This window comes from Nesoenas mayeri, assembly GCF_963082525.1.
Source record: "Nesoenas mayeri genome assembly, chromosome: 3".
Taxonomy (NCBI): domain Eukaryota; kingdom Metazoa; phylum Chordata; class Aves; order Columbiformes; family Columbidae; genus Nesoenas; species Nesoenas mayeri.
Window position 1 is genome coordinate 16,301,050 of NC_137544.1, and position 60,948 is coordinate 16,361,997.

Consider the following 60,948-nt stretch of genomic DNA (forward strand, 5'->3'; position numbering starts at 1 on the left):
TTTCTTGTGATGGGAGGTTTAGCTGTAGGTCATACACGTCATACCTGTTTTTAAATATCAGGGATGCAGTGGCAAAGTAGAAAACTTCTTTCCAGATATGGGAATGACCCTAATTCAGGTTTAAGGTAGAGATCTGGAAATGCCATGTAGCCACCATCCCTGTCTCGCTCTCCCCGTCTCTTCTGGTCCCCCCTACCCACTGACTCATTTTCACTTTCAGCACTGATTCCTGCATTTGGAGAGAGATTTCACTTTCCTGCATTTGGAGACAGGAATTGGCTTCCTGGTGAAACTGACTCTGCATGCTACCTAGTTCCACATTTTAAATAAACAGCACAAGAAAGGGAGAACACAGGTATGAAGAGGATGAGGTGAATATCCATTTTCTTTAAAAAGTCAACATTTATTTTATATTAATTAACTTGCCTTTCTTTGAACAACATCATTCCCCTTACCCAGCTCTGCAAAGGATCTGCTCCTGCCAACTAAAAGTTTTCCCTGAAGCAGTTTTAATGAAACCAGGAGCTTAATAAGATTTGGAGGCTATTCTGCCATGTGGGATGCACGATGCCCTTGAATGACAGTAAGTGGTCACTGTCATCGGAGCACATGCTCCCAGGAACCAGGATGATGAGTTTCAGGTCCTGGCACTGTCCTGCGCTTGGCTGGAAGAGAAGCAGGTAGGGCAGGAGGGCAGCAGAAGACTGACCCCTCAGGGGAGTCAGTATGGTCCTTTCAAGTGTATAATGATACTGTGTTAAGTTTACAGCTGTAATGAGTGGATTTGGAAGAAAAACAATAGTACTTTCCTCTGGCATCACCATTGACACTGTGTATTCAAGTTGATTATTCATTTCTGCAGGTCTGTGTCAAGGCCACAAATTTGGGTCTGAGCGCTCCTCAGCTGGGACATATCAGAAATGGCCAGCACAGAAATTAGGCTTGTGGTATTTATTTGCCTTGTTTAGGACATCGGACTGATGCAGGCACTCACCCAGCAGATGTACTGTGAGACCTTCTGCACTAAATAAGCATCTCAATACACAAATCTAAATATACATCTCCATCCCAGTGAGCACCATAAAACCCCATCCTGGTAGGCAGCCTGCACAGGTATGGACATGTTCCTGCTCTGTCCCGGGAAAGGAGGTCCCCAGGTCAGGAGTGCCAGGCGGCTCCCAAAAGGCTCACCAGCACTCACTTAGCATCCTACTATCTCCTGCCACCACTACAGCTGCGGGGGTGGGGGTGAGGGGGTTGGCAGAGGGTGACAGCAGCAGCCTCCCCACCCCAGACAAACTCATTTACCCTCCCAACAAAAGACCCCAAAGCCACCAGCCCACAAGGCCCGGGCTGCTGCCAAGGGCTGTCACAGTGCAACAGCCCTGTTATCACTGCAGCTCAGCCACTCTTCTCAGAACCATGTCTGGGGATCTAAGCCCTCCCTGCCCCAGGGACAATGGCTCTGTAGGGAGAGAAAATGTCAGGGAAAGCTCAGAGAGGGCCTGCAAGGAAGCACATTGTACCTCTGTGCTGCTGTAGCTGCAGCAAAATGGTATTTGGGAATGAGCATCCACATTAAATTTCCTATTACAGTGGTTTAACCCACTACATTTGTTCCTCTAGCCACATCTCGAGGTTTACACGCTGTGCACAGTACCTACTAGTGGTGTCAGGGAGAAAAGCAAGCTTGAGGAGCCCTCTCTCCTTCGCAGACATCCTCCTCCATGATGCAACCGCATTTTGGGACCAGCATTTCCAATCCAGCTCCGTTGCCAGAGCTGGGGCCAAGACAGGAGGCTGCTGCTCTGCTGTGAGGGGCCAGCACTCTGCAGCACAGTGGGGGTGTCAGCTGGCTCCTGCCCTCTCCTTGTGTGTCTGAAAGGATGCTCTGCTCCTCTGACTTCTGCCATGAACTGGAGTGACATGTGTTTAAAAAAAAAATAAATCAAAAAATCAAAACTAATTACTTTAACACCTGCTTTGTTCACAGGAATTTAGACACTCAGAAAGGTGAAAGTAAGAGCAGCCCCGGGCATCTGGGCGAGGCGGGTGTGGGGTGTTGTGTAACCACGCTGTTAGCACAGGTCCCCCTCCAGACTGCCCACCCTGAGGTCCCAGCCAGAGGAATGACCCCAGCACCCACCTCCACCCATCCCCTGGCAGGTCTCAGCAGCAGCAGGCGGAGCTCAGCACCAGCCTCTGCCACAGCCGCTGCTGTTGTGGGCCCCTCAGTGCTGGCGCAGCAAAACCCCTTCCTACTAGGCACAGCTTACAGCCCCCAAACCTCGCGTCCCCCTCACACATCTGCTCCATCATCATGGGCGCTGCCTTGGGTCACAGCTGACCTACCTGGTGGCACTGGGTGAGGCTCAGAGCAGGGCCTTCCTTGCTCAGAGGTTTGGTTCTCTTCCATTTTAATGCAGATTGCTTACAGGACAGAGAGTGATTCCAGGTCGCTGACAGCCTCCTGTGGGAAAGCAAGATGTGCAGTTCCAGCCACCTGGATGATAAAGGAAGATCAATACTAACATGACCATCTGGACGGTCAAAGAAATAATACTAACATAATTAGATAATAGCAAAATGATCTAATTTTCTAATTTGGCCTTGGACAGATTATACAGAAGTATGGTTTTTATGAGTGTAAGAAGTGATAGCTCAGACCAGTGAGAATGATATCTCGGGTCAGAAAACTGCCCCCATATGTATGATGTGTGAATGTCCTTGGGCCTGGTCTGTGAATGAGTGGGAATGTCACTGAAACAAAGATAACATCAGTGTGGTGTGTTTTTAATAACAATTATCAGAAAAACATCTTATGTAACATCTTAGTCCAGGCCCGTACCTGTAAATCCTATAAATTGTCACCGACTAATAGAGAAGGCCTCAGCCTGGCTCAGCTCTCTGCTCTGCCCGGCTCTGCACTCCTTCCTGAACAAGATCTCTGTCTGTGCGGGAATCTTTGTCCGCATCCCGGTGTGCGTCGTTTCTAATCGCCGCAGCCTCCCACCACCGCGGTAACGGTCCAGCTGATGAAAGCTGGTGAGGACAACTCCATGGGGGACCTGAGGTGTCTCATCACTATCTGAAGGCACAGCATTTGCTACCAGTTTTCCCCGGATTTGACGAAGGTGATTTGTTTGCTTAGTCTCATCCCGACACATTCATCTGTCAAATCCCCACCCATTGCTCAGTCTGACAGGGTTGATATTTGCCTAAAGCATCGTGCTGGAGGGTCCCTGCTTACGCCTGTGAATCCTGAAGCCTGAATTCCACACACAGCAAAAACATCTAAATACTCTAAACATTAGCTGAGCCAAGGTAGGTTAACAGGAGGAGGCCATCAGCCAAAACTGCCAAGGTGACAAGCGAGGTCTCAATAGCCACTGCTCACCAGCAGGTTTGGAGATAGCCTTCAATATTTCTCCACACACTCATTTAGCTGTGCTGAGGAAAAGGATGCTCTACATCTCCCCAGAATCAATCTAACCCATAAAGAATTAGACCAAACTTTTAACAACCTTTGAAAAACCTTTGACCAAACCTTTAGACCAAACTGATTAGACCAAACCTTTAAAACTTTTGAACAAAAAATTTGCCCAAATAGTTTGCCTCCCTGTTTAGAGGTGGTTGCCCTCACTTGCTGCAGGCTTGATAACTCCAGGAAGGACTCTGTGAAAACTGAGCTGCAAGGCTCAGCCTGTTGAGCCAAAGCGCTTTGACAGACTGTCTCCCTGAGAAATCTAGAGCACAACAACACAAAAATCTTTACTATCTTGATTCGAGCTGGATATTACATTTGCTGATGCAGCCCATTGATTTGTGGGGCTGAGAACACTGTCCTTAGCAGCCTGCTTGCCTGGTGACCAGCTTCTTTGTAGGTAATGAGCCTGTTGAAAAGGAAAGGCCTTGCATGCATAACATTCCCTCTGTCTCTAAGTTTTTTAAAACCATCTTTCTCATCTATTCAAGCTCTTGACGCACCATTTACAACTCTCAAGACAAAACCTGCAGCTAATACATCACCATGTACAGGATTATAATGGTGTAACTGGATGTGATGTTTTCTTGCTGTTCATGAAGTTGGGCACAGTGCTCTACACATAGTCTCACACTGTAGAAATCAGCATCAAGAGACTTCCAAGAGCTGGAAAAATCAAGCTTCCCAACCAGCTCCACTTGCTGGTCATCAGCAGTCAGTGACATGCAAGAGCAGAGCTGATTTTGGTGCTTTTCTTGGGTTCTATGAGCACATCGTGGGGCTGGACCATATTCATATGTGTGCTCAAGTAGGTCATCACTCTTTCTTGCTGGTAGCACCACCTTCTGGTCTCCTGCAGCTCATTAAGCAGAAGGCAATGGCACCAGCAGAAGACTTTCGGCCTATGGTTGGTTGGCCTCAAGCAGGTTTTGATCTTGGCTCCTGTGCTCTGATCACAGAGAATGTGGCTGATCTCTTGCCACACATGGAAAATTACAGGTCATTCCTGCTCTAGCAGCCTGTCAGTCACCGTGGATGGATAATTCAGTGAACTTTCCTCGGGGTTACATTCCTCAGCACTTACTCATCCGAAACTTAGCATGGGAGGAAGGCAGCCCCAGGTCCCTGGTTTCTGGGCAGGCTTGTGGTGTTTATGTCGAGCAGGGCTCCTGCATCGCAGCGTTTCTGATACGTATCACACATTGCTACCATGCACACCAAGCTGTCTGAGCTACCCTTTCCCTCTTGCTCCAGAAAACAAGCTTGACAACTTAGCAAAGCAGCCAGGAACCCCCTTGTATTTCTGGATGGTTTCAAAGAAAACCAGCCTGAAAACACGAGGTCAATAACTGAGGAGACAAAGCCAGGATGGCGAATCATTGTTATAAACCATCTTAGTGGCAGGTAGATTGGTCATCACCCAAACCTCAGTCATTTGCAGGGAAATCCTGGGTCCTCAGTACCCTCCACCCCTGCTCTGTCTGCTCCAAGTGATCTTTCCTCCCCGGGTAGGTACATTTTTCCCTGGAAGATGCAGATTTTCTTCAACAAAGTGGACACCTCCTACCACCAGACTTTCTGATGTGTGCTGGCATCCACACCCCAAGAAATCACCTGGTCAAAAGTGGCCTGAAAGGATCCTGCCTCTTGTCTTTGGGATAGCACGAAATTTTGGCCCTGTTCTGCTCCAGCTGACCAGGACACCTGCACTCTTCCAGCAGGGCAGAGAAAACAGGGAGACTTACCACTGCACATTTTCCTAGGGTCATTTGCCAGACGCTTCCTGCAGAGCCTGAGAAGGCTCAGTATTTGTCAGAGTTCAATGGCAATTGTGCCAAAAAAGGGACTGGGGAAAGCGAGCTCCCTTCCATACTGTGTCCTGTTAACTCTGACAGGGCAAATTTCATTGTGGGGTCCAGCAGTGACCCCCTGGTGACAGGACAAGGTGCAAGGGACTGTTAACTCGTCAGTTCCTGTGCACAGACAGGCAGCAGTAGGAAAGATCCCCAATACATTCAGTTAAGTGAAAGATGAGATGATAGGCATATGCCTGCATATGAAGGCAGTAATTGACCTCCGAAATTGTAACCAGGAAAAAAAAGAAACCAGAAAGATAGCGGCTCAGGGGACCATGAAAACAGAGAAAAGTGATTTTATATTTCACTTGCATTCAAAGGGATAACCACAGGTGGATAAATTGATGCAGGTCTGATACTAAATGACATAGAGGCCTGTACAGGAATATAAGAGACAAAAAAAGATTGGCATCCATTATCCTTTTGGCAGTATCGTCACACTGATCAAATAAAATCCCCTGCTTTATAAGGGTGCACTTGATTTATTACTTTGTGACACTGAGAGGATTAAAACTGGTTAACTGATAGACTGTAGAAAGTCATTGTAAGGACATATCATTACCAACTCAGTGCCTTGAGATTGTCTGCAAAGTTTTCCCATGGTAGATGTGGTGTGTCGTGAATAATGAATGTAAAAGCAGCCTGTGTTACTGTGTCCTTAGTGTTAATGAGCCTAAATGCAAGCTCAAGCTCTAGGGAAGAAAACTGAAGAACAGGCCTATGAAATGCTGGACTGTCCCTGCAGAGAGAGGCTCCTGGGTGATGACGCATAGCAGTTCCATCAGCAGCCTCCCAGGCTAACCCAGGTCAGGGGGCAAACCAGGTCCTCCACTGCAGAGGGATCACAGCTGCAGATGGCAGGGCCCCCCTTCTCCATCACATGGGGAAGCATCCATGGCGCAGCCCTGGGGGGGCTCAGTTCACGATTCAGCAGGCCAAAGGTGCCTAGTATGGGTGAAGTGTGTGGGCACTGAGGGTACTTGAGGTGTCCCAAAGCATCCTGCCTGCACTCACTGATCTCTAAAGGTCTTTTGTAACTCCCATGTCACCCCTGACAGCCACACAGCTCAGCCCCCCTGGAGCCTCTCAAACAGCACCAATGTCCGCATTTAGGTGTCTGAGTCAAATGCATTATCTAAAACTGAACCCACTCACTGTGCCCAGTCCCAGCAGCAAAGGGATGGAAGGGTGTTGACAGCATGGGAGCACTTCAGAAGACAGGCCTGGGGCAGACTGGAGGCTTCAAAAGCCTGCCCTGGAGCAAGGTGCTGGAGAAAGCTGTCCTCATCAGGGAAAAAAGGCACAAGATCGTATGGCATGGAGCAGTAACCAGAAGGTGGGTGTTAGAAAGGTGGCAGTTATGCATTCCTGGGGACATGGCGGATTCCTCAATTCCCAGTCATGATTTCAAGACTTCACATGACAGTTTTATTCAATCACATTACGATTTGCTCAGCAGTTACTAGCAAGTTTCGCTGAGAGTAAAAGGATTAGGATAGATTATTTGATTAGTCCTTTTGTCTGGCATCCATCAATGCTCTTTCATTGCATAGCTCAAGGGCACATCAGGAGCTGAGCTCCCCCAGCTATGCCAACACACCCAGCTGAAGAAAGGGGGAAAAAAACTCTTCAAAATAAAGTTTTAACATTGAAAACATCCATAAATCACTCACTGACATTTTGTTTCAGCAGAACAAGCTGGTCTCACGTAATCTCAGCACAAAGAAATATAAAACAGGAGGCAGCTCTTAGTCAAAGAGACCCACTGTACCTGCTCCACCACATATTGCCACATCTCACATTTGGGGATTCAGTGATCTCTAGCATTTTCAGTGAAGCTAAGACAGAAATAATTTATTTAAAGGGTATGGCATTTCCCACCACGCATTCCTTCTAAAACCCTTAAACTGATCCACTCTCTCTTCCTTTCCCACACCAGTCCCTGGGGAGCAAGAGGGATTATTTGGGTTTTTTAACAGATAAGTTCCTGCAACTGAATTACTCCTGGCGTTTCCTCCCTAGCAGGAGTTGGGAAAGCATCTGCTATGTAAGCAGCCTAGATCAATCACACATGGATACGGCAAGGCGTTATTTGACCATTTACAGTTTTCCATAGTAGTTGCCTTCCCTGTGGCTGTCCCCATCTATTCTCTATTTTTTTTTCTAGTATTTTTCAGTATTAGTTTTAAGTTCCCATCTATTCTTTTTTTTCTCCAGTGCTGTCACACGAATTTCTCAAGACAAGGCAATTTGCAGCTTCTTTCCCCCAGGATCCTGTCCCCCCGACCTTGGGCCTGGGGCTCACAGCTGAGCTGGTCCTGCTGAGCACCAGTTTCCCTCAGACACTTCCAGCCTTGTTTTCCACAAGTTGCCCCAAATCTGGAACCTGATGCCTCAGGTGTCACCCTCACACAGACCCCAGCTCAAAAGCAGCTTTGAAAAGCAGCACATACCCCATTTCTGACACCATCCCTTCCCTGGAAATAGTCCTGACATCCCATGTATACACCCCTTACTGTAAGACCTGATGTCTCCAGCTCCATGCAGTGAGAACACAGGCACAGGACAGCCTGGGCTTGAAGTGGTTTCCTAAGGTCACAGTCAAAAAATGGGATGAGATTGCTCCACAACTGCTAGGCTGTCCGTCATTTTCCTGCAGAGCTCAGAGATGTTTGGCTGCAAAGCTAATGAGCACAGACACAGACTTCAGAGCAGCAAAGCTGCACCAGGGAGAGGAGAGAGGATGAAGAGGATCTGCGCTGTTTGGACTTTGTAATCCAGTCCAATAAAACCATAATACTTCTTGGCAATGTCTGGGAACTGCCACTGTTGGTGGCTTTGCAGGCTGCTTGCAGCTGCCTTGGACCACCGCTGGTGGATAAACACGTGTGTGCACACACGCAGACAGCTCCAGTGAAGATTTACATAGCCTGTGGCGGGGTTTTGTAAGGGCTATGTCCAGTTACATAGCACAGATAGCAAGGGAAAACAAATAATTAAAAATCCTTCATCCTCTAGAGAGAAAAAACAAGGTGGGGAGGGTATGCATTTTGCCCAGAGTTATAAAAGCTCCTCTCCTTCTTTCTTCTGGTCTCCCTGAAATTCATGCACCCTGGCACCTTCTTTAATAAATAATGTTAAACTGGCCCAAGCTCCTGCCAGAAACTGCCTGGCCATGAGCAGAACACACTCTCCCCATCTCATGCTGACCATTATCAAAATACTTTGCAAGGGAAATACCTGATATGGTATCGAGGGTTGAGATTGCGGGGTGACAATAAAACCCTGGCAGATGTATTGTTAACCCCCTCTTCCCCCCCTACTTCCCCCTTTTTGCCCCTCCCTCTCCCCCCTTTCCACTCAGGAGAGGCGATTGGGAGAGAAAGAAGGACAGAGAGAAGAGAGTTGGAAAAAATTAAAGATGTTTTACTAATGCTACTAATAAGAATAGAGAAAATAATACAAAATATACAAAACCAATCTTGAAAGTCTCAGCAACTGCAGAGCCAGCACCTGAAGTCCTGGATTAGACTCTGCAGCCAAATTGGAGCTAGATTCAGTCTCTCACTAGGCCTCAGTTCGCAGGGACGACTAGCAAGTCCCTCTCCTAATGTCGGCCATAGGGAAAAGGGAAAAAAGAGACGAGATCCTCGTGATCTCCCATTTTATATGAAGTATTCACGTGAATGGAATGTTATACACAGTTGGTCAGTTTCTTGGTCACTTGTTTCTCGTCGCCCCTCTCGCGAGATGTCCATCCATGCTTATCAATAAGTTTGCATTCCATTGCTATGTTTACCAAAACATGTGTCTGGTTCTCCAGGAAAATGCAGTTAATATGAAGGCTTTAGCTGACAGGCAAATTCACTAAAAGAGAAACTTGTTTTTAGCAAAACCAGGACATATGGATATAAGCACTGGGTTAAATTTACACATCCCTACACTCAGGTTTCCATTCTCCACATCACCACCCCAGCTGATGGACCAAAGAGGTACAAGCTGCAGCCTCTTTAGCTGAGTTGGGGCGACTTCAGCCCCACCAGCTGTGAACAGGCACTACACAGCTGCTCCTGTTGCAGCCCTTCCCTCCCTTCTGGAACATCAGGATACTAGTATTTATCAAAACACGGTGGTTTGGAGTTTCTCAGTTGGTTCCTTCACAGGTCACATCATCTGCAGCTACTGGGGGAGAAGGAAATATTTCAGATCACAATAAGACACCCAACAGAATTTTCTGCTGACAACTCTGCCTTTTCCACCTCATGCAAGACCAGCCTGTCTCCCGTGTCTTCACAGAGGACCGCTGCTAGGTTTTTGCTCTTCTGACCATGTTTTGAGTCCTTTCCTGCAGTCTTAACTCTTATTTTCCTCAACCAAATCATGGCCTGTAATACTGCAGATGGGTGCTTGCCAGTGCACCCAGGAGAGCATCTGCTAGCAGTTTCTGGGAAAGGCTATGGGACAGCATGACATGTGGGAGCAGGGCTGGGGATCGGCAGTTTAATTCCCAAGCAATTCCTTGTTATCACACTTATTGCTGTGTGAGAGATAAGAAGACTGTGAAGGAAAGCAAGAAACTGGTAATAGAGCTAAAATATCCCAGGAGAGAGAGATCAGCCAGTTCCGTGTGGGGTTGAACCACCAGGGAGCAGGGTCCTGAATCAGCGAGGCTGGAGCAAGCATGGGGACACACTCTGCACAGCTCCTGGAGGTGGGATACAGGCATGGGATAGCTGAGGGTGAGGGTCCCTCCACCCCCCCGGCCCTAGGCCTGCCATGGTGCTGTACCTCAGCACAAGCACTCGCCACCTACCCCAAGCCTGTTATATCTTGTGTATTCAAAGCCATTCGCTTGGCGCATGCAGAGAACACGGCACTGGTTGTGCCCCATGTGTCGCATCACACTGCTTCTCCAAAACACCTCTTGATACCCCATGAATAATCTATAGCAATGATCCCAAAGTCCAGAGAAAGACGTGCCATGGGAAGAAGGCAGAGGAATTAAGGCCACAACCACTTTCCCGTGTCCCTGCCATCACAAGGAATTGGTTGGCAATAAAGCAGATGTGCATTCACACACACACAGGTCTAAATGCAGAGAGGAATGGTCCTCGCCAGATGAGAATGAGGAGCAGGCCCTTGCTGTCTCCAACAGTAGTGCTAGCGATTAGGGAAAATATACATTAACTTCTGGCTGAATATTTCCTGCTCCCACTGCCAGGAGGAAAATATGCCTTTTCCTAATATGCTCCTGCTGCTTTCATATGGAAGCACTAATAAAAACACAATATCAGTCCAGTGTGTCCTTTCTTGCAACGCTAGAGGGGAATCAGCTTTTCTTGTCCAAGTATTTGGCTACCCAGACGTCTGCGTGCTGCTCCTGGAAGCGGAGCTTGGGGCTGTGCCAGCAGCAGCATCTCTCTGATAATACACATCTGTATCACAGCGTGTAGCAGTGGGCTTTGGGAGGTGGCTCACATTGGCTGGCAGGAATCTGCTACCAAGTCTCTTCTCAGCCTCCATTTGTCAATTGGCTCAACATTAAAAAAGACATATTCAATTTGCATCACCCCAAATACCTCCAGGGGAAGTCAGGGATTGTGAGGAACATGGTCCGTAACTTTGCAGGGCCTACAACTGCTTCATTGTTCAACTCAGTCTGACTGACTGCAGCCACGAATCATGCACAGTTTCATTAAATCAGGAAGAAAGCAGTATTGAGGTTGTCTTGCAAGCACAGGAGGAGCAATCATGGCTCAGAAGTTTATTACCCCTCTCAATGGTGCTAAGCTGGCCCTGCTCCCATTCACCCCAGAGAGAGGTGAACAGCTATCATCTGCTCTGATGAGGTAGAACAGAAATATAGCAAACCCACACATATTTAGCATCTGGGCACTTACACAACACCTGACGATGTAAAGAGTAAGCACCATTCTGCTGTTACACCAAAAAAAAAGCATCTGGCTGCCTGCCTTGACCGTGGTCCAAGCCTTGAGGAGCACAGCCATCAACTCCTCCCTCCACCAAGTCTTAATCAGCCTCCAGACTCATCTGGGGCTTTTAATCCTAATTTCACAGGGTGAGCCCAGATTTCAGTGGGCAACTTGCAGTCCCCCTGCAAGCTACAGCTTGACCAGTCAAGGTGAGAGCTGGGAACAAAGCATGGCTGACTTCCAGAGGCAATGATGTGAATGTGGTTGTCTCTAGAAAATGCTGCAGAGCATTCTCAGGGCTCTTTGAAAAGCCTCCCACAACAGCAGAACCTCAAACCAACAGGGAAAAAAAAATCCCACCTTGGTACAGAATAGCATCCAAGGGCAGGAGAGCAAAGAAACCTCCCTGACCAGGTATTCCTGAGGTAGTTTTTAGTCTCTGTCCCTTTTTCCCTCTGTGAAGTGACAGGACTGCCGTAAACCCACAAGGACTGAGCTACCACCATCACTGCTGTGTGGGGATGTTTTAATATAATCATTATAATCATAGAATAGTTTGTATTGGAAGGAAACTTTGAGGGTCATCTAGTCTAGTCCAGCGGGAGTCTGGAGAAACATCATCTCCTAGCAGGTACCTCAGTCCCTTATTCCTCATTAGACCTCCTGCAGATTCACCTGTGTGCTTGCAGAGATGTGAGGAACACCTGCAAAAGCCAAGCAGCGCTGGTGCAAGCACTCGGCCAAACACTGGCCTCTCTCCTTTGGTCTCATGGACACGGCTTTGTTTGAACAAGGACCACAGGACTCAGCCAGAGCCTGCTCACAACCCCTGGAAAGCCTTTCACAGCCATTGTGAGATGTGGGCACATCACCCTCCCTGGCTATTAATTACACTAAACCAGCGAAATTTAGGGCAGGGCCTAAAACCAGCCCTGGCTGGTGCTGCTGAGGCAGGAGGAGGCACATCCCCACTGCATCCCATGTACGGTGACGCTCTGCTGGCAAACAGCATGTGTGTGCACAGCAAAACCCACCCTGGGAGCTGCTGGCAGGCTGCAAACCTGAGATACTTCTCAAATCTCAGGCAACGGCATGTCCCACGAGCAGGGGATTTTGTACCCAGCACTGAGGTGGTGGCTGTACCCCCTGGGGCTCTGGCACAGCCCTCCAGATGGCAGGGCTGGCAAGGGACATGCAAGCTGACAGCCTGGTCCTCCATCTCCTCCTGCTTCCCAGGCAGCAGCCGCAGTGCCCTTGAGGGGTTACAAGAAGCAGAAGGGGACACAAACTTTATTTCATGGCCACAGACTTCAAATCTCATAGCCAGAGCCAAACGACTCAATAAAAGTAGTCACTGGTGGTGTTAACTCCAGAGGACCAGGACCTGGCGGGAGGGCAGGGCCATGCAAAAGGAGATGTCTTTGGGCTGGCTAGCCCTCTCCATCACTTCTTTGGAGCTCCTGGGTCTGAACTAGGCTCCATGTCAGCAGCTATCCTGGGTACCCCAGAGCATCAGGGACACATCCTGCTTGTAAATACAGGTTTTCACAGACACACACCACTGTCAGGTTTTCACCCTCCCTTGGTGCCAGACATTATCTGAAGCAGCAGCAAATTTCCACGGACATCTGTTTATCGAACTGTGTAGTGTCAGAGATGAAAGCACTGAGAGATGCACCCCTGAGGTCTGCTCCTGATTCCAAAACGTAACACTTTATTCACTGTTTGAGACGTGCTCATGAAAAAATCATCTTATACTGAGGTGACAGAAAATGGTGACTTCTGTCTCCAAACTGGACAAACAGTTCCCTGTTTGTTGTTATCTCCTTTTCACAGGCTTCCACCAGTGACATTTTATGGCCACATTTTTAGACAGCTTCTTCTCACTCTTTGTTCAGGACGGTGCAATCTGTTGCAATATTGTACAACCAGTTGTGGTTGATTTACATTTAACATTGTAAATGAATAGATAAATAAATAGACTCCTGACAGTTTGGGTTTATATAGAAAAAAAACATGTTGAAGTTGGGGGGATTTTGCTGGGATTTTTGGATTTAAAGACAAATTAGGCGCTAGGCAGTGAGCTGGAAAAAATAAGTTTCTAATCCAGAAAAGCTCACTGTTGCCTATTAAGCATTAAATGGCTGTGTTTCATTCACCAGAGGGAGGGTGGAGGGTCTTCCACTCACAATCCTTTCAATATTATTATTATTCTACTAAAATGCCTTTGAAAGTCTACTTTTGAGTCTAATGCATATTAAACAAGAGCTGGGGAAAGCTTAGTCTGGTGAGCTAACAGAAGTCTCATTTCAAACGTAAATAACTTCTTTATGGGACCTTCCGGAAGCAGTGTAAAAAGAAACCCTAGAAAAACATACCAAATGAAACCAAACCAAACCAAAACCAAAAAAAAACCAACAAACAAACAAAAAGAGAGACCAAGAAATCATATCCTCCTTGTTCCCAAAGCAGACCTCTTCTGCTACAGTTACCCTCCATGTTGTCAAGAGTCCTTTGTAATCCCCTTGCTCGGAGCCTGTGTAAATCTCAAGCCTACATGCATTTATTAGCAGACTCAGGTCTGTAAGCATTAAAAGGCTCATTTATGATAACATGAAAATTAAGTACATTTGGACTCAAAGAGAGCAAGAACTTTCTTACAGGTGCCCGTACCCAATATTCAAAACTAAAAGGAATAAACCGTCGTATAACCTTTTAAAAGACCAGACTTTCATTTTCCTGTTTTATTAAATAAAGCTAGATGAAAAGCAATAGAAATCTTCAGTAAGATCACAGAATCACAGAATGGTTTGGGCTGGAACGGACCTCTGGAGATCATCTAGTCCAACTCATCCGCTAAACCAGGTAAGATGCCTGTCAATACCAGCCTGTGTTTGTAGCACAACTTAGATTCCTATCATGTTTCAGTATGATTAAAAATCTTTAAAATTACTATTTAGCAGTAATAGTCATGTCTGAGATTCATACAGAAATCTGAATACTACAAAGAAGCTAAAGAAAGCAATGTTATTAAGTAACAAAACTAAGTACTGAGAAGTTCTCATGTCCCTCCAGATTATATAGATTTACCTCTTCTTTATAAAATGGTACTGAACCCAACTTAAAAGTGGGCTTTGTTCCCCTGATGCCTGAAAATGACAATTTAAGGATACACTTGTAACAGCAGCACACTCTAAAAGTCATTGCACCATTCTTAAAGCTAAAAAAATCAAGGTAACTTGAGTACAATATTAAAGCAGCTGGCGTTAATGGATTACAGGATTTGTACGCAATCCTGCTTCAGAGGCATCCAAAGCACTGCAGGAATGCAGTGGTGTTCCCTGGCAGGGACCTACCGTCTCGGTCTAGGACTTCTCCATCTCAGGAGGTGGTAGATCACTCAGATTATGGCCTCATCTGCTTTGCTCTTGCACTGGAGAGCTAGAAACACTGCAAAAAGCAGGCAGAGACAGTGGCTGAGGCTATAAGAATATCTCTTAGCCTAAACGTCCAGCTGCCGTGCTGGGACAGGACTCTCCACGCCAGTCACAGCACATAGTAACTCAGGGATGAGAAAGTTACTCTCAGATGGATGGAGGAGGTATCACCACCAAGAGACGTAGGGATGGACACAAGCACACATTGGGGTCCAGTGCTCAGCATAGTCTGTCTGTACTTTGAGCAGTGTGGTCCAGCACATGCATATGCCCAAGGGACCAACATCAAAGTGTGGATGCTTCTCAGATCACAGCATGACCAAGAGCTACATCACTCAAGGCACATCTTCAGTGGGCACAGCAGGACGCACTCTGCTGGTTGCTGTTCACAGAGCACATACCAGAAGGAAAGATAAATTTGGTCACAGGGCAGCTTAACAGTATAATGAAGAATAAAATCTGATCTTCTTACCCTAGTGGTGGAGACCCACCACCACTGGTTTTCACGGCATGATTTCTGTAGACCTCAAGAGTCTTCATCCTATTTCAATAGGTCTTCAGAAGTCAACTAAGCCCGCTGCTACAACAGGCTGAGGCTCACACCTCTAAGATAAACATCCTTTGGGGTCCCCTCAGACCAAAAGGGAGCATGAAGTTGCACTATGTTCCACCAAACAGCTTCTGAAATGCTGCCAACTGTTGAGCAAAGGCTTTTACCGGCGCCATGGACTGACTCAGCTAAAAGCAGCATGGCATTAGACTGCCTCATAGGAAATGCACCTTCATCAGCACAAAGTGAGTCCACGCACCAGATTTTATAGCACACAATTTATAATTTCCATCCTTATTACACCAAGGTGTCAAAAGAGATCCTGAAGATGAAACAGCAACAGTTAGTATGCTAATAGACATACTCATTTTCAGCTCCGCACCCTACTCCACAGCATACAAACCACCCAGACTTGGAAAAAAATTGCAGCCTGCCTCGCTATTAGCACTCTGCAATTAAATCCTCACCTTTCCATCTCTTGCTCGGAGCACTGTTGCTAGAAATAGTGCATCCCTGCCCTTACTGCCCACTTTTCTCACATTTTCACTCTTCCAGCAGACTGAGACCACTTGGTTTGTGAGGGCCAGCAGTTAATTAATCCTTGCTTTACTCTATGGGATGCCATATCATGATAGCACAAAAAACACATTGGCACTGCTCTGTTATACGCAGGTTTTGAAATCTTCACAATTAAATCCATTAGCCATGTGCATTTAGAGGAGACACAATTACTTTAACTACACCTGAGCGAGAGATCCTGCAGAAACACTGTGGACATTTGCTAACAACTTTTGCTAAACACTCTAGATCTCCGTAAAGTGAGAACTTGCTATCTGGTGATTAAGTTGTGCAGCACATTGCCAGCTAAGGGAAGTGTAGGCAGTCTCTTCTATGGCCTTTGTAACTGAGGTTTTAAAGAAAAGATAAAAAAAAAAAAAGCTTTTAATTAAATAAGACAATGCTTACTTCAAAAACCAAACCTACCCACATTGTTGGGACATTTAGCATTAAGTTCTTCTGAGGATGTGGGAAGCATTTGCAGCAGCCAAGGAACCATCTCTGTGCTGTTTTGCCCTTTGCAGAGTGGAGGTGACCACATCCACCCCAACAGAGGCAGGGAAGCTTAATTAACTCACAGTTACACAATGCCTTCGCAGGGAAACCATGTGTTTACAGTTTCATTTTGTAATAATTACTGTCACACACTACAGCAATGTCTCCAGGACTTTAATACTCAATCTATGTAAGGGGCATTTCACATAACTCAGCAAAAAAATCCTTGTTATTAAGCAACCTATTATTCCCACGTAAGTATGCTCTGTTCTTAAAGATGCCCTGACATGTCTCAGAAGAAACAGGTAGGCAAAGGTTTGACTTGTTCATGACTCAGTGATATTAAATCAACTTGCTTTAACTAACTGTCTACGATGCAGTGAGCTCTATTTACTCCACTATTAAAAGAACAAAATAAATAAATAAATAAATAAATAAATAAATAAATAAATAAATAAATATGTTCTACTTTGGTTGCAAACAGGCCTGGCTCAGATGGCTACCTGAACACAGGAGTGGAGGAAGACAAATCATTTGGTGCCTTCGAGGCTCCAACAAATATATTTTTCAGGACTGGTCAACAGATGTCCAAAGCTCTTTCATCACAATACTTCACTGACCCAGGTCTAGCCATTTGTCTCTCTTGGGGTCAAGGCAACTGGTCAAAAGAGCAGATGTAACAGCATGCTTCCATATGGTCTGCTAATCAAGATCACCAAAGGCCTTCAGCAGACACATATTTTGATATCTCCTGGGCAAAACCATGCTTCCTTTTGATCACTGTTAGGTGTTATATGAGCACTAATCCCTAGAAATACATGAGGCACTTGACCTCCTTCTGGCAATCTCTCTCTGCAGTTTGGAAACACAGACTTGTCTGCAAGCACTACTGAATGGTTGCTGAAAACTGATTAAGACAATTCAAGCCATCCTGGAAGTGGCTGAACAGGGACAAAAGACCTAGAGGAAGAAAAGGAAGGAAGGACTTTTGCAGAGATGACATCCAGGTGGTGTTGTACATAGATCTTTTAAATCAAGGGCATAGAGGGTCATTTAAAGCAATGCCTGGCATTATGGTAATAAACTGTTCAGGTCTATAGACAAGCAGAGTAGCAGTAGAATAAAATTGCATATAAGATTAAAGGAAATGAGTAAATAATGTTACAGATCCCGTAGTTTTGTTTGAAATTACTTTTCTGTGCAGAGCACATCTGCTCCCACGAGCTACCCCATCTCCCTGATTCTTCTGCTCAGGGTTTCAATCTTCAGCAACACATAGGAGCAAGAACATCATTTAGACACATCCATATCTACATCCAGCTTTCCATCAGCTCCAGAGTAGACTTTTCCCTCCAGTGGACCAGCTCACTGATGCTTAAAACTTCATTCAAACATGGGCATTGAAGTCAAGTCCACCATGTTCTGCACGCCAGCCCTTGCTTGACCAGCCAAGCCCAGATCTCCTGTCCAGGGTCAGCCACTTGAGTAGCAGTTTGTCCTGCCAAGCTCTCTTGTTCCCACCCCAGTTAATGCATGCCAGCATGGGCAGAGAGGGAACATTTCCAGCTCATGCTCCCACTGGAGCCAATGTGATGCTGGCCACCTATTTGGGACCCAGGCAGCAGTGCCTCCTGGAAAACTGGACTGATAGCCTTCCTTGCAAATCAACACAGCAGCAGATGTGCTGGAGGATCTTCTCCACACTTCTCTTACCATTACTGCACTCACCAACCAGTTCAGAGCTCAGGATTTGCCATGTTTTAGAGATGAACCTGCCCCTCAGCATACCATTCAGCACCTCTGAACCAAGAGCTGAGGTTCAGGACACAGTCCTGTCCCAGCCCTTTGGCTGGGTTGATGGATCTGCACAGGGCTGGTCCAGGCCACAGATGGGCACCACAAGGGCCGGGATTGCACAGCAGTTGCCTCCTCTTCCCAGCAGGAAGGTCTTTGCCGCCAGGACCCAGCAGCTTTGTGTCCTACAAGTGATGTAACACCATGGCAAGGTACTGGAAAGTTCTCTCAGAGAAGATGCAGCCATCGGGGTGACAAGAGCCAAAGTCTTGGACCTGTGCCTCATATTTTTGGGGAGAACAAGGGAGCGATCCTGGCTTTACTCCTTTTCTTTTGTAACTTCCCAGTAGCACAGAGCTGAATGGAATACCAATCCCCGTGCTCTCAACCCTCAGGCCTGCCTTCTGGAATAGCACAGTTTAACATCATTGACTGCACGCTGAAATGTACATTGTACATTAGCTACATGCTGTATAGGTTGACTTTTTTATAAAGGAAATGCTTTTAAATCTTCCCTGCCATTAGTCTCTTCAAATGTGAAATACCATTCTTTCAACTAGAAGAATCCAAAGGCTTCCCCTTGAGATAAAAGCACATGATTTTGCACTTTAAAGCCAGGGCCGATGAAAGGAACATCTCTTCACAACTGTTAATGCCAGCACAAGGATCCCATCCTGTTCACACCGCCCTTTTCAGATAAAGCCCTGGGAAGTCCTGCCCTGCCTCTCCCTGGGGGTGGTGTCCCCTCCATCCCTCCTCCACACCCTCCAGAGCTGGATATGCTTGATCACGGACCAGCTTTTAGAGATCTTTGTCACAAACCTGCCTCATCTCTGGGGTTCATTAGGAGTCTGAAAGCAACAGGAGAAGGTGGTGCACACTGTGAAGGGACCAGGCAGGATCCTATTACAGCCCCTCAGCAAGTTATTCCATGACCTGAGCCCTAAAACCTGACTTTACCCAAGTGTATGCTTTTAACCCCACTCATCTGTGAGACACAGGCTTGGCTCAAGCCTGAACTGTGCTAAGGGCACAGAGGGACAGTGAGTGTGGCCCTGCTGCCAGGGGATAACTCTGTCAGCTCCCATTGCTCAGATACGTGGCTGAATACCAGATCAGTTTTATTGCTTGCTGCCAAGACATTAACCTCAGCTATTTTTCCCCCCTGTGCAAGTTAAACCAGTTCAATTGCATCTATATTTGGTGGTCTCCCCCTGTCAGGCTTTCTTGCCCAAACAGGGCTTGACCCTGGCTCCGTAGACATGAATAGCAGAATATTTATTTAATAGGAGGAATCCCAGTTTGGTGGTGATAAAGGGTTCAGTGCTGGAGGCAAATGAACCTAACCCTGTCAAGTCAGAGTAGTTTAGGTTTGCCCTTGATCCCCCATCACCTCATTTGCAGGGCCCCAGGCTGTCAGGCTAGAACAGAACACAGAGATGGGGGTGTAAGAGGAGGAACGTGCCTGGTCAGAGCATTTAGGTAGCTCAGCTTGGTGATGGGGACCTGCGGCAATCCCTGATGTGCTGCTGCCTTTTGCTCTCTGAACAAACATCACCAGGCTGTGGAGGTCTGTGCTGGGCAGGCAGCTGGGGATCACTCCTGCAGCCAGGTGCCTTCTCCCACACTGGGACTGGGCAGAAACTGTTGGAGGATCAGATGCTACCCAGGCAGCAAAGCAGCTTCTGCCATCAGAAGCCAGGCCTGGTGTCACCTGCACCCTGCCTTTTGTCACCTGCACACTCACCTACACCCTGCCTGGTGTCAGCCCAGGCTTGTGCAAGGCTGCTGAGGTCCAAGCCCAGCAACCCTCTGGTACATTTGACTCTGTTTAAGTCTGGAACATAGTGCCTTGCTTAGCTGAAATCCTGTAACTTGCCAGACACCAGGGATGTCAGGCTCTCTGAGGCCAGCCAGTCTTCATATATTTCAACCTTGTCCACACTGACGATGAGAAACAATCCCACAAAACTGGAACAAGAACAAAGTTTCTGCTGGGAAGGTGCAGTTCACTTCTTGCTGATTAACTTCATACACCCACAAGATCTCTGCAAAGCTCTTTTGCTTCCCTACATCCTTGTGTTTACTCAACAGAGCTGGAAGCAGCCATCTCAAAAGAGAGGAGAAAGACACAGCTGGGGAGCCACAGCAGGAAGCCCATCAGGGCTCTGCAGAAGGGCAGCCCACCCGGGATGGGGTAGGGGCATGAGTTCCACAGGGCATCCCCTGTTTGGAGAGACAACAGGGTTGGGAGTCATGGTGGAAGGGCCAGGGAAAGCCAGGCCTGAAATGAGGGAGCCGTGCCAAACTCCAAGGAACCAAGTAGGACCATGGGGGTGTTTATGCTGCTGATGAGGCTGGACACCACACAGACAGCATGAATCATCCCCCCACCTCGGTAACTACATCCATACTGTTGTCACTGACTCACAGTTATAGCTTGAGTTGTAAGTCGCTGCTGGAAACACAGGACTACCAGGTGGACACCAACTCATCGACTTGGTGCTGTGCCTCACTGGCAGGATGCTCAAGAGCTTCCCTCCTCTGCCACAGGTGACAGGGGGATTTTGGTCTTTTTTCCTCATCTGGCTGTAAGCTGAGCCTTGCAGAGGGACTCAACAGAAAGGGTTTGTCTTGTCAGCACACAAGCTGCTTTTATGGGAGATACCATCATACTCCAGCTGTGTCACAGCTGCCTCCCCGACGTGCAGAGATGTTCGGGCAGGAGCCAGCTGCAGCTGCTGCTGGAGGAAGCACTCCCATGGTGTGAGCCCTCCGCTCTCCCAAAGGAAAGACTGCCGAAAAACAGAGTGGTGACACACACAAAATCTAAGTCTTCGCTGGGCTAGGTCTTTGTTCTTGTGTTTTTGAGCAAAGCAGGGCCCTTCCCTTAAAATGTGGGAAGCAGGGAGGAAAAAAAGTGTTTATGACAATTGTTAAGAGTGCAGTAAAATCCTAGATGTGTTGAAGGGACGCTCCTAAAAAAAAGGTGCTTTTAAATTTAAACATCTGTTCTCAGCAGTTTTTTTTGCAAATTAGATGAGTCAAACTCCAGCCCTGGGCCAAAGCCCAGCTCCACTAATTACACAGGGGCAACCTCCACCCCTCCTCTAGTTGTGGTTTCGCTGCTGTGTCTTGCTGTAGGATGGTTCTTCAGACAGGGAACTGGCCTTCCTCACTGCAAAGCACCCACCTTTCTAGCTCATCTTATGTGGGGAAAGGGACACTCAGCACATGGCAGCACCTTGAGCAGCAACAGCGATAGACCAGGCTTAAGAACATCAACTCCTAACCACCACCTTCTGCCTCAGTTTCTTGGACATTTCCTCTCCGTGTCTCACTGGCCTCTCTCTTGCAGTTATTTTTCTTAGGACAGCTTGTGGCAGCAAAGCAAATTCCCTCCTCCCGTTTCTGCTTTGGGTCCCTGAGCAGACAACACTGGCTCTGAGCTCTGTTTGCAGTCCCAACCTTTTCCTGGACACTGTACTTCACAGCACATCAGGTCAGAATGAGGCTTAGAATCACAGGATGTGATTTCTCTCTGCCAAAGCAGAGGCCCAAAAAACCATCAAAATTAGAAATAAACTTTGCAGGATTTTTGTGCCAGAACTATAGAAAACTCAAGTGAAGACAACATCTGGGAAAAGGTTTGGAAAGCCAGGTGAGACAGGCTGGCTCTGATCTGAGCAATGTACACATTGCCTTTGCTACACACAAGTTAATGCTGGAAAGGTATAAACCTGTTCACTGAAGTGTAACAGTAGTCCGGCAATTTGCAGTGGGAGAGATTAAGGTTTGCCCACTTGCTCCACGGATACCAAATCTTATTATTTTCTTCTTAAGCATGGCAAAAGCCACATAAGCTGTTCTGAAATCTTAACAAACTTCTAATTGACGTTTACTGAGCTGCCTCAAACAAATCTACAGTAAAAAACTGTTCAAAAATCTCCAGGCTCACTTCAAACTTGCCAGCATGCCATCATGATGCAAGGCAGGAGTGTCCAGGTCCCAGCAGTGGTGGGACAATGTCTGTGCTGTGGTAGGACAGCAAGGAAGATGCTGCATCTCTCCTTGTCACACCTCAGGGAAGCAGAAACCCCATGGGGAGACCTTGGGATGCCAGGACAGCACAGGAGACACCACCCTTTTAGTCACCGAGCAAGAAGGAGAGATTCATTCTGACGTGATGTATTTTAACTTTGGATTTTAATCCTTTTTGTTGGTGATATAGATGTCCACCAAAAAAACCCCTGTAGCTTTCCAGAGCTCTTATGCCAAGGGACCATATCTATCTCTATTGAAGACTTGCTGAAAATAGAGCAAGTATCAGGAGAGAAAACAGAACCTAACCACATGTGGTGTGATATTTATTGTTACAAGATCAGCTTCTTCAATGAACTAATTGCAAATAGCCTGGAAAAAAATCTGGTGGGAACAAAAGCCTGAAAAAACAGAGCTCCCCAGGTTCTGTTTTGGTTGTTATATCAGAGGGAGCCTGTTATTTTACCCAGCAAGCAAATCACTCGTATATTTGCTCTCTGGTGCTCTCATAATAACTACTGGTAGTGCTGCAGCTGCCCATCATGCCTCACCAGGGTGGATAGGAATACAGCCTGGCCACAACGCCCCCTTCCAAATGACGGTGCTGGGACCCTCTTGGCATGCTGGGACCCTCTTGGTGTGTTGCTCCTGCCAGAGGAACCTTGTCTGCAGGGCAGAGGGTGTGTTGGTACCTGTTCTCCATCCTCCCTGCCCTCTCCTCGTGCTAAATCTGCGGAGTGAGATGGATGTGCCATGCTGGTCCTTGCACTGGCTAAAGCCGTGAAGATCTGTCCTGTGGCCAGGGGGTTGCTTCAGAATTGAAAGCCAGAGCACAAAGATTCCAGTAGGCAAAAAACTCAAGCTCTGGATCACAGGGAAGCAACAAGCCGCTGGCTTCAGTAGAGAGAAAGTCTGAAACTCCAGGGTCTCAATTTGAGTCTGAAATGAGGCGTGCTATAAGGTTTGTTAGACCATCTCACAGTCACCAGAGGCTGAGGACAAGACAGGAGACAAGACAGGGGACAAGGAACTGGGCTGGAGCTGGCTGTGATTTTTCATGTGCCCTGTCCCTTCAGAGATGAAAGACTATCAGGAGAGAGGAGAGTGACAGTCCTACCTGTAGTCTGAGGATAGAATGAGACATGGGATGAGACAGAGTTGGTCTGGTTTATTCTCAAACTTGGGAAAGGGGCACTCTGAAAATAAGATCTGAAAGTCACATTTTGTCCAGGCAATTGCATGTGTCAACTCCGCTTAGGTCTCTGCTCTTGGAAGTCCAGTCAAATACCACAGCAAGAGAAATCGGTGCTACTAGGTTCAATGGATAACAGCAAATTTTAAATAATCCCATGTTCCTCAAATAAACATGATGGTTTGGGGAAGACTTGGGTATTAATATGTGTAAGTATAGATATACGTGTATGCATGCATATATATCTCTCCATAATTAATTATGAGAAGAAATTATTGCTAGGTTTGAAGAGTGCTGTCTGACAGAGTAGATAACCTTTCACATATAATGTAAATCCTTTTCTTTCCCAGAGCAGAGGCTGAAGGTGCTAGCATGGCGGGAGTTAGGGAGTAGGGAGCCACCTACCATTAACTCCAGCATCACCTTCCAGAAGAGCTCCTGGCCTCCCACAGGACCTAGAAGAAGCAGGGAGCTGGCACCATGGGCTCTCTCAATGCTGTGCTTTGGATGCGAAGGCTCCTGGCTCCTTGCTGGCCTGGCTAGGTGCTACCCAAAATTGATCCACGTGCCATATTTGGCACTTGCACTGCACACTTCCAACTTTACTCTTGAAGATCAGCCAAGATATTATCCACTGGCCCTTCTGGGAAATGGTGTTCAAAGCCATCATAAAGTCCACCATAAAGAGAAATTTGATAGCTGATTTTCATTGATTTTCCTGACAAGAAATGCTTACTGGGTCTTCAGCTTTTGGGAAATCTTTTATTTAATTCTCAGCAGTCCTAAAATCTTTGCACCAGAGAAAAATCTCTAAACAGCCTGAGAGTCCTTCAGTGTCACTGCTAAGCCACAGCAGCATTTGGGGTCATGGCTGCTCAAACATTTTCCTAGCTCCAGCGGTGAACTGCTTCAAAACACACAGTGTTCGGCTCGTTTTGGCAGCTGGTTTATGGAGCTGGCGTCGCTTCCAAGTTGAGTCTGAGGGACTGCCCTAGAATGAACTGTTTCCATGGGGGCAGCCAGGAAACTTTCCAGGAGACTCCAGTCCTTCAGAGACAGTCTGCAGGGATGGAGGAGGAGGAATTTGCTCACTTCTTTTGGGGAACTCTCTTGTCCCTGACGCCTGCAGAGCCTTCTCCCTTGGGGAGGGACGTGCCACACGTGATGAACCTGCAGCCCCCCAAGAGCCCAAGTACCACTCAGACTGGGGGGAGCTCAGAAATGTTGCCTCCTACAGATTGAGAAAACAGTCCAGGAGAAGGCAGCAAAGCCCAGTGTCCCAGCAAGCCCCAAGGAACAGCTCTGCTGAAGCCCACAGGAGCCAATAAAAACCTCTGCTCCCACCCAGCCCGAAGCCCCAGCTGCCTCCTCTGCTTTCAGAGATGCTCACATCTTATCCAAAAAATAATAAGACTACAGGAATGTCCTTTCCTAGGATGAAATTATGTCAGTTGGGTTATTTCAAGGAAGCAGCTTGAGTTGAAGCTTGGGACTGAGCTCCCTCCATGTGGTTAGTAGGGCTAAGTTCAAAACTCCCTCACTTCTACTCCAGCTGGAACAGCCGATCACACTAATGCACGAGATGTGCCGGTGCCTGGAGCCACACAGTACATGGAGAGAGACAGGGCTGCCTTTAACCACTCAGTAAATATAACCACATGGTCACTGAGAGTGTCTTGGTCCTGCCAAGAGAAAGTTCTTCTTAAAGCATGTGCTACCAGGTCAGAGTAGAATGATGGTAGATCCTCACCTTGCATCCTTCAGCCATTTCATATGCTGTGCATTTTGTTTGGGGCTATTTAATTCCTTGTTCAACTCGCCCATGTCCTCCACATCACTTCTTTCTCTAAGACCTGCCTCAGGTTCAGAGCATCTTCTCTGTCATCTCCCCTTCCCTGTAGCCAGGCCCTGCATATGTCACTATACCCCCAGACTTCCAGCTGATCTCTTTGTGCAGAAAATGCATCTGGCAGTGGTCTGACCACCCATTGCCTTCCCTCCTCTAGCCCCTCAGTTGCAAAGTCCTGGGCTTTAGCTTGGTGGTGTAGGAAGAAACAGCAGAATGAATGACTGGTAGATGCAATCATTGCAATCATTGCAATCAGTGATGAGGAGCAGTGAGAAGAGTCACACCTTTGGCCCTCTTGCTTTTATCTAGTTTGGAAGGACGGGAGCAGCAGCCCTGCGGGACCTGCTCTCCTTCCCATGCACCTCAAAAGATCATCTAGTCCAATTCCCCTGCCAGAGCAGGAACACCTAGATGAGGTTACATAGGAATGTGTCCAGGTGGGGTTTGAATGTCTCCAGAGAAGGAGACTCCACAACTCCCCTGGGCAGCCTGTTCCAGTGCTCTGGCACCTTCAATGAGAAGAAGTTTCTTCTCAAATTTAAGTGGAATCTCTTGTGTTCCAGTTTGTACTCATTGCCCATCATCCTATAATTGGTTGTCACCAAGAAGCATTCTTGGAAGCAAAGACAGAAAGGACCTGCTGAGGATTGTTAGGAGATCTGCTCCATGGGCTCAGCAGGCTGCTCAGGAGAGAGTGACTTCGGCCATGCAGATGGGTTGCAGAGGTGCCCAGATGTCCCCTCCTTTACACGGGGGCTGTCCCAAAACTCCACTCCTTTCACCAGTTAGTCCAAAGGCAGAAAATCTCCCTAGCCCAGGAACACTGCCAGATCTGTCACTCAATGCCCAAAACCTGCCCTAGATGACATCCTCCAAGCTGCATTTTTTTCCAAAGGTCTGCAAGACTCGTCTGCGTGAAGTGTGCTCGAACTTAGCCCAGGATTGCTGTTCCTGCTGCACGGTCCCTGAAGAAGACAGCTCCCCCCACCACCACCTTCCCCAGCTCCGGGAGACGGGAGGCTCGGGAGGCCTGAGATAACAGGCTGTTTTTGAAAGTGTTTGAGATAACGGGCTGGTTTTGAAGGTTTTAGAAGGATAAGCAGGGTGAAGCAGCCTGTCTGCGCTCTGGGCTCCAAAAAATGTGGTTAGAAACGTCCGTGCATCCCTCCCCCGCACCGCTACTTCCTCCCCTTGGCCTTTGGGGCGCTGCTGGGTGGGATTCTGCGCTCCCCCCCCCGAAAAAATAAAAAGGTTTTGTGAGACCCGGGCTCCGAGGAGCGGCCAAGAGCCGCGCCCGCCCCGGCCGGGAGCGGCGGCGGGGCCTGGGAGCGCGTCCCGCCGCGCCCCCCCGGCACAGCCCCTTGGCGCCGGGAGCGGCGGCCATGGGCAGCGGCAGCAGCCGGCGGCGGGGCGCGGCGGCGCGGGCGGCCGGGGGCCAAGCGGTGCCCGCGGGCGGAGCGGCGGCGGAGAACCGAGAGCTGCTGGAGAAGGTGCTGGCCGAGTGCGAGGAGGCGGCGGCGCTGCCCGCCCCCGCCCGCCGAGCCCCCGCCGGCAGCGGAGTCTCCCCGCCCCGGGACGCCGGGAGCTGCGGGAACGCGGCGGCGGGAGGCGGCGGTGGGTCCCCCCCCGAGCAGGCGGTAAGTGCCCGGGACCCCGCGACCGGGCGGACGCTCCTGGAGGCGCCTCCGGGACCCCCCTTCCCTGGGGGTCCCCGCTGAAGCGGGCAGTCCTGGCATAGCCGGGGCGAACTGCTGCAGCCGTGGCTTCCTCACACTGTAAATGGCATTAAATTCTTCTCTTTGCTGGCAAACCAGGCTCGGTCCCATTTGCTGCTGCTTTTTGAGTTTCTCTCTAGTGCAAGGGAAATACCGTCCGGAAAAGGTCCATCCCCTTCTCCACTTTCCCTGTGCTACTGAAAGTTTCTTTTCCTGTCTTGTGGAAATAGCTCAACTGTATAAAGTACGGCTCAGGCTTTTCCCTTGGTCAGGCTTGGAAACAGAGGTTTAAAAATGTGAACATAAAGCTGCTGTTTAATGTCTGCCAATTCACTGCAATTGCAGTCTGTCTCTTCCTGAAGAAGCATTTCAGTCTCTTTCTGTTTAACAAATAGTGGGTTTGCCTCTGAGGGAGCAGAGATTTATCTTTCGTTTTTGCTCTCCGAAAATAACAGTAGCACCTATATCATCTGGCAATAAGGCAAAAAATCACTGGATTCTTTCATCTTAGCTTGGCTTTGGAGGTTGTGTGCTGTTTGTTAGATAAACACTGCTCCATACAGATGCACAAAAGTCATCAGACTATTGAATTGAAAAATAGAAATCCATATTTAGGGCCCAGGACTCTGCCTTGCATGCCTCAGTTTTGCTCTTTCAGAAGTGTATTGTTTCCATTGCCAGGCTGCATGTCCATGGGGTAAGGATGACTTTAATATAAAATAATTTTGCCATTAGGAAACATGTCAGGGTTCAATATGAGAAACCCTTTTTTAGACAAGTTTTAAAGAAAAGCACCAAAGAAAATAAGATTTGGAAATGAGAAAAAAATAAAGATCTTATCATATTTTTAATCTGCCCTTTCAGTTCCAAACCCTCCTGTGGTGTGAATGGAAGTTCAGTTCAGCACCGCGTTCTCCTCTGAGGGACTCCCATTTATGAGCAGTCCTGGCTTCCTCCATCTACCTTTTCTTATTGGAATAGAGGTTGCTGGTGTCCATGTTTCCTCTGTCTCCCCGTGTGAATATCATGACTGTATCTTTAAAAATAATCATTATATCATTGTGAGTTTTCATGTGCATAAAGTGGTATTTTAGCTCTGTTCTGAAGTGATGTATATTCTGGTTAATTACATATCAGCCCCGCAACAGAGCTGCCCCATCTACAAAAATCAGTAGAGAGACAGTATGCCGTGGCAGTAGGTACTGGTGAAATAATTACAGAGGGCAAATCAGAAAGGATGAAGATGTGGCCCCTGAGGTGGCATGGGGGGGGGTTACCATGCCCAGCTTCCTGCTACAAACCTCCTCCTCTGGCAGAAATGATGATGAGGAACCTATAGCATCTCCTCAGCCACCCCAGCTTGTGTTCACGCATGGGGCAAACCCAGGGCGAGGACACCATCAGGCCTTGCAGTACAGAGGCATCTGTGAGGGCCCTCAGAATTCACCCTGAAGTGAAATGAATGCTTTGAATGAATGAAGTGAATGAAAGCTTTGGTCACCCAGTGTGGCCAAGTGAGTGCAGCATGTAGCTGTGCCACCCGTGAGGTGACGGCAATGCCGAGCATCTTATTTGCCTCCTCATCATGACAGTTCACATCTCTGGTTGAACCCCAACAGGTTGTTTGAAAGACAGCAAAGAATTACTAGTGTGTTTCAAAGATATAAAAGACATACAAGAGAAGTCTTAGGTATTTTCAGGACAAGCCTGAAGCTCTTCTTGGTAGCACTTCCTTTACCTGAACCTGAGGTGGTCATGGTCCTGTTGAGACAGCAGTGATGGCCTTACATTTCTGACTCCTTGAGACCTAAAAAGTCACTAGCCTGAGAGAAGGAGGGAGGAAACTGTTTGCAGCACCAAGTTTTGCTTGTTTACTGGATGCAATTTAGTCTTTTAGGTTGTTGTGCAAACTGCAGTCCCACCCTTCCCATGAGGCCAGTGGAGGAGGTTTCTGGAAAGGGATACCAGCTTCCTTGCGTCACTAGTTCTTTGCTAGGAATTTTGAGGACAATTTTTCTCAGTCTTGCCAGCTTCTCAGCCAGGCTTTGTAGTTTCTGTCTTGTGGAGGGAAATTCCTTGCTCTGCCTTGTTCGGCTGTGCAATCTGGGGGACAGGCAAAGACATTTCAGAGAAGAACGGAGGGGTTGATTGAGCAGGGCTAATGGGGAAAAGATGAGGGAGGAGGAGGAAAGGCAACAAGGGGACATTACAATAAAAAAGTGTGATGAGAAACAGCCTGTGGAGGAGCAGATTCTGGCTGGTGGGAGTTTTGCTGCTGGCCAGAAGAGAGACATTGCCTGCAGGAGATCTCTGCTGTCACAGTTGGGTTTCTCTTGGCCATGATGTGCATCAGCGTTGGGCTTTCCTACCTGAACTCCCATGCACTTTGTCACCCAGCAGCAAGCTGGCAGTGCCGATGGGTGGTCAGGCCAGGTGGCAAGGGTTAATGGAGAGGGACATGGCTGCATTTAAAGGCTTGATCCACCTCTGTTGCATTCAAATAGTGCTTGGGAGTGAGAAGGCTGAAAGCACAGCAGAACAGGCTGGGAACCAAATCCTGATGAGGAACCCAATCCCAGCTTGAAGCAGACCCCAGTACCTCCTTATCATCATCAAACATCCATTTTCAGGTTTTGCCCCGATTCCAGATGGTTGTACATGCTTTTTCCTTACTTCTTTGCTAAGCACAGAAAAAGTTTTAGTTGTTTTGAATGTGCTGCCAGAGCACAGAGCAGAGTGGCAGGTCTGTGGAAGCCAGGGGAGAGGTCGCAGCCGCAGATATTTCCCCATTGACTTCTTGAAATGGAAAAATCAAGCAGATATGTTAGGGTCTTGCTTTTAACAGCTTTTTCCATGGCACCATCCGTCCTTCTGACTGGAGACGGGATGCGATTACAGTAAGCCGACCTCCCCAGCCACAGTGCAGCAACAAAATGGGTAGAGGGTGTACTAACCGTCTGCCAGGCACAGTCGTGTACTTTCAAAATATACAGGTCTTCAAAGCTCTGCCTGTTTGGGTTTTTTTTTCAGCCAGATGAATGTTGTTTCTGCAGGTTGGTGTGGCGCAGCACCGTCTCATGGCTGGCTGGTCACAGCTGCAGACATGTAGGGGTCCTGTGGGGACATTTAATGTGACACCCCATTAGTTTCTTCTAGGAACTCAGGTTTATTTTTCTACTCTTGTTAAAATATGCTTCTCCCAACAGCAATTTAATCTTTATAATTCAATGCTGTTTGCAATTTATTTTAGCATTTTCTTCCCGTTCACCTTAATGGTCAAAAATGCCCTGGAGTCAAGACGTTTTCCTATAGTCATGCAGGGAGCCGTCCTCCATGGGCCAGGAGCTTCAGAAAAGGTCTTTTTTCCAGCTGAACAATTGGCACTCCTTGAACTTGAAGCAGCTAAGGGAAAACTCCAAAGTCAGATTATTTCAGATCCTACAGTTAATGTGCAGGTGTGGCTTTAGCAGTTGAGGAGCAAAAGGTCTTCCTCTCTTTCACTTTATCTTCCATGTCTTTTTTAAAGCACCTAAAATTTCACCAGAACCCAGCAAGCAGTGACTGTGCTGTCCTCTCGGCCACTATAACTCTCCCAGCACAGCTGTATTGCAGCTGGACTCAGAAAACTGCAGACTAGTTGGTTTTTTCCCTAACATCACTCAGCAGAGCACAGGTCGCTTTTGCCCTGAAACCATTCCTGATCTATTATAAAAACCAAGCACAGGGCATGCGCGGAGCAGCTGGCAGCTGGTGTTTGAGTTGGCAGGAGAGGAGAAGCGTGGGAACTCCCTGCATCCCTGCCCATTTCCCATCCACTGCCTGTTCCTCATTCCTTGGCTGGCCAGAGGATGTTGCTGCAGACCGGAGCAAGGCTGCGAGTGCTTTGCCTAGGATGCAGCTGGGGCTACATGTCCCGCTTGGTACCTTCTGGCACATTAGGTAAAATAGGGCTTTTTGGTTTGGTGTTTTTTGTTTGTTTGGTTTGGTTTGGGGGTTGTTCGGTTGTTTTTTTTTCCCAGCGATAACTCCAGCTGCATGTTCATGAGAGGCTGTTCTCAGCAGTGATGTCTGGCTTAGCCACCCGCATCGTTCGCTGGCGTCGCTGGAGGGTGCTGCCCTGCTGCTGTACCAGCTCAGCCATCTGCAGCTCTGCTGCAAACTGCATCTGCGATGCACTCCGGCTGACATCACCTGACACCCTCCAGGGGAGGGGATTTTCATTTCAGCTCAGACAGGCCCCCTGGTGCAGTTTGCAAGGTGTTTGTGAAGAGGCATTTGGGAGGAGCAGAGGCAGGGAAGGGGGCACTAGCTTACATCCTGCAGAAAAGCCACTCTGCAAAACCACAACCCAGCACTGGCAGGGGACAACACTGTTCCCGTGTAGATGTTTTAGGTGGCTCAGCCACTGTCCAGCTCTCCTGTATGATGGGACCACTCAGGGTCTATATCTCTACTCCATCTCAGGGCTATGTCTCCACAGGTACACCATACCATAGCAGCTGCCTGACATCAGACCGTGATGGTCTTCCCCACTGAGGTGCTAGGATGGTCCCTGGTATCATTTTGGCCAGGGTGAACTTGCAGTCTCCCAAATAACACTTGGGCATAGCTCAGGGGCCAACAGAGGGACCATCCTCAAGAGGCAGCTTGAATTTGGTCACCTAGTTTTAGAAATGATGTGACTTTAACAGTTGAGACCGTAGTTGAGCAATTTCAACACAGCTCAGAAACAGCAAAGGTGCACGGGCCCCATATTGCCCTGTGGGTCCCAGGAGACAGTGTTCTCACCCAGTTCACCCACAGCTGACAGAGCTGACAGAAGGAGACAGACAGGGGGTGAGGGCTGACAGGACCCGTGAGGAATGCCATCCACAGCTCCCACCAGGTTTAGGGAGTATGAAGCTGCACCCTGGGAATGCTGGTTCATGCGTGAAGTAGAGAGAAATAATTCCTTCCTCCAGCTTTCCGCTCCACCTTGCTCCCAGGAGCCGCTGCCCCAATGTAAAGGACGGCTGAACTGTGTGTGTGACGGCTGTCAAATCACTCCACCTCACATCTCATTAGGTTAAATTAATGCCAAGTACATGCTGGGTGAATTTAATATCCAAGCCTTTAAACCTGGAGGCAGTGGCAGTGTGGGGCTTTATAGCACAATAGACCCCAGCACAATAAGCCCACTCTAGGAACAGGGTGGAAAACAAGGAGACACACTGCAGTCTGGATGGGTAATAAAAAGATGACTGCAAGCTGCAGAAAGGAGCAGCTGACTTCATTTATCTCTTAACAGGGCTTGGGCCAATCAGGCCAGAAACTACCCATTTAGCTGCAGGATAGGAACCCATAATATTAAAGTATCATGATGTGCACATCATCTTAACCCACATAAAGGGCTCATACTAATTATCTGCTGAATTTGCAACATACACATTACAGCAATCCTGCGTGAGCTGGGTGGGTCAGTTTTATGATGTCTCACTGCTTGGGACAGCCCCTACCCTGTGTCCTGCCAGTGCACAGTGTCACTCGGGCATTGCAGAGCCATACACCCTTCGCCCTTCATTAATTGGGAGCAGCTCCCAGAGAATGGAGGCTCTGATGGTGGTGGAAAGGCAGATGCTGGAGGTGCCCTTTGTTTTTACTCGCCACCATTTTTTCCTCATGCACCAGATTAAATGTCGGTAGAGATCTACCTACACCAATGCTGAACCCTCTTGGGAAATAAGCGTTGTTGCTGACAGAACTCTCGGAGAAGGTGGGAGCTGATTTTGCAGAGAGAGCAGATTTTGCTAACCAGAGCTGCTCTGTCCTGATGACTAATTAATTCTGTCTTCCACCCACACAACACGTATGGCTCGTAGTGTGGAGGAGTCAGCCACAAGGGAAGAAAAAAAGACAACCTACTGTACAATTGAAACCCCTCCCTGAAATGATCCAAACCCATTCTTTGCCCAGAAGTCCTGGAGGCTGGGTTCTCGCTGTGGGAAGAGCAGCATCAAAGCACTCCTGAAGAACTGTATTCCCCTTGGTGCTGAGGATGAATGATGTTCTTCACCCGGTGAAAGAAAACCAGGGCCCAGCGGGTGGTGGCGATGACAAGGACGAGGGGCTGTGTTGTGGGGTGCATTCCCAGGACAAGTTAGCCCTCAGAGCTCAGCACTGCAGCTTGCTCTTGTTACTTGTGGGAGATTGCCAAGAAATGTTGCTAAATAACCAGGTGGGAGCTCTCTTCCCTCACCGTCAGCTTTCTCACAGCCTCATGTGGTGGGCTGACCCCAGCTGGATGGCAGGTGCCCACCAAAGCTGCTCTTTCACCTGGCTCCTCAGCTGGAGAGGGGCGAGAAAACATAATGAAAGGCTTGTGGGTCGAGATAAGAACAGAGAGATCACTCACCAATTACCATCATGAGCAAAAAAGGCTCAACTTGGGGAAATCAGTTTAATTTATTACCAATCAAATCAGAGTAGAATAATGAGAAATAAAAACTGAATCTTAAAATGCCTTCCCCCCACCCCTCCCTTCTTCCTGGGGTCCAACGTCACTCCTGAATTCTCTGTCTGCTCCCCACAACAGTACAGGGGGATGGGGAGTGGGGGTTGTGGTCGGTTCATCGCACGTTGTCTTTGCTGCTCCTTCCTCCTCAGGGGAGGACTACTCACACTCTTCCCCTGCTTCAGTGTGGGGTCCCTCCCATGGGAGACAGTATTCCATGAACTTCTCTAACATGAGTCCTTCCCATGGGCTGCAGTTCTTCACAAAATGCTTCTGTGTGGGTCCCTCCCATGGGGTGCAGTCCTTCAGGAAAAGACTGCTGCAGCGTGGGTCCCACACACAGTTACAACCCCTGCCAGCAAACCTGCTCCAGCCTGGGCTTCCCTCTCCATGGGGCCACAGGTCTGCAAAGAGCCTGCTCCAGTGTAGGCTTCCCATGAGGTCACAGCCTCCTTCAGGCATCCACCTGCTTTGGTGTGGAGTCCTCACTGGGCAGCAGGTGGATCTCTGCTCCACTCTGGGCCTCCATGGCTGCAGGGGGACAGCTGACCTCACCAGGGTCTGCACCACGGGCTGCAGGGGAATCTCCGGTGCCTGAAGCACAGCCTGCCCTCCTTCTGCACTGACCTGGGTGTCTGCAGAGTTTCGTCTCTCACATATCCTCACTCCTCTCTCCAGATGCAGTTTCATGGGGTTTTTTTTCCCTTCTCACCTATGTTATCCCAGAGGTGCTACCACCATTGCTGATGGGCTCGGCCTTGGCCAGTGGCAGGTCCGTACTGGAGCCAGGTGGCATTGGCTCTGTCAGACATGGGGGAAGCTTCTGTCAGCTTCTCGCAGAAGCCACCCCTGTACATCCCCTGCTGCCAAAACTTTGTCATGCAAATCCAATACACCTTGTCTCCACTTGGACTCAGGAGCTGTTTCCAAAAGCAGTTCAGGCTCTTCCAGAGATAATAAAGTGTTACCAAAGAGCAGGGGCTCTTCTGAAAAGGAGTACTTTCTGATGGGTATCAAAAGATGTTACAAGTCTTTAATAGAGATTTAGTTGGTAATTTTAAGCAAACATCTAGGACATGAAAGACCATGGATAGCAGACACCTTTCCCAGCTCCAGAACTGGAAGCCACTTAGGGCTCGCCTGGAGGAGGTGTCGACCCACTGCCATGAGAGAGGTGTCTTTGCTGCTGCCCCCTCACCTGCTCAAGCGTGGGAGCCAAAGGTGACCAAGGCAGCACAAAGCCCACCCAAGAAGCAGGGAGGAGCTGAACAGTTTGCTGACAAGCAGCTATCTGCCAAGCAGTGTCTGAGACCTCTGTGTTTAAACCTCAGTTCCTGTCCATTGACATGAGAAGCAGCTAAGGAAGGAGTGTAGTGAAAACATCTCCTCTAGGATAAAAACTGGGTGCCATGCAATCATGACAGACACACAGGCGGACATTTCCAGCCAGCAGACAACATATACAAGCCTGACCAATATCAACTGATTTAAATCAGAGCAAAACTGTGCCTAAAGCCATCTTTGCTGTACTGGCACTGCTTATAGGATGTTATCTTCCCTCCATAGATCCCATGCTTACCTGCACCAGTCCTGTGCACTGCTGGACCTTGAGGCAGCACAGGTTTGAGCTATTTCAAGAGCAGATACATGATCTTACTGAGGAATCAATTGCTTGATCCCATCCAGCACTGCAGAAATACTGCACAGCAGATATACAGGCGATGGCTCTGAACTGCAAGCTCTTCCACACCACTCCCTGGTTCCTTTGCTTCTCTTTCATCTTGTACAGAAAAACCTTTTCCTCTTTTCCACATTGATGGAACAGCTTTTCATTTCTGTTTTCTGGAAGCTAAGTTCTTACTTTGGTTCTGTGTGCTACCTGTTTAACATGTTAGTGTCATCATGAGATTCAGGCTTACTTGTATGAAGGAGGCCCACCAGCTTTAGGATGCAGCTCAGAAAAAACAATGGCAAGCCAAAATGGCTCTAGGTTTGTGCAAAGCTGCAGCCCTTGTCCCTGTCCCCTTTCCTTTCCCTGTGACAATACAGTGAAGAAGTAGAAAAAGATTGAAGTTATATTCTTTTCAGTAGCATCTGCCTGAAGGGGGGTAATTTTATTATTGGTCCAGCTGGAGGCTCAGACAGACACAAGGTCCCATCATCTTCCCATTTTAAATGCCATTAGGTTTGGATTTGCTTGCCCCCCTGGTGCCCCATTGGAAACCTATGGGCTGCCAGCAAGGGAAGGTGGGTGCTTCACTCCAGATGGATCATTTCAGGAAAAAGGCTTTGTGAAAAGAATTTGGTCCATGTTGCCATAACTTCCTTCCTTAGTGGGTATTTTCGTACCACTACTTGTCAGCATGTGGAGCAGTGTGTATTCATGGGAAATCTGGGAGGTTTAATCAATTAACATTCAGCGATTTTGATTCTGTAGCCTGCAACCGCCCAGCTGCCCTGAATGTTGAAACAGAGCTAGCAGAATGGTGGTTTGTAACGGGGACTCCCTTGTACCCATATTGTCTCCACGGAGGTTGTTTGGGGGTTTAAACCAGAGCAGGCATAACCCAACATAGACAGAGATGGGTTTCACAGAAATAAATAGTGGTTTGGGTTGGCAGGGACCTTTGAAGTTCATCCAGTCCAACCTCCCAGCCATGGGCAGGGACACCTTCCACTAGACCAGGTTGCTCAAAGCCCCGTCCAACCTGGCCTTGAACACTTCCAGGGATGGGGCATCCACAGCTTCTCTGGGCAGCCTGTGCCAGTGCCTCACCACCCTCATAGTAAAGAAATTCTTCCTTTTGCCCAATCTAAACCTACTCTATTTCACTCAAAAACCATTGCCCCTTGTCCTGTCACTACAGGCCCTGATAAAAAGTCTGTCCCCAGCTTTCTTATAGGGCCCTTTCAAGTACTGAAAGGCTGCAATAAGGTCTCCCCAGAGTCTTGTCTTCTCCAGGCTGAACAACCCCAGCTGTCTCAGCCTGTCCTCATAGCAGAGCTGCTCCAGCCCTCTCATCATCTTCATGTCTCTCTTCCGGCCCCTCTCCAACAGGTCCATGTCTTTTCTGTACTCAGGGCTCCGGAGCTGGATGCAGCACTCCAGGCGGTGTCTCACCAGAGCAGAGTAGAGGGCAGAATCACCTCCCTCAACTTTAAAGTGTTGTAACTGAAATATATCGCTTTTCTTTTTATTCCCAGGCTTTGTTAACCAGAAGCTCACAAGGCCCAGAGGCCACCAACAACCATCAGTGAGTACTCCCTGCTTTTGTTATATCTTCAGGGGGAGAAGGCAGCTGGAAAGAAGGGACCATAAAGAGAAAGCTATTCCTGCATGCCTCCCAGTGTTCAAGAAACAGGTGGGAATGATGTCAAATGGTTTATAGCCCTAAATAGTCTATCCTCTACCTATTTGCCAACTTAAAAAAATCTAGGGGCTGTGCTGCCTGAGAAGATCCAGCTCAAGTACAGTATAGAGATTTGTTCCTGATCATGAGCAATGCAGAATTCATGATGTCTACATGTCAGAGAAGCACCTTGAAGGAGCTTGTAAAAAGCTGGTGAGGATTACTCCAATGAGTTGCTCAGACAGTGGTTCACCCACTGGTCATCTGTGGGCTCTGCACCATGTAGAGAAGGAGAATAACATCTCTCTGCACTGCAGGAATCATAAGAGAAAACCCATGAGACACTCCAGTGATAGAGACACGAGTGTCCTTCAGGGACAGGGGAATTTTTGGGACCTACTGCACTGGGTACCAAGCAAAAGAAATTTGAAATCTTTCACAAGCAAAATCTACCGAGCAGACTGTGCTTCCAAGTCTGCCTGCAGCAAGAGCACAGAATCACAAAATGGTTGGGGTTGGAAGGGACCTCTGGAGATCATCTAGTCCAACCCACCTGCTAAAGCATCTTCACCCAGAGAAAATTGCACGGGAACACATCCAGGCGGGTTTTGAATATCTCCATAGAAGGAGACTCCACAACGTCTCTGGGCAGCCTGTTCCAGGGCTCTGGCACCTCAAAGAAGTTTCTCCTCATGTTCAGATGGAATCTCCTGTGCTTCAGTCTGTGCCCATTGCCCCTCATCCTATTGTTGGGCACCACTAAAAAATGTCTGGTCCATTCTCTTGACACCCATCCCTGAGATATTTATAAACACTAATAAGATCCTCTCTCAGCCTTCTCCAGGCTGAAAACAGACCCGGCTCTCTCAGTCGTTCCTCATAAGAAAAATGCTCCAGACCCCTAATCATCTTTGTAGTCCTCTGCTGGACTCCCTTCAGTAATTCCTTGTCCTTCTTAAACTGGGGAGCCCAGAAAAATGGGAACCATTTGACACACGTGTTAAAGAAACCCACATGAAACAAGGTTTGAAAAAACAATTTATACCATCATTTCCTTATGCTAAAGAGCAACTCTCTTCAATGCTAGGCTCTGACTGTCATCCAGTTCCTCTGCTCCTGCAGCACTTGAGAGCAGACTGATCTGGAGGTCCTAACCATTGTGTGACCTGCTCACACTGCGCTGCGCTGGGGGATGTGACAGGAGAGCCCAAGCACCAGCCACCGTCCTCCCTTCCCTCCCAGCTGGCAGGGAGCTCTCCTGGAGAGGCTGCTGGTTTGGGAGCACTCAGAAAACACGTCTGTCCCTGGCCCTCCCAACAGCAAGGCTCGTAGGAGCACTCTCACAGGGACTGTGGGTTCTCCTGGGCTCTCCAGCCTCCTCACTGGGCTTTGGGCTGGGGTGGCCACTGAGCAGCTCCTCTAAGGGTGCACAGACACCCCCACTGAGCTCCCCAGCCCCTCACCCCCTGCCAGGGCTTTCCTTCTCCCTCCATCTTTGACAGGCAAAGCAGAGACCTGAGATGGCAGAAGCTGGTTCCTGACCTGGGATGATGGATCAGGAATTTATTTTCATTTAGGTATTAGTTACTCTATACCCACTGCAGAGCCCCATAGAGCAGTTCCCGTGTGAAGTGCCTGTAGAGCCCATGATAAGCAGGGCTGCAATTTCTGTTGGCAAGAACTGCATGCAAACAGTTTTTTGGAAATGGTCCAGCACTGCATGCAAACAGTTTTTTGGAAATGGTCCAGCACCCAGCGAAACTGCAGTTTGAAGAAATCACATCAAATCAAACCCCAGAAACAATGTTTAATATGCATAGGTATCTCATCGTTTATGTTTCTGTGGCTAGAATTATTCTAAATAAGCACTCACGTTACAAGCAGCAAAAATTAGCCTTGTCTTGACAGATTTGCTGACTGAAGAAATTCCCATAAAGCAAATTAAAGAAGAAATAAGTGTCAAGCAGGGAAAACAAAACAAAACAAAACAAAACCTAGACATGGAGATATAATGCTATCTACCAAGAGAGCAGTCACGCAAGATAGATGCTGTAGGTGAGCACCTCCTGTTCTACAGATATTCTTGTGTGACACCATGTAAGCATCTAAACCAGGCCCTAGTAAACACCTTCCATGTGCACGGGAACACATCTGGATGTGTTCCTGATTGTGCTGTGTTGCCTCTAATTCCCCTGCAATTCTTTTGTGAACCACTCTCTAGCATCTGGCAGTGCACGGACAGTGCAATGGACACAGCCCAGGAGCGCTGTAATGATCTTATAATTGCTGCCAAGGCTCACGTCCCTGGCAGAGTTACCGGCGTGTTGTTTTGACCCATCTTTCAGCTGCAAGGTCTTGCAGAAGGCATTTTAATGATTAACCATGAACTTTCCCATTCTCAGCAAAACAATAACAAACCATGGCCTAGATTTACCCCAACCAAATTTTCAGCCACTTAACTCAGGTTTCTACCTAGGAGGTTATCACCCTGGCCACCCATCAGGGCTATTGTCACCAGAGCCTGCAGGCAGGTCTCTCCCACTCCAGACAGCTGCTTGACATCAGGTTCACGGCACTGCCAGCCATCCCCACCACTGAGGAGGTTGGCACGCCATGCCCAACATCTTGCTCAAGGTGCTTTTGCTCACTTTTGGACTATTAGGCCCTTTGCATATCCTTCTCATTGTATAGTTCATTTTCTCTCTATTAGAAAAAATAAATTCCTCATTCCCTTAATAATCTTTAAACACAGAGAGGCTTTTAGCTGAAATCGAGCACATTTCTTGCTTTCCCCTTTCCTAAAGTTACTGAAGCCTCTTAAGTCACTTTTGTTGCTGCTTTCTAAACTTCTTCCGAGTTGCTAATAACTTTAGTAATGAGATACCCAGAAGTCTGCACAGTAATCTTGATGGAGTTGCATTGGCTTATTTTCTTTGCTGTCCTACCACGCTGCAAATTCTCCTCTGGAATGCTTTTCAGCGAGCTCTTTCTCTCTCACCATTGCTCCTTTCCAGGTTTCTCTCTTCCTGCAGAACAGCTGGAGTTTGAAAAAGTTTCCCTTCAATGTACTAACCTGTTATTTTCTGAATCGGAAAATCTAACAGCCCTCAGCTGGATTTAACGTGATTGCAAGCTCTGTTCTGCAGCGTGTCTAGAAGAGCAGCAGCAAGGGGCCTCCTCTCCTGCTGGAGGAGCACAGGAGCAGGCTTGTGGTGCACCAGCTCCTGTCCTGCCCACATCCTGCACTCAGGGTTTCACGTAATTCCAGGATCAGCAGAAATGGCTGGCAATAGAGCTGTCCCTCTGAGATCAAGGTTCAGGTTGGGAGAACCTCAGGAGACCTCTAGTCCCATTCCCTGCTCCAAGATGGATCAGGCCAGACTTCTCAAGGCTTTGTCCCATCAGGTCTTGGAAAACTCCTAGGATGAAGCCTGCACAACAACAGGCTGTTCCTCTGCTTGCTGTCCTCAGAGTGGAGAAGTTTCTAATTTTATCCAGATGGAACCTCTCATTTTTTAATTTATTTTTGGTTTTCCATATTAAATGGTATAGAACTGCGCCACAACAATAGAGAGAGAACATGAGTAGCAAGTCTATTTTCTTTTGCTCATGGAATGAAAACAGCCTTGTCTGTTCCTGTTAACTCTAGAATGTGCATGGTAAATGGGTTTTTTGTCTTTTTAAAAGCACATCTATGTTTCAATAAGTTCAAATTTTACCTGTCAGTTTTCTCCCATGCTTGGAGGTCACCATGCAAGCCAAAGCATCAAGAATAATTAACAGTGGGAAATTATGTAACTGCTAAGAGAAACAATGACTCTTCTGTGGGCTTCCAAGCAAGCTGCCAAGAGCTCTGACTCTAATTCATCACGTATTTTAAAATTAGTTTAAGGATCGTCACAGTACAGAGTTTAAATAAGTAAGTTGTGTGTTTAAGTCAGATTTCTACATGCCCTTTTCCTGATTCTTACAAGGAATTTGCTCTGTGGCTGCTGGTGTATGGTTTGAGCCCTTGGACTTTTAGCTTTCTTCCCAGCTCTCATTTACCATGGTGGAAACTGGGTTGCTCACATCTCATCAGAGGGAGGAAAGTGAATAAAAGGAATAAACAGAAGAGTCTTGCTAAACCCTACTTGCTGCCAGTAGAAATGGCCATCAAGGGCATGGTGCAGTGTAAATAAGTGTAGGACACCCACACGACCCAGCTGCCACTCCAGCGGGTCATCAGGTGGCTCCAGGAAAAACACCAAACTATTTGTGACCCACAGGGGCCACAGCGCTAACACAGCCAGGTCAGGACAGCTGAATGGGCAGGAGCCTCTCTGACCTGGGCAGATACCAGCAGAGGTGCAGCTGCTTTGATGCTGTTTGCTTCGCAGTGGCCACAGTAGGACACTGACTGGCTGATGCCTGTTTGAGGAACACGGTGAATGCTCCCTCATCCAAGGAGAGCAGTTCCTAGCTGTCAAAGACAGCTGAGGGTTTATGAAACCACCTCTTCTGTATGAAAAAGTTTCCCTAGACAGGCTCTTCTCTTCAATTCTGATTCTACATTTGCTTACCTGCATTGGGGCAGCTCGTGTGATTTCATCTAATAAACAGATCCTCCGCTTTTTCACTGTAGGGTGCTAATGACCAAATTCATCTGAGCTGCAGGAGCAAGGATGAGAGAGATCTCATCCTTAGGGAAATGGCTACCTAATGAGTCAGAGTCAGAGCCATGCTACTGGGTATTAAATTCTCTCTTATTCAGCAGACAGCTAACTGCCATACAAAACCATTGCTTTATTGCTTATTTGTTCTTTACCAGTGGATGATCGCAAAGGAAGACCACCAGTCTCAGGTGACAGGGCATGGCAGAGCACTTTACAGTTTGGATTTACCAGCTCAAGTCTCCCCTTAGCTCTGCACCTCACTATTGCCACATTTCATGGAGCCACGTGCTCCAGCTTCCAGAGATGACAAGCCTGATGCCCAGGTTCCTTACTTCCCTGTTCTCTACAAGGTCAAGGGGGAGCACTCACTTGTCAGTTGCTGTGTCCTCTTTTGAGTCCTCAAGGGCAAGATCAAGTAGACCTGTTTGGTACCACAAGACACACGGTCAAAACTTGTGGAAGACTTTTCACTGTTCTCCATCATGTAGGCAGATTTCCATTGTACCTAAAATATACCACATCTGACAATACCAATAAAACCCACATCAGTCCACTTTGAATTGTACATGAATTCTCACTTTTACGAGAGTTGTGCTGATGTAAAACTAAATAAAAGACATAAGAGCAGTTTGAGGGAGCAGAGTTCATGTTTTGGTTGAAAAGCACTTTACTTACACGTACGAACGAAAAATCTCTTTCTGCATAAAACCTTAAAACTAGTAACTAGCGTAAAGGTTATGCAGTGCTTTAGCTGGGCCTTAAACCTAACTCACCAAAAGATTCTGGGAATTTGATCTGGAGCGTTGTAAAGACTGTACTGCAATGAACTCACAGACTAAAATAGACGCCAAGTGATAGCAAATGTCAGCAAGAGATGTGCATGTGGGGTATGGGAACTAGACGTGACAGAGTATCTGTGTCTCAGCAAGCCACATGCAGCTCGATCTTTCCATTCACAAAAAAATGGAGTAAGGGTCATCTTGTGCCTTCGGAGCTTGTTTCTCTCTCATGACACCAATAACCTGTTCCCTTTCCCGGCAGGTGTCCACAAAGAGAAAGCAAGAAGCCAGTGGGGCAGTCCACAATCTCATACGATTACTCGGAGGAGGAGCTCATGGCAAGCATTGAGCGGGAGTATGGCCGCTGAACCCAGCCCCACACCACAAAACTTCAAACACGTTCCTGGAAGCCCAGCTGGAGCAAAACTGCTGCTGACAAAGTAACCCTTTGCACAGTGAGACGGGATGGGAGAGGTGGGTGGTGAAGCGAGGTGAAGCGTGATAAGCAGTGGGGGTGTTTGTGCAGCACGGGGCAGAAAGCCCTCCTGGCCAGCTCTGAGTGGCAGCACGAAGATCCTCACCAACTGCTGACTTCTGATCTGTGCCGCTGGAAGAGGGACCAATTCGTCTTGCAAATCAGTATTTAAAAGCTCATTTTTAAATTGAATTTAAAATGGAATTTTAAATGGAATTTAAAAATGAAGATGTGCTAGAATTGAAGTGTCATACTTGAAGAGTTCAGACATGGTGCTTTGAAGGAGGATCTTGGTTTTTTCTTAGCAGAGAAAAAAAATAGAGTAAAATAATTTGATTCAGATCTCACTTAAAGGGGTGTTACATGAAATTCGTTTTCCTGACACTTAGAACAGGCCAAATTCACTCCTCGTGCTGTGCAAGCCTCTGATCCAGGTCTGAGTTTTGTCACTGTCTCTTCAAACATGGTCCTCTCCCCCATGGGATGTAAGATGAAAAGAGAAATGAGCCCACCATCCAGTACACAAGCAGCATCACTCCAGAGTTGAACTCCCACCATTTAAGCAAACAAGGCTCCTGGGAGCCATCAGGGAGCACAGGATTTGCACAATCCCTTCCGGGTAGGATCCCAGCACTATTGTGGTACCTGGGGCTCCTTGGCGTGGATCCTCCGGTGAAAGCAGGAGGCACGTCCCCAGTGCTGCGGCCAGCGGTCATGCGTCTTGAGAGGGACTTGGACACTACTGCAGAGCAGCTCTTTGCGATCAGCTTTCCGAATTGTCAGTCCTGGCCTTCTCGTTTATTTCTTGTAGGTAACCCAGAAGAAAAATCACTACATTACTATTAGCAGACTGCAAAGTAAAATAGAAAGTTGAGTCTCCAAAGAAAACCCTATATTTTCAGTGCTCCCTGGCAGGGAAGCCTGGTATTTTAGTGTTTCTGTCTTTACCTGCATCTTAATGTATTATGAGTAGCTGCTTATTATCAGAAGTAGAAAAATACCTTACTTCTGTCTTCAGCTGAAGCATAAAAGACATCAGATGAAATCTTCACATAGGCTGTGTAAATGCAAGAGGAAACAGCAGGACATATTTTTAAGATGATGTATTTTAACTTTGTAATTCGTGGTATCTGTGAAACAGAAATAAATGCATCTGTACTCTATGTAGCCCTCAGTAAAGGCATCAAACATTGTTTTGGAAAAGGCTCTCTGGCTTACATGGTGAATTGTCTTACGGTACCTGCCAAGACTAAGCAAAATACATCCTTGGAGGATGGCGAGAGGGATGCCATGAGGCAGACGTTAGGTTACACCCTAGCAAACGTGCTCATGCTCCCGCTGTCTTCCCAGCAGCAGACCCAGTGAGGCCACTGCCCGAGGGCTCAGGAGCCGCCGGCAGCCACAGCGTCGGGCAGCAGGAAGGGAGCTGACCTCCGGCAAAGCTACGTGAGCTTGGAGGCAAGAGCTCCCAGCACACCGGCTGGGGTACTTGGATACCTCAGTGGCCCAGAAGTAGCTGGAGCAGAGAGCAGAAGTCCCTGCATAGCCTGGGGAAATCGGGTGGGCCCTCTGGAGCAAGGGCTCTTCAACCCATCTGAAAAAAATCCGATTTTGAACAACAGCACTTTATTTTTTGGCAGGAACAGTCGTTTCTAGACCTACTAATGCTGCTGAGCTGTGTCAGGAGTACAGTTTCTCTGCAGCATGTCAAGTGTCAGTGGACAGAGCTCGTGGAGGTTGTATTAGTTTTCAACAGCTTTCAAAAACTTCCTGGGGTGAGCAGAATGTGCCTGTGGAGAGCAAGATAAACACAGGAGACCTGCTGACACCAGCACCATAGGTGACCGTGGCACTCCATACATTTTCTTGCTTTAATCACTGTTTTAGGTCTCCCTCTAATTTGGATTTTGTTCTATTTGCCAGGACCTGGCTTGTGCCAAGGCCCCCAGAGTGTTTGGCACGTGTGGGGAGATGCTTCCAGGAGCTTGGTTGCCCTTGGTGGCCTCCAGTGACACAGTAAACCAGAAGGACAGCCACAGTGCTGTCAGACCATAGTGTGACATCCGCAGGTAGGACATAGCAGCAGCTGCCCCTGCACCAGACAGAGCGGGCAGCGCAGGCTGGGAGCAGGCAGTGCAGGCAGAGAGGGGGCAGCACAGGCTGGGAGCAGGCAGCGGGCAGCACGGGCAGGGAGCGGGCAGCGCAGGCAGGGAGTGGGCAGTGCAGGCAGAGAGCGGGCAGCGCAGGCAGGGAGCGGGCAGTGCAGGCAGAGAGCGGGCAGCGCAGGCTGGGAGCGGGCAGCAGAGGCAGGGAGCGGGCAGCACAGGCAGGGAGCAGGCAGCGCAGGCTGGGAGCGGGTAGCACGGGCAGGGAGCGGGCAACACGGACAGGGAGCGGGCAGCACAGGCAGGGAGCAGGCAGCGCAGGCTGGGAGCGGGCAGCGCAGGCAGGGAGCGGGCAGTGCAGGCTGGGAGTGGGCAGTGCCGGCTGGGAGCGGGCAGCGCAGGCTGGGAGCAGGCAGCACGGGCAGGGAGCGGGCAGCACGGGCAGGGAGCGGGCAGCGCAGGCAGGGAGCGGGCAGCGCAGGCAGAGAGCGGGCAGCGCAGGCTGGGAGCGGGCAGCACGGGCAGGGAGCGGGCAACACGGACAGGGAACGGGCAGCACAGGCAGGGAGCGGGCAGCGCAGGCAGGGAGCAGGCAGCGCAGGCTGGGAGCGGGTAGCACGGGCAGGGAGCAGGCAGCACAGGCAGGGAGCGGGCAGTGCAGGCAGGGAGCGGGCAGCACAGGCAGGGAGCGGGCAGTGCAGGCAGGGAGCGGGCAGTGCCGGCTGGGAGCGGGCAGCGCAGGCTGGGAGCAGGCAGCGCAGGCTGGGAGCAGGCAGCACGGGCAGGGAGCGGGCAGCGCAGGCTGGGAGCAGGCAGCACGGGCAGGGAGCAGGCAGCACGGGCAGGGAGCGGGCAGCGTGGGCAGGGAGCAGGCAGTGCCGGCAGGGACATGGCTCTCCTTCTCCCCAGCTCCCTCTGCCCCTGCCCTGCCTTCCTTCCTAGAGTTTCTCCCTCTGAGGCTGCATTTGGTGACTGGCACAGGCAACAGCTCTACAATTGCAAGTTCTCTGAAAGGAAAGCCTAAGTTTTAAAAATTTGGCAGAAAGTTACTATTAGAAAACAAAAAATATCCAAAATGAACATATTTTTGTTAGGTTGCAACAAATCTCTCTTGACCTAGCACAGCCAACCACTAAGCTTCTTCACAAAAACAGCTCATCAGGTAGCCAAGGGAGGACATCTCTATACCCAGAATTAAGGTGCATTGGTTTCACTGGTAAGCTTTTCAGTATCACTGAGAGAAAAGGAGGAGCTGCAGGAGCACAGGCAAGTCCAGAAGGGTCTGATGCAGCTGGAACAGTTGCTGCATCATGGAAAAGGTGAGAAAAAGAAGTTTTGGGATGCAATGAGGGGCCCTCGAACTGTGCCGTGGTCTCACAGGCTTTCCTTGTGCTGTAAGATGGTGCGCATTCTGACCGTAGCCACCACAGAATCACTCACAACCATCTGTCTTATTACTATTTTTTTTTCAAGTCAAGCAAAACCACAGTTTCTGAGAGGATTGAAGGGGCTCATTTTTTCAGCCAATCATGAAAAATTGCTCTTGAGTGTATGAAGAGATATCACAACTTCTGATCTTAGTGACTTCCACGAGTTGAGGAGGTTTCTTACCTGGCCATACAACAAGACACCAGCTGAGACATTCTGGTGATGAAAGCATTAAACCCGTATTTTTTAAACTACTCAACCCAAGATCTTGAAAAACAAAACAAATGAACTTGGAACTACAGAAACAGTTTGCACACTTATGGAGACTCTCAATTTCACTCAAATCTGAGTTTTTCCATCTGCAAACAAATGCTTTGAATCCTTTTTGTTCTCCTTTCTTTGCGGATGCTTTTCTTTCTGACAGCACTGCAATGGATGCTTCTTTTTGCAGAGCTCTGCCTTCTCAGTAGCCCAGAAAATGGGCAGAACACTTTCCCAAAGAGCAACTAAAAAACAGACGAGCAGCAGAGCAGTTTTAGGAAGCGAGTTGTTTTTTACCTGGCGTGTAGCCATCCAGTGAGATCTACAAGCTTCAAGAAGTCAGTCAGGAGCTGTAAGTAGACTTGAGTGGGGACAACAAAGCTGTGACTTGATTCGTGCTTGGGTGAGACAGCTGGAAATAATGATGAAGAGCAGCCAGTCACCATAAGCATTGCTCCTCAGGACAGGAGGTCTTCATAGTCCACTTCCACCTCTGGGACCCTGAATGCTGGTCATTTTACTCAGCGTACGTGGGGTTGGCCCCTGTACGTTTGTATCTGCCAGCATCCTGTTGCCAAGACCTCTGGGAGTAAGGCAACAAACAGTCCCTGTTGCATCATGTCCACTGCCCTGCTGTCATCTATTCACCTTCACAATATTAGATGAGAAGGGAGGGTGGCACCTTCATCACTCCAGTAATGTTTTTCTCCATCCTCCTTCCTCTGAGGATCAAACCCCACTAAGCCTTCAGCCAAACTATTCACACGTGCACACTCCAGGAGCTGAAACAGAGCCACTGCCCTGGATGAGGAACAGCCCTGGAGTCGCACCACACGAGCGTGGTGGAGCTCCCCACCACAGCACACAGAGGAGCTGGAGCACCAGCTGCCTGCCATGGACTTCATACACAAGGTGGGTTTTTTCCCCCTGCTCTGGACACAAGACATGGCAATTATTTGCACAGGGTGAAGTGGGCTTATCTGGACAATGATAACCAAGAGAAGAGAAATCGCTCTGAACTTGAGGGATACTACAATGGACAAAGTTAAACCTACAGTATTCATCCCATCTAGGAAAAACTCTCCCAGGAAAGGGCGTGCTCCAGCTTCCTCAAGTTTTCTGTATGCATAAGATGTGCCCATGGCCTTCTGCACTCATCAGGATGTAAATGTCACCTGATGTGACAAATGTCAAAAAGTCCCTCCTCCTACACTCAAGGACTAAAGCAGAAAATGAGGAAGGCTGCATTAGACAGCGGATAGAAAATGCCTCAGTGCTAACACACTTGCCGCAGGGAAGGCAATCCCATGGACTGCCAGCAAACATGGCTGAGGCTCTGCAGCTCCCTCCAGAACAGTCTCACCATTTCCCTAGCCTGTAGGTTGCTGGGGTTTGAGTCATTATTTACTTTCTGCACACATGGAAGTTTGCCTTTCCGTGGCCATAGCCTACCTGCCTCAAGCTGCCTTGCCAGACGCAAATGCAAGGTAAACAGGCAGATGAGCTCACAGATTATACTTCAAACTAGTTAGAAGATTTATCCCAGAGGATAAACTCAAGCCAGATGCAACCCAGAGACAAGAGCTGGCTCACAAGAGACAGCAGATGACGTGCCACCTTCATCCTTCACAGGATGCTGAGCACAGCTGGAATTTGAGTTAGCCAGAGCCGTAGCCTAAGCCAGAGGAGCACATCGAGCATACAGCCTCCTGGCAACACGGGCCACCTCTGCCCACCCAGCACTGCAGCTTCAGAACGGATTCACATCTCGGTATCCTCACCACAAGCAGATTGGTGCCGAGCAGTTTGTGAGCCAGACAAGGCTGGAGCTGGAGGTTTGGTCATATAAGCACAGACAGGGAAGCAATGCTGGTCTAACTGCAAAATGTAGCATTAAACCCATGGGCACATTTGAGTGCGCATGCATTTTTCTTTAGAAAATTATTTGTTTTCATGGATTTAGAATGGCTACAAGATAGACAGACTCTTGCCTGCACAATGCCTGTGTTAGCTGGGAAAGCTTCCTCTCACATGTGAGCTGTTTTCTCTCACAAGATGAAGCCGTTCCAGACTCTGGCCCCATGAGGACATGCACCAACTGCACCTCCTGGCTCCACGTAACAGCTCAGACCACAGCTTAGTTCTACAAAAAAGCAGAAAGATGAGCACAGAGCTCCGAAATCCATTGTTGTGTTTCACGTAAGCAAAGTGAGGGAGACAAGCTAAAAATCAGCAAAAAAAAATTGCAGGTATTGTTTAGGGTATGACGTGATGCTCATAAAAATCTTCCCTGAAAAACAGTAGTAGGGACAGGTAGGACGTCTTCCCCTGGGAGACAGAGGCGTTATGGAGCACTGCAGAGCCCAGGGCTGAGAGCTGAACGGTTTGTGCTACTCCGCCAGAACACATCCTGCAGCAAAGCCTTCCCCTCCAGCTGTTCTCCCAAGGGGGAAGCAGGACCATCCACAGGATCTTCTCTTTTCATCTGTGGAAGAACCATGTGCTCTTCCACAGACAAAGCCTTGAGTCACTGCTCCCAGTTTGCTCTCCAAGGGCTCTGACTGCAGAGACTGAGTCACCCTGCAGTGAATGGCCAGGACAGAAAGCTGCTGTCATTACACCCTCTCCTCCGCTTCTCTTCCATTAAAATGTCACCCTGCTAGAAATAAACATTGCTGCAAGTTGGGATCCGATCAGAGGGAAAGAAACACCAGAGATGCTTTAAAATTCAAAGTAGTTGCTACTGTTGTTGCTGTGGCTGGTCACCTCTTTCTCAGCTGAGACCTGGAGGTGACAACCAGCCTGCCAGGGCCAGTTGCCCAGCAGAGTGCAGGTGTGCGGGGACGGGACAAACCAGGGCTAATGCAGCCAACTTTTGAGTCAATTGATAATTTCTTCTTTATTTCCAGCATTTGCGCCATGCACAGCTTGCAGCACTGACAGAGTAGCACTCAGGCCATCAGCTTTTGTGACAGCTCCTGGAGGCCATGCTTAGAATAGTTAGGAATCCCGAGACTCTTGCTTTCAGACAGCATGCAAAAACCCCAGTCCCTGGCAGTGGTGTATGCGTTCCAGCAAATGCACAAGAAGCATTGTGTAAAATCATAAATGGACAAGCACTGGTCAATTTACAACAAGATCCAAAAAGTTCTGCCTTTACAGGTTAAGCGAACTAGCAAGCCCCAAAGTCTTCCACTGGCCTAGATATAGAAGGTAATCCAGATGGATTGGAATGGAAAATGCAAAAACTGAAAATTCACATTTTTTTACTATTTAAAACCAGTCACATTACATACTTTTTATTTCATAAAAGTTAAAAACAAGTACAAAAATGTGATTCCATTTATTTAAAATAAACGACTGAACAGTAGCGTTCAGGCAGTAAAGTGCAAAGAGAGCAGCTACCCAGTCATGCTTCATCCATAACAAACCCTCAGGCAGCAGGAAGGAACAGAAAGAGCAGAGGCAGCCAGGCCGCGGCTCAGCGGGTCATGCACATCCGCAGCAGTGAGAGCAGCACGTCCCGGACGCGAGCGCTGATTCCTGCACACACCTCGCAGGAATCGCAGGCCAGGTAAACCCAACAGAGAGGGAGCCGTCACTTTTCCACATCGTGACACACATGCAGGACGCACTTTTTTAAATTTCAGGTTTCTCCAGTCCATCATTTCCCTCCTGTTATGCAACAGACTAACATGACAATTTACTAAATTGTAACACAGGTTTCCAAACTGTCTTGCTCAGGTGAATACCATAAATGATTAGTCTGAAAAAAAGAATTAAATACTAAACTGGCTACTGGACTGAGACAGAACAGTCTTCCCCTGGTTAAAAGCATGCTAAAATGGCATCCAAAAGTCAAACTGCTTGTTATAAGGGATTTCTGGGGAAAAAAAAAAAAAGCAGCAGCAACGTCTCTTCACCACACAAATTTAGAAAACTGGGTATCGACAGAGAACAGCAACACCACAAGCACCCCCTTTACCAGGAAGGGTAAGTTAGCCGAGCCCTCCACAGAGCACAAAGCAAGGTGTGCGCACGCTCAGCAGCACATACGCTGAGGACAGGGGGGCACAGCGGGTGTCGAGGGAACAGGGTATGGACATTTCAAAGGTCAGGCACGAAAACTTCAGTACACTTAGCACAAGACTCCAATTTAGTGCAGCTTGAAAACTTGTTACTCTTATTTATAACTATAGGCTTAAGTGTGAAAAACAATGACAGTCTGCTTTCAACTGTAACAGATTTCTGCTGATTTCAGGGGAGCGCTAGCTGAGATCAGCAAGTCTTCCTCACACAGATGAGAACTGTGCTTTGCCCACACCAAGAGGACAGACCAGTTAACACAGCAGTGCAAGAGATAGCGCATTCCTAGTTACTCACATTTTACACATCCAGAAAAAATAGCCCTCCTCAGTACTCAACTAAGCTTTGGTGTAGGAGTGGCTGAAGGGAGAAGAGTCCAGAGGGAATAAACACCACAGAATCATTTCATTGGGCAAGCGAGCTGTCTTCCAGCACACCACCTGGTGCTTCACAGCACAACAGCTCTACTGTCAGCTCTGCTACAACACGTATGCGCATCCTTCCGCACCACGGAAACAGAGCAGTCCAGTTGTGCTCCAGGCATCTCGTTTTATTACTCATACCATGCCATCACAACACAGCACTCCTGCAGCCAGTGAGTTCACTTCTTAGCTATATTTACACTTGGTGTAAAAGAAAATCCATTCAACAGGGAGAGTATCTCATTTAATAGAAAAGGGTGATTTTATACAAAGTACTGTGGAGAAGTATAAGGCCACATGAAGAGCATCATCGAGTTGACACGGTGGCTATTTCTTAAGTCTAGACATGATTAGTACTTACTCTGGTTCTTTGACACAGGTAAATGAAAGCCTTGAACAATTTCCTATAAGGTGCACAAGCATCCACAATACATAAAATAACCCCTTAACTTTCCATTTCTCCTGTACTCAAAAAAAAAAAAAATATATAGAGACCCTTGTCCTTTTTGCATTTTCTGTAGATTTTGATATGCTGGTTTAGTAAGACTGAAAGTAAAGCATAATTTTTAGTGTCAAAGCTTCTAAACAGTGTTTGTGCTTCTACCTCCATCAGAGCAATCTGGATCCTCCAAATTTTGCTCCAGTGAAGTGTGGACTCAGGAATGGCCAGTATGCCAAACTTCTACCAAGAGTCACAACAGCTTCCACTTGCAAAGGGTATGAACTTATAAAATGTTGAGGATTTCAACACTTCTTTTCTGAAAGAACGTCATTCTGCTTTGGGTTGTTTTAAAAAGGATGGCACACTTTGATCTCAAACTCCCAATGTCACCTGCATAAGGAGGGTGTAACAGCACCAGCCCATTGCAAGGTCAGGATCTGCAAGTGTGAAAATCCCAACCACTAAGAGTTATCAAATATTATATGTTTACAAAATGCATTGAATGCAATTCTTCAGGTTTACTGAAAAGGAGTTTCCAAAACTCTGGGTCTCATTCTGCACACCCCTACTAATGCAGGTCAAGTAATCTGCCTGCATAACAAGACCAAAATGAATAAATACAAAATATATTTGGTATAGAAAATACTAGTATAAAATTTAAAAATCACCCTGTTTTACTGTCCATCGAAATATTAACAGCAAGCATTAAAAGTGACTTTTTTAACCTATTGCCAAAATCATTTCCAAAGAGTTCTGCTTTCCTGAAGTGCTGGTGATTGCATTTGCCCAAGTATTGAAAAAACAAATAGGGAAGGGACAAGGCAAGATATGATAGTTTTCTCACATGGCATTATTCACAGAGGACCTAAAGGAAACTAAAGTATGCACAAACATGGGGGAAAAAAAGCCATTGTCAGTTCTGTTGTAGCCAGAGCTCTTCCTGATTTTCAGAAGGTTTTTAGAGAAGGATCTTTCTCTCGCTACCCCTGACAGACAGACGATGGCATGGGGATAAGCATACTGAGAGCACTGCTGGTTTTCGGTTTCTCTGCTGTGGCGATTCTGTTGAGTTTCCCAACCTCTGTCTGCCAGCTGGGGATCTTCTTTGTGGTCATATGGCGGCGGGTGTGCTTTGTCAAGTGATCACTGCGCATGAAGCGACGCTCACACACAGGACAAGCAAACTTCTTCTCTCCTGTGTGAGTTCTACGGTGGCGTGACAGTTCATCTGAGCGGGCAAACCTCTTGTCACAGCCATCCCAGCTGCAGCTGAAAGGCTTTTCTCCTGCAGGACATAAAAGAAGTATCACTTATTTTTGAGAAGCTGTGTTACAGTTTTATCAAAGAACTGACTTAAATCTTGCCTTACAAAAACTAATGAATTCCACAGAACTGGTTAGCTCAAGTTGTGTTCTACAGAAAAATCATAGGTATCGTTTCTGCTTATTCCCTCATACCTCTTCAAATGTTCTTTAATCAAGTCTATTTTTTCAGTTGTCCAAAACCCCATTTTAAAGAAAGAGCTTGTTCATATAAAGCTATTTTATCTGTTGTCTGAACTAGAAGCAACCCTGTGTGATGGCTGCTGCATGTAATCAACAAATACTGCGAGCAAAGAGGAAGCCTGGAACCGATGCTCAGGGTCCTGCTGCTCCAGGGATCCAGTCCCACACACAAACGCACCGCCCCAGCGAGCACCGCCGAGAAGCAGCCCGTGCTGCCATCCCCACACAGCTGGAGCCGCAACAGGCAGCTACGAGAACTCTGCACACCCAGGAATGACAGCAGTCAGGAAGGCTGGCCTTGTCAGCCTCTGCTCGTCCTGCGCAACTGCTTAACATCAGACCTATCCTAGACAACATGGTCCACTGCCTGCAAACACCATAAAGAGAAACATCTGCCACATGACCCAGATTTATGTTAACACTTTGGAGCAGAACAGAAGTGTCCAGCAGAAAAGAACAATGCTTCTGTGGGGCTTCCTACTTCAGATATTGAGAGTAAAGTTCTATGTTTGGTGCATGTGATATCACCTAGCTACTCAGTGTGCAGGGAAAAGGTGGGAAAAGAAAACCAAACTACTCTGCCCTCTGATCCTGTAACGTGGACTGGTTTGTGAGGGTTCAGCGTGCTTCACCTCCCATGGATGTCCTAGTCTTAATCACACTACAGGGACACACACAGCTTCCCTACGGATCAGCAGCAGCACATGCTCAAAGCGAGACGCCTATTGCTAGTCTATGTTTATCCTGTAGTGCCAGATTAATTCAGCAGCCTGCAGCACTTCCTCTCAAGCCAGAAGTAGAAGCATCATCTACCTCTGAGCTCTAGTTTACAAGGATTATCAGCTTCATACAGAGTTTAAGCTCTTTCCCCAAAGGAACTGCAAAGACAAGCTGGCAAACTTATGCAAATCCTGCCATGGAAGCTGACATCCAATAAACCACAGTGTCTGTGGGGCAACGAAGGGTGAGGGAAAAAAGCCAAGGAGAAACAAAATTAGACAAACTTTTGAATGAGCTATTCTGTACCAATCTCCTGACATGCCTATCCCCCAACATCAAAAATAGTCCCTGAGAACTCAAAGTTAGTCATAACAGGATTTTGGCTCCAGAAAAAGGATAAGTAAAACACACATATGCTGTCTCCAGACTGACCAGACTTTATGCAGCAAATCAGCTCATATTAATTAATATTAATTTTCATTTACCTTTAAAATTCCCTTTCTGTAACTGAATAAACTGGTACATTCCTGCAGAAGGTCTACTTATTAACGCAGTAGCCCAAAATCTCGATGCATTCCCATTTAGCCTAAACAAAACTCTGGAAAAATAGGCGGTTTCTGACTTTCTCTCTTTTTATTTACTCGTGTAACAATTAAGACCAACTACCTGTACTATGGTTTGCTTACCCCAGCCCTCTCCATGCCCCAAAAAAGGGGACTTGCACAACTCATTTTGATCTAGTCCAGATGGCAGGATTCCACTCAAATCTAAACACACACACAGAGACGCCAAAGCTTTGCTCCAACTGAAGCACGTGAAATTCAACTAACACTATGGGGTCAGCTGAGGTCTCAGAACAAAGTCTGTCTTGTTTTGCTTGCCCACGGAAAATGAACACTCCTCCCTTCTCCGAGATAAGGAAAAGTTTCCTCGCGACCTGCCTCTCCCCTTTCTCACCCTGCCTCCCCAAAAATGTGCATTTCAGCACCCTAACACAAGCTAATGTAGAAGCAACAAAGGACCTGCCCTGTTGTACACACCAGTGTGGGTGCGAAGGTGGGCTTTGAGGTGGGAACTTTTGAAATAGGTTTTCTTGCACCCAGGGAAGTTGCAAACATAATTCCTCCGTCTAGAAAAGTCCATCTGGGGAGCACAGCTTTGACCAGAAGTGATGAACACAGGAGCAGGAGCAAGGGGCAGTAACTTGGTGTTCCCAACAGTCATTACTGTTTGCGGGCACTGTGGTGTCTGCGTGACAGCAGTCTGTGGAAGAACCAACATGACGGTCCCCTGAGGCACAGAAGGTCCCATGAGTACGGGCTGAGAGAGCGGGGCTGTCTGTGGTAAAATAGGTTTCATGGGAGTTGAGGCTGTTGGAGTGGAAGTCTTGACATAGGCATTGATCATACTGCTTTGTCCATTTAAAGGGATCATTTGACAGAGAACTTGGGGACTTGAAACGGGGGCAGGTGTCACTGGGGTAGCAACTTTTTGCAAGTCATTTTCACAATTCTTTGGTAAGTGGGTCTGCGGTGAAACTGGCTGGACTGGTAGTTGTCCTTTATTGGTCACACTATCACTGGGATCACGTGCATAAGGTTGATGTACCGGAGAGGTTTTGTTAATTAAATCATCTGCAGCACACGTGTCCTGTGGCAGTCTGGAATGTCTTCGGTCATCCGCTCCACACCAGTCTCTGGAAGTCCTGTAGCCTGAAGTTACCTTTGTTTTCTCTTGCACAGCAGGAATGTGATGGTAAGAAGAACTATCACCCGTGTGTCGTATCACGCTTGTTGCCATGGCCCTGCAAGGCTGAGGGGCAAAGGATTCAGATATCACTGGCTTCTGAGTGCACTGTTGCTCTACGTTGATAACAGATGGCTTGGTTATAGGAGAGGCACCGGTCGTTGATGTGACTGAGCAGGAAGCTGTGTTCGCCATAACAGTCCTTGGTTTGGAGTAAGTGACTTGTGAGGAAAGGAGCATAGCAGCTGATATCTCAGCAAAGTCAGGGCTGTGCGGAGGGGTCATGCACTACAAAAAAGAAAACATCATTATACAGCACTGTAATTTCAAAGCACAATTTTTCACTATCTTTACTGTGAAAAATAAAATCACACTCCCTCCCCAGAATCTCAGAACCTGCCTCTTGGGACAAACTGATGAAAGCATACATTGCTTCATCTGATGGTTATTCTGAGTATGCTCAAAAGCATATTAATAAAAGGAAGGCAATGAGGCAGATATAATCCTGCATAAAACACGGCATGTCTGCTCACTGCACTACAAAACACTCTCATTCCTTTCTCCTCAGCAATGGGTGCAGCTGTAAGAGGTTATGAGCACTTTGCTGTTCACAGAAAACAAACTAGCAACAGACAGTAACACTGTACCCTTTCTTTTTCAAACTTCCAGCACACCCTAGATCTTTTATCAATGATTACCCCATCAGCTGGTGGCTACTTCTGAGATAAACACAGAGTGGCTCTCTCCCTTCTTATTCATCCACTTCTCTCTATGCTCTCTTGCTGCCACCACGCCTTCTTCCTCCTTTACCACTGAAACTTACGCCTGTCTCTTGAGCAGCACAGGAGACAATGCCAACATCGAGAGGCAGAAGCATAAGAGAAATCTGTCAACCAGCTGCCACACCACCTCAGCCTCTTTCCTCTCTTATTCTACTTTTTCCTGACATAACCGTACACTAGAAGCCTACTGGCTGAAATGGGCATTAACCATCCAAAGCCTGAATGGCACCAAGCTCTTGTTTAATACCTACTTCTGTTACAATATAAATTCAGACCTAAAAAAATGGTGATTCAACTGACATTAGTCAGCCAGAGTAGACCAATGCCCTGGAGAAATAACAGACTACATGTGCAAGTACACAACACAGAAACTAATTGCATTGTCTGTTTCATAATGGGAGCCTGTACTTTCTCTTACAAGTATCAGAGTAAAGCCAAATGTCACCAAGAGCATTTTTCCTACAGTGCTTGCAGAGAAGTTGGTGTTAATCATTGATGCTCGCTCTGCCATTCTTACTCAAAGTGCTCCAGGAAACCTATAGTAACTATCCAGACAACATCCTTTGCGTACCTGTCAAACTAAATAACCTGTCAGCAAGGGCTTTTACATCTAGATTTAACCAGAGCTCAAACCCCTATATTTGCCATTCCAGAGACAGCAGAAAAACCCACACTCAACATGCCCACCTCACTACTCTAGGTAGACCAAAGAGCACTGGCAATACTGTAGCTATTCTAGGCAGGGACACCTAAGCAAGCTCTCTTTTTCAGCCAAGTCAAAACACTGCAGAGATGTAACATCCAGACAGCAGGTATATTTATTTTGCCCTCATGTTTTTCTTACCAGTGTAGATAAATAGTCCTTTGGTAATTCAGACACAGCCTCAGCGTGCATTGTGAAATCACCAGAATCCGAGAAGGGTGTGAGTGGTCTTATCTTTAATATGTCACCTTTCTGCGATCTTTGACCCCAGGAGCTCATACAAACAAGCGCTTCAACAGCTTCAATGTCATTCTGCTCCAAGGTGCTGCAGGTAGACCTTTCACTGTCATGACGCTGCCTTTCACGGATAGACTCGTAGATGTCCACAATGTCAACCTAAATGTAATTGGATTACTGGCTATTAGGACAAGTCAGAATACAAAGCTGACAACACCCACATACTGTCTGCTAAGGATCAAGGTCATCTGAAACAGATCTTGTGCCCACAGCAAGGCTTTTACCAACCAGCTCAACTCTCACCCTCCCCCACCAGTTCATCTCCCCACCCCTGTTACCCTTTAAAAAAAAAACCTAATCAACCAACCAAAATATGATTTACAGGAAAGCAACAGATTTGTGTGTAGCTCACATTTCCAGAGTTACTTTCCTGCATTATATGGCTCTGAATAAACACAGCCCATGCCTGCATAGAAGTAAAAAGAAGAAAAAAAAACCCAAACAATTTCCAACCTTGTTGAGACAAGGCTATTTCCTGGACCCAAAATACAACTGCTATTCAGCACTAATTTCATTCCGGTAACATTTGGAAGTTAAATTTCAGCTGACAGTAAGATGCTTGAAGGTATGTTCACTGATTCAGAGTACCACACCTTGCAAAAGTATTTTAATCTTATTTTTACCAACAGGGAAACGAGGGTAAGGGAAAAGAAGAAAAATAGTCTTGAAAGCACAATGGGAATTGTCTGTATTGTGCTTTGGCAAGGTATAATACTACACAGGTGTGAGGTATCCCAAATGCACTATGAATACCATAAATACAGACATAATCATATTGATTTGTTTCCAAATGCAAGCATCACAGAAAATTTTTGTATGTGTATGCATGCAAAACATTTGACTCCTCTGTAAAAGGATAATCAGACTTCACAAAGCTCTCTCCGTGCTTGGCACTGACTCCAAAAGCTACGCTGCACTGCTGATTTATGGCTCACATGCCAGGTCGGTCTCAACAAGGTTTCCAAACTCTTCCAGTCTTCAGGCACACCAGTTAACTGTGAAGGCTGGGTTTCAGACACGTGTACCAAGATTCTGGAGCCTACTGCTGTTATACAGAGTGCTTATATACCACAGCAAAAGGTATATAAGGTATATATATATATATATATATAAGCAAAAGGAATATAAGCAAAAGTGCCACAGAAAGCACCACCACAGCATTAGCATGGCCCAAAGCCCTAGAGGGAACGATACTTGTGGGGTAACATCACTTACACACCTAAGTCAATGAGTTTTGTTACTGAGTTTCGTTAAGCACCAGTGTTGCAAAGATGCAAAGCTGTATCACTTAGTCTCCATTATGGGGACATGTATGGCAAACACCTTAAAAAGAATGGATCCAAAGTGCCAGTACTGGACTCACAGAGGACTTGCGCCTAAACCAAGGGGTACCATGCATGGAGATGTGAAGGCTGGGAGCAGGAAGGGGTTAAAGCACTCTAGAACAGAGATCCAAGCACTCAACTGCCCTGACAGAGACTTCCAGGAATTTCCACTGAAAACAGAACTGGAACAGGGCAAAAAAAACGATGTCGCCTGCCAGCCTGGACCCAGAACGCCTGTGAGACAGAAGCCACACCAGGCGAGGCTCAGCATTAAGCAGCGAGAAAGCCTGCAAGTGCTCCTCCAAGTGCAACTGCTGGCAACCAATCCAGCAGATTTATATATATATATATATGTATATATATATATATTTTTTTTTTTTTTTACAACTGTACGTTTTAGGACAGCAGTTTTCCCTAAAGAAACACGAAAAAATATTCCTCGCTTAAAAAAAAAAACAAACAAACAAACTTGAAAAACTAAAAAATCCCTTTTCTCGAGGCGAGCGCGGCAGCCCGGGCTCTCCCGCTGCCAGCGACACGGCTCTAACCGCGCCCGGCCGCCTGTCCTCACATCACCCCGCCGGCTGCCGGGGACCTACGTGCGCGGGCAGCCGGCGGGCGGGCGGGCGGGGACGACGGGGCTGCGGGTCCCCCAGCGCCGGGCTGCGCCTCTCCCCGCCCGCGGGGGCAGCGCCACCCCCTCCCGCCCCTCTCCTCACGAAGGGTGCCCCCGGCCGGGCGGCGCCGCGGAGGGGCGGATGGCGGGAAGAGAAGGAGGAGGAGAAGGGCAGGTCCCGCCCTGCCGCCTCCCCCGCACGGCTGCTGAGGCAGGGCCCCCCCACCCCCGCAGGTGACCGGGGCAACACCCGCCCCTGAAGGATCTGCCCTGCAACGACCGGCGCCCCAGCGGCAAAGGCACCGACCGGCCACCCCCTGCGGCGGGTAACGGTCTCAACCGACCATCCCCCCCGGCGTGAGTAACGGTCCCGAGGGGCCGCCGCCCCCGCTGAGGCACTAACGGTCGTCGCGCCCCCGCCCGCCGCAGCGCACGTGCCGGGCGGAGCCGGCTGTCCCCGGCTCGGGGGGCACCCGCTGCCCGCCGCCCTTCCTCCGCCCGGCCCGTGCTTACCGCGGACGCATCTCCCATCTCCGAGCACGGCGAGCCGTGCATGGTGCGGCTCCGGCGGGCGGCGGCGGTGTGACCGGCGAGCAGCGGGAGCGGCAGGCGCAGCACACACAGCGGGAGCGGCGCGCACACACACACACACAGCGGCGGCCGGCACCGCCCCCGCCTCCTCCCCTTCCCCCGCCTGCCGGGCTGCGAGCGGCGCGGGAAGCGCTCCGGGCCGCTCCCTGTGCCAGACAGCGCGGGGGGGAGCGGCGGCGGGGAGACGGCTCTTGGCCAATCACCGCCCGCCGCGGCCCGCGGCCGGCCAATGAGCGGCGGCGGCCGGCGTGATCGCAGCGTGCCGCGGGGCTGCCGGCAGGAAGGGCGGCGCGTGGGCACGCTCGGTGGCGGCTCAGCCGGCGGCGGGCGGGAAGGCGGGAGAGTGGGCGGGGCCGAGTGACGGGTTTGGGGAGGTGGGAGCGCGCGCTGGAAACTGGGGGAAAGGTCGGGCGGGGGCGGGGCGGTGGCCGGGAATGCCCGCGCGCGCGGGGGTGTGGCGGGGCGGGGCGCGGCGTGGGGGCGCGGCTCCCCCTTCTCCCCCTTCCCCCCCGCAGTGCGTGCGGCGCGGCACGCAGGCACTCCTCCCCGCACCCACCCCCACACCCCCCCGCCCCGCCGCGGGTCTGTGTCACCCGCGGGCGCTGGGGCGGGATTTCGGGGAAAACACCCCTTTTCCCGCACGTTCCCACCGCACGGCTGCAGTTCTCCCGTCGGGCTCTGCCAGGTCCCACTCCCGGCGTACGGCGGGGAGGGGCCCAGGCGCTGCCAGCTGGATCGGCCAGAGGATCCGGGGTTAAAAATAACCCTGCCGCCCCCCGACAAGAATATTAAGGGCAGACAGTGCGGTTCGGCTGGTGCCCCGGCCCTTGCTCAGCTGAGGACCCGCGGGGCCCCCCGTGCCAGCTCGGCAGGCGTGTTGTATTATAAAATATCTTCAAATCACAACATATTTATTTTTAAAAGTGTATTCTTTGGGTTTTTTGTTCACCTCCCAGTCCTCGGCCGCTTGCTTGCTTTTTTCAATGGAAGCCAAAACTCGTCGTCCATCGAGTTCCCAGTGTGGTTTGTGGTTCCACCGGGCGACACCGGACCCCGGTGGCAGCAGCACCAGTGGGCTGGGAAGGGGCAGACCTGGGTCCCACCAGCGCTTTCCCAGGCGGGCCCTGCCGGCTGCCTGCCTGCTGGCTCCAACAGAGCACAGACAGCAATAAGCATTTTTTTCTACTGGATTATCGCTACTTGTTCCTTCCCCCATTTCTGAAGACAGGACATCCTCTGTGTCGATGTGGAGGACATGGGAAGGAT

General features: G+C 48.3%; 2 protein-coding genes across 2 annotated transcripts; one reads left to right on the top strand and one right to left on the bottom strand.

Moving 5' to 3' along the window:
* Positions 1 to 26,571: 26,571 nt before the first annotated feature.
* CYS1 (cystin 1) lies at positions 26,572 to 42,546 on the top strand (the record flags this gene model as incomplete). The annotated part of the gene is made up of 3 exons (XM_080342961.1): positions 26,572 to 26,826; positions 36,599 to 36,648; positions 42,441 to 42,546. The coding sequence occupies 3 exons, from the start codon at positions 26,572 to 26,574 to the stop codon at positions 42,544 to 42,546; spliced, it is 411 nt and encodes a 136-aa protein (XP_080199087.1).
* Positions 42,547 to 52,377: 9,831 nt separating this feature from the next.
* KLF11 (KLF transcription factor 11) lies at positions 52,378 to 59,646 on the bottom strand (the record flags this gene model as incomplete). The annotated part of the gene is made up of 4 exons (XM_080342126.1): positions 52,378 to 52,682; positions 54,663 to 55,656; positions 56,995 to 57,249; positions 59,605 to 59,646. The coding sequence occupies 4 exons, from the start codon at positions 59,644 to 59,646 to the stop codon at positions 52,378 to 52,380; spliced, it is 1,596 nt and encodes a 531-aa protein (XP_080198252.1).
* Positions 59,647 to 60,948: the final 1,302 nt, after the last annotated feature.